The sequence below is a fragment of the Sturnira hondurensis genome, unplaced genomic scaffold (assembly GCF_014824575.4).
Source record: "Sturnira hondurensis isolate 20B ecotype Veracruz unplaced genomic scaffold, ASM1482457v3 Scaffold0003693, whole genome shotgun sequence".
Taxonomy (NCBI): domain Eukaryota; kingdom Metazoa; phylum Chordata; class Mammalia; order Chiroptera; family Phyllostomidae; genus Sturnira; species Sturnira hondurensis.
The window spans coordinates 9502068-9559006 of record NW_028076324.1 but is presented as its reverse complement, the minus strand read 5'-3'; the positions used below and the strand labels follow the sequence as shown (position 1 = coordinate 9559006).

The window sequence follows — 56939 nt, the reverse complement described above, 5'->3', positions numbered from 1 at the left end:
CTCACAGGGATCACTGTCTATCTGGTGGGACAGATGGACAACAAACACACAAAAAGGGCACTTAGGCTTGATAAATGGTCTGAAGACAAAACAGGATAACTATGGGAAGTGATAAGAAGGGGCTGCTTGAAGTGGTGTAGGAGTTTCCTATGGCTGCTATAACAAATTACCACAAGCTCTCCATCTCTTTTTTTTTTAAATTTTTTAAAAAAAGATTTTATTTATTTATCTTTAGAGGGGAAGAGAAGGAGATAAGGAGAGAAATATCAATGTATGGTTGCCTCCCATGAGTCCTCTGATGGGAACTGGCCTGCAACCCAGGCATGTGCCCTGACTAGGAATTGAACTGCGATTGTGTGGTTCGCAGGCCTGCGCTCAATCCACTGAGCTATACCAGCCAGGGCTCCATCTCTTTTTTTTAAGATTTTTAATTTTATTTTTAGAGAGAGGGGGAAGGAGGGAGAAAGAGAAGGAGAGAAAAATCAAGGTGTGGGTGCCTCTAGCACACCCCCCCAGCTGGGGACCTGGCCCACAACCCAGGCTTGTACCCTGACTGGGAATCAAACTGGCTACCCTCTGGTTCACAGGCTGGTGCTCAGTCCACTGAGCCACAGCAGCCAGGGTTGTGAGCTCAATTTCTTAACGCACATCTATGGGAGTTCTGGAGGTCAGAAGTCTAATATGGGTGGCAGGACAGGCTCCTTCTGGAGGCTCCAGGGGAGAATCTGTTACCTTGACTTTTCAAGCTTCTAGAGGTGCCTGCAATACTTGGCTCATGTCTCCCCATCACCTTCTATCTCTCCCTTTGAGCTCTTGCTTCCCTCATATAAGGATCCTTGTGATTGTCTTTGGGCCCCTCCTTGATGCTCATTAACTTAATGAAAGATCATTAAACTTTAAATTAAGGAGTCTCACCCTTGCTGGTGTGGCTCAGTGAAATGAGTGCTGGCCTACCGACGAAAGGGTCACTAGTTCCATTCCCAGTCAGGGCACATGCCTGGATTACTGGCTAGCGGGCATGTGAGAGGAAATCAAACATTGATGTTTCTCTCCCTCCCTTCCTCTCTGTCTAAAAATAAATAAATAAAATCTTTTTAAGAAATCTTTTTAATCTTTTTAAATTAATTAATCAAGAAATCTCATAATTCTTTTTTTTTTAGAGGGGAAGGGAAGGAGAGAGGAAGAGAAACATCAATGTATGGTTGCTTCTCGTGCATCCCCTGCTGGGAAATGGCCCCTGCAGGGGACTGGCCTGCAACCCAGGCATGTGCCCTGACTGGGAATCGAACCACAATCGCGTGGTTCGCAGGCCCGTGCTCAATCCACTGAGCTACACTAGCCAGGGCTCATAATTCTTAATTTGATTATATCTACAAAGTCCCTTTTGCCATGTAGGGTACCTTATTCACAGGTTCTGGAGGTTAGGATGTGGATATCTTTTGAGGGGGCATTATTCTGCCCACCATAGATGAGGTAGTCAGGGAAGGCTTCTGGAGGAGGTAACCTTTGAGATGAGACCTAAGTGAAATCCACAAACAAACCCATGAATTAAGAAAATCCTTCTGGGCCTGATTGCTTTGCCACCTCCGCAGGTAAATCTTCCCAAATAAATGCATGTCCCATTTGTGTCCACTCACATTAGGGCTCACACCTGGGCATGTTTTGAAATGAAGGATGAACCAAGCTGCTGAACTGAATGGATCCCATCATCCCATTTAGGCAGATCCCCTCCGCACCCTCCCCGACTCCTCCAGCCCTGTGTCTCCCCCGGTCCAGCCCTGAGCCCGTCCACGGCGTGGTGATTCACTGCATGAGTGTCCTGCGCTGCCCGGCCCTCTTTGACTCCTCTCTGGGTCTGCTGAACAACGGACGGCAAATTACTGATTCTACTGAAAATGGTCCTTGTTTAATTAAACAATAAATAATATGTCACAATCACAGTTCTGTAGTACATCCCCATTTCACAGATTAGGAAATTAAAAGTTAGAGAGGCAAAGTCACTTGTTCAAGGTTGCCCAGCAACTCAGCAGCAGCAAACCCAGGCCGGACAGGTTCCATCCACCTTGGAGTGGGTAGCAGCAGTGAGGGGTAGCGTGGGTGTCAAGGAACCAGGCCCTCTTCCGGGGTGCTGGGGAGGCCTTGCTACTTGCCCAGGGTCACAGAGGCAGTGGCAGGGAGACTCCAGCTGCTTGACTCCCCATAGTCGGTGAGGTCCTGAGCCGCCACCTGGACGCAGTACCTGGCCCGGGGCCTCACAGCTCTGAGGGTGAAAGACGTAGCTTCAATGGGCCCCACCTGAGAACGGAAAAAGGGGGGCCGGTGGGGATGAGGAGGCCGGGAAGGGCCACTGTGTGCACAGATCTGCGTGAATGAGCCTCAGTCCTTTTGTTCCACCCTAAATGGCACACCCTCCACAGCCCCCTCCCAGTCTTCAGCCCCTCCTGGCCCCAACCTGTGTGGACTCCAGCGCCTGCCCCAGAGCAGACTCGTTCAGGGCCCCTTTGTGCACCACACTGTCCTCGAGCGATGTCCCAGCGGTGAGAGCCCCACTCCGCAGACACCCCCACCAACCCCATTCCTTCTCCAGGCCCTAAACCAGAGCTTCTATCACTGGCCTCGATGCCTCCTTCCCCGTGGCCCCTGGTCCCCTACAGTAACCATGTCTTTGAATTTTTTTGAATCTTAGGATGAGTTGACATCTTGCTGGAGGGAAACAGACTGCCCTTCTTGGGGTCAGCCAGTCATCAGAGATGGCAAAGGGTCAGCACCAGGAGCACACATTTCCTGCGCAAACCAACCTGTACCAAGTCTTTACCCTCACCACCCACTCCTTTCCTCCAATTTCCCACACGAGCCAGTGTTCCCCCTGCCTTTGACCAGCTCAGGGCCAGCTGCCAGGCGGCTCAAGATCACCTGTGTAGCACAGAGCCCGCCCAAAGGTTTCACGCTCACCACTCCAGGCGTTCACCCCCTCCCATCTTTCCTTTCCTGTGGAAACCCCAGCAGAGGCTTGGCCTTGGTTCTCCTCTCGTTCCTGTTCCTGTTCCTGCCTCCTGCCATCCTGATGTTGCATGTGTGTACCTGGATGGCTTGGGAGTCCCCTTCTCTCAGGAAATGCAATAAATTCTCCATGTCCCCACTTAGGCACCTCCCTGGATTAAAATCCCTCGGACATGAATGAGACAGCCATCCACTCCACCTCTCCGGCTTGCTCTCCTGTTGTCTTTTCTTCCCTGTCCCTGCTGCTCCGCCCTCTCCCTCCTTGACTTGGCCCTCCCCTTCTCCCGAATCCCACCTCCCCCTCACAGCACCCCCCCCCCATCTGGCTATCTCCCTCCCCGGCCCCACTTGAGTTGTCCCACATCATAGGCCGAGGTGACGCAGTAAGGTTTGAATTTACAGTAATGGTTGTACAACTTCGTGAACACACTCAAAGCCACTGGCTTGAGCACTTTAAAACGGTGAGTTTTCTGGCATCTGAGTTCTATCTCAATTTAAAAACTGTGAAGATTTTTAAAAATTAAATTAACAGTGCTGACCAAGTGGCTCAGTTGGTTGGAGTGTCGCCCAGTGCACCAAAGGGCTGCGGGTTTGCTTCCCAGTCAGGGGACATACTTAGGTTGTGGGTTTCATCTGTGGTCGGGACCCCTATGGGAAACAACCAATCGATGTTTCCCTCTCACACTGATATTTCTCTCTCCCTTCCCCTCACTCTACAGTCAATAAACATATCCTTGGGCGAGGATTCAAATAACCAAATTAATGAACACCAGTACAATTTAAGAGCCAGTCCCTGGGCTACCCGGCACACTGGCATGGCTTGGCAGCACCATGTGGCTCGCAGCTGCGTCCTGAGAAAGCAGGGATAGCAGGTCCCCATGGGCACACGAAGGGCTGTAAGAGGCCAGACTGCAAAGACTCAGCTCGGCCCAGTATCGGACGCCGACCCGGCCACCACCGGCCTTCCCAAACACTCATTGGACCCTGTCTTTATCTCTTATTTTGTAAGAAGGTAAAACAATATATGTTGTTTTCAACCAAGGTGCAATTCATGTGGCCTAAAATGAACCATTCTACAGTGGACAATTCAGTGTCGTTTAGCACATTCACAAGGTTGTGCAACCAGTACTTCTAATTCTAGAACATCCCGTCAGCCCCCAAAGAAACCACATCCTCATCAGCAGTCAGTGGCAACCCTGAATCCGCTTTCTGTCTCTGGGTTTCCCTATTCTGGACATTTCACATCTGGCCCCTCTTACTGAGCATCACGTGCCCGAGGTGACCCCGCAGCAGCAGGTGTCAGTGCTTCCATGGCTGAAGAACATTCCAGCGTGTGAGTGGTCCGTGTTTTGTGTGTCCTTCACCCACCAATGGACATTTGGGTTATTTCCACCTTTCAGCTGCTGTGAATAACTGCTAGGGACAGTTGTGTGTAAGAATTTGTTTGAATCCCTGTTTTCAATTCTTTGGGGCAGATACCCAGGAGTGGAACGGCTGTGCTGCCTTCATTTCACGTGCCAGCCACAAGCAACCTCAGTCTACATGGGAGGTGCCGGTGCACTTTGCACATGCTGTTCCCTCTACCTAGGAAACACCCTTCCCAGCAACTCTTGTCTCCCTCACCTGGCGGAAGCGAGCAGTCCCGTGACGCTTGTATCGAATCCAGTACTTCAGTGAGAAGATATCCGGGAAGGGCCAGGACCTGGGAGGTTCCCACTGGACCCACAGCCGCTGCCCATGGAGGGGGCTCAGGTGTACACCTTCTGGAGGGTCTGGTTTGACTGATAGACAAACAAGAGATAGTCAGCAGAGTGTAGTTTCATTCATTCATTCATTCATTCACTTATTCAAACAACCAACAAATATTGACAGTCTACTGAGTGTCCAGAACATAGCAGTGACTAGCAGAGACCCAACTCCTGTCCTTTTGGAGCTCAGTCCACAGGACAGAAGGCAAGAAGAGACAAGGAGCAAACCCGCTGATCACAGAGTAGGAAAGAAAGTCCAGGAGTGCAAGGGAGGGAATGGTTTGCAGTGTTGTTTTAAGACATAATTCGCATGCCACAAAACTCACCCTTTCAAAGTATGCAGTTGGTGGTTTCTAGTACACTCACACTGTTGTGAATCACCACTATTTAATCAGGACATTCTCATCACCCCAGAAAGAAATTCCACATCCATGAGCAGTCAGTCACCCTCCCCTCATTCCTGGCAGGGCTAGGGCCGGGCAGGCTGGGCAGGGCCCTGCGGGTCACAGGGTAGACTTGGGCTTTTACGCCACGAGAGGTGGGAGCTAGGGGCTGTGAGCAAAGGCGGGGCATAACTAGGGTGACCTGACTAGGGTGATCATGGGTACCCTCTGGTGCCTGCTTCAGGGAAAGCATCCTCTGGGGCTTCTGGGAAAAGAGGGTGGGAACAAGAAACCAGGGAGGACAGTGGTCCAGGTGGGTTGGACCAGGTCATAAGCTTGGACTGGGTGGAGGTTCAAGAAGGCGAAGAAGTGGGCAGATTCTCGATTGACTGTGAAGGTTGAGCCCACAGGATCCATGGCAGAGGCCAGGCCTGGGTGATGGATGGAAGATGGGCTGGTGAGGGGAAAGAGCAGGAAAAAGCTGACAGCCCTCCGCACCCCCCACCACAGCACCCACTCACTGATGTGCTCTGGAACAAAGGCCACGAAGCTGCTGCTGGTGCCCCAGGCGTGGACGGCCGTGATGTTCAGCATGTAGGGCACCATGGAGAACATTCGGATGTCCGGGATGGTGCAGCTGGTGGCTTCTGGTGTCGGCTGGAGGCAGGGATGGCTCTCCCCACGGGCGGCCACGCCAAGCCTGGACATGGGGTGGGCACTGTGATGGCCTCAGCACTTCCTGCTGCTTGGTCTTATGCCTGGGACCCCATGACCCCAAGTGGGGACAGCCGGCGAGAAGCCCTGGTCTGGGTCCTGCTCGTGTCTCCGTGACACCCTGAGGGAGGCATTCACCTGACATCAAGGGCCCACAGTAACCCAGGGCTGGGCTGAAAACCACAGGAGATGCTCGGGTCCAAGATTCTAAAAGTTTCTGGAATGTCAACATTCTGGCCTTAGAATTCTAACATTCTAAGGTCTACAGATTCATAGATTCTGGAATCTGAGAGAGGAGGATTCTGATACTCTCCATTTCTGAGGCCCCAAGATTTTATTTACTTTTTAAAGATTTTATTTATTTTTAGAGAGAGGGGAAGGGAGGGAGAGAATCATTGATTGGCTGCCTCTCGCATGCCCCCAACTGGGAACCTGGCCCACAACCCAGGCCTGTGCCCTGACTGGGAATCGAACTGGCAACCTTCCAGTTTGCAGGCTGGTGCTCAATCCACTGAGTCACACCGGCCAGGGCATGAGACACACTCTCCCTCCAAGATTTTAGACTTTGGAGGCTTGAGCTCAGTGCCATCCATAGAACTTCCCACTGCCCTGGTCCACACTGTCAGTTGCTGCAGCCATTAGCTGCCCGTGGCTATTGGGCACTTGAAACTCAGCCAGCACAACTGGGTGTGACTTTGATGTTTAAGTTATTTTATCTAATCTAAATGTAATGTTTCCAGTGATCATGAAACTTGGAAAAGTTGTTCAGAACAAGTTGGGTGTGTGAATTTACTACTTCAACTGCAAATTTTATGAAATCCAATCAGAGATCAAGAATTTCTGATGAAAGTCTATTATCTGAATTATAACACATTATATGCATAAAGTCCACATAGAATTCTGAAGGCTTAGTATAAGAATGAGTAAGAACATAAAATATCTGCTAATTTTTAAAATAATGATTACATGTTGAAACAATATTTTAACTATTCTTATTAAATATTAGTTTCCACTCTAAATTTAAATATATACATTATATGATAAGCATGTTCAATTACATTATGCTCAATCATATTAAGAGATAAATATTTGGTATATTTAAATAAAATATTAAAATTAATTTTACCTATTTCTTCTTTTTGTTTTGTTTTCCTTCTTTTCCTCTTATTTTTTAAATGTGATATGTAGAAAACTTTAAACTACACATGTGGCTTGAGGTAGGTATTATAGAAAGTATATCTCTACAGGAATTTCTGCTGCCCCAGAATTCAGAGCGTTTCGGATTAGCATAAGTCTGCAGTTGTCCTGACCATAGAGGTGGCAGGCCCAGCTGAGGAACCTCCAGGAAGCCCCTCCAGGCTCTCTGACCTGTACGTGGCAATGACGGACGTGGGCCTGGTGGAGTTTGCAGCAGCCAGCAGGGTCCAGAAGCAATCCACGGCAATCGGGTACCTAGAGGCCCAGCACCACACCCTGGGCTGGGAGGGGACTATTGGGGGGCAGAGGGAGGAGCGTGAGATCTTCATCTACCCAGGACTGCAGTGCCCTGCCATGGGTTTGTCCTACCTCATTGCCAGCCAGTGCCAGGCATACAGTGGGTGCCCAATAAAGGTTTGTGGAATGAATGAGTATACAGATGAAAGGTACTTAGGTCATCTCTTACCCCCATTACAGCCTGCAAAGGAGGAACTATTGGCTCATTTTCCAGATGGGGAGACTGAGGTTTAATAAGCCACAGAGAAGACCTGGGAAGTGCAGAGCCCTGACGGGAGTGAGATATTTTACTGTATTCCCTGTTACAGCTTTGTTTCCAACAGATGAAATGAATGCATGCTGTTAACCCCCACCCACCCCACCCCACCCTGTGACTCTCTCTCTCTCTCCCCCCTTCCCCCCACAGCTGTGGCTGCCACTACCTGGTGTCACTTTGGGGTAGGACTCATCTCTGTGTCTGACTTTCCTCATTTGTGTAATAGGATGGTGGCCCTCTCCCACCAGGGGGCATGTGTGCAGGAGGGGTGTGAGCTCTCACGCCACCCCAGAATGTCCCACAGCAGACAAAGTCCAGTCCCCAGACTGGCCCTGGCCACCCACAGCCCCAGGGGTCCATCATACCTTCTCTCCCACTGCAGGATGAGTAGCCAGCCCAGAGGACAAGGGTCAGGAGAAGGCTTGGGGCCATGGCTCTGGCGGGCTCCGCTCTCAGGAGCTGGGGCAGGGAGCACCCTCAGGGAGGCAGGACACTCAGTCCCACCTGGGGAACCGGCCTCTGTCAAGGTCCCCCACTTCCCCTTCTCTGGATCTGACTCACTGGCAGTTGGTGGGCCGAGGAGAGTCAAACAGGGATGGTGGAGGAGCCTCAGTTCGCTTACTGGCCACCCTGGGACACAGTGAGGAAGGCTCCGAGGATGGGGGCAGGGAGAAGAGGCCTCGAAAGGGAGAAGTGGAGACCCTGTGGCCTTTCCCAGCACAGTCAGTCCTTCCTTCCGGCTGCAGTGAGGGGGGGTTGGGGAAACCCCGGGAGGGGGATGATGACATGGAGAAAGACAGAGACAAGGACAGGATGGGAGGGACAAAGAGAAACCGAGGGAGACTCAGCAGAGACAGAGAGGAGAGAGGAGACAGAGAACTAGACACAGATGAGACACAGAGACAGAGACAGAGACAGGGAGAGAAAAGAGAAACAGAGAGAAATAGACAAGACACAGAGAGATAGAGACACAAAGAGAGAAGGAGCCGGGAGACAGAGACAGAGGCAGGAACAGGAGCAGAAAGACAGAGGTAGAGACAAGCATCTAGGAAAAAAGAAGATAGGGACGAGAGAGACCCAGGCATCTACACAGGAGACGCCCATTTACTCAGCGACCACAGTGATGGGGTCCCACACTTTCCAGCCACACTCCACACACCAGGCCATAAAGACACAGAAACCAGACCCTGGGGAGGCAGCCCCCACCCCACCAGGAACATTCTCCTAGCAGTGGGGATGCCCAGGACCAGGCTAGATAGTGGGGGCATTCACGGCCATGGTCATCCCCACTCCCTTAGCTGGAAAGAGCTGAGAACCCCCGGGGGATTTCAGGGAAGTTGCCCAGGGACCCGGAGGTGGAGGGCGGGACTCTCCCTCCAAGGGGCCGGGTTTAGGGTAAGGAAAGTGAGGTAAGCACAGGCTTGACTCCTTAACACATGGATGTTTTGTTCATTGTGAACTTTTTGGCAGCCATTTTGACTTTTTCGAATGTTGTATCAACACCGTGTTCATCTTGGGAACTGAGGTTTGGGTGCGGGAGGGCTATGCTCATTCTCCTCACCCTGCTCTTTCAGATCTGCTCTGAGCCACTCCCTCCCCTCTTCGCAGTGGGAGCCCAGCAATCAGGCCACACACTTTTCTCTGCTCTGTGAATTTTATTCCTGGGGTGGCATCTGGTGACAGGAGTGAGTGAGGGGACTCACAGATTCTCTGATGGGGGGCGGGGCATGGTTAGGGCCTGAGTGATAAACAGCCAGCCAGGGACAGTCGGGAGGGCCAGGCGGACGGACCTCCGAGTTCAGAAGATCAGTGCCAGAACCCCAGTGTGCCCTGTGCAGGGCCTGGCGGCAGGGGTCAGTGTTCCAAGGCTTAGCGCCCCTGAGCCTGGAGCCTTTGCATCTGTAGGATCTGGCTCAGAATCCGTTGCACATCTTCGTCCATCTGGCCCTGGGGTGGGGGGAGCAGAGGGAGACCTGGGTGCCCCACCACTGTACAGATGGGGAAACAGAGGCCCAAGAGCAGCCAGTGGTACCGCCAGAGCCAGGGCTGACTCACCTGAATGGCATACAGGAGGTGGCTCCTATACAAGGCCACCACCGCACTGTGGTCCCTGGCAGCTTCCTGTACATGGTGGAGGGGCACTCAGAGAAGCAAAACACCCCCAAGACGCCAAATGATCCCCTTTGCACCCTGAGCCCCTATTTTGATGGCACGGACAAGCGTGGCAGTGCCAGTTGACAAAATATTGCAACATTTCCCTCCCACACTTGGCACGTTGGCCCCAGGGTCCCGTGCCCCGCCCCAGCCCTCTCCAGGCTCCCTGTGTGTGCCCAGGGCAGCTCTCACCTCCAGCTGCCCCTGGAGAGCCTTCACCTGCCCACGGAGGGCCTCCACCTCTGGGCTGCCTGGGGCTGCTGGCTGGCCCTTCAGTGCTTCCTTAAGACTGAAGACCTCTTTGGAGAGCTCTGTGATCTGGGGCAGGAGTGGGAGGTGTCACCCTGAGCTCAGGGCTGGAATAGCAGCGGTAAGGAAGATAGGAAGAGGCTTGCAAGGGAAGGTCATATCCTAGAGGCTAGCAAACTCTGGCCCATGGGCTAATAATGGTCGGAGGATTAAAAGTCAAAAGGACAAATGTTATTTTGTGGAACATGAACATTATATCGAATTCACATTTTCATGTGCATACATAAAATTTTGTTGGTGGGCGGCCACGCCCATTCGTGTTCACGTCACCTGTGGCTCCTGCTGCAATGGCAGACATGAGCCAAAAACGCTGCCTATGGGGCCCTTCACAGTGAAAGCTGACCCTGCCACACCCCCCTCTCGGAGTCTCTGTGAAGGGAAGATGATGGAACTGGGGGGCAGTCAGCCTGGGGAGCTGTGTCAGAAAGCAGGGGTTTGGGTCCCTCTCCAGCCAGTTTCCTTATCTGTGAGGTAAGAAGAACCATGGTTCTCACAAGTTAACTGATTCTGAGTGGTGATTAAGTTTAAAACTGCTTGGCACTCAATCAATGCTGAGCTTTATTATTATTTCTGTAGATCAGAGGTTCTCAGTCACAGGCCATTCTACCCCCAGAGGACACCCGGCAATGTCTGGGGGTGCTCCTGGAATCAAGTGGGTGGGGTCAGGGATGCAGCTCAACACCCCACAGTGCCCAGGACAGCCCCTCGCAGAGAGCACTGCCCCTGAATATCACTAGTGCTAAGAATGAGGAAACCTTCTACAAGTAAAGCATAGCCCCTACTGTAACTTTATCTTCATTTTACAGAGGTAGAAACGGGCACTCAGCAAGGTCAAGTGACTTATCCAAGGTCACACAGCAAGTTGTGTCTGGGTGACTCTTTGCACTGAAGTGCCGGGGCTCTAAGGGTCACATTCACTGTCCAGGACGTGCTGTGGGACTTTGATCTGTTCAATTTGCCTCTCAGAGCCTCATTTTGCTCATCTGGAAGGTGTAGATAATAATGCTTTCTGCTGTTTGGGTTGTGAGATTAAAAATGATGGTATGTGAAAAATGGCTGAGTCAATAACCAGAGGCCTCTGTTATCATTATGCTTACTATTTAAGAAAAGAACTTGGGCTCTGGCTGGTGTGGCTCAGTGGATTGAGTGCCAGCCTGCAAACTAAAAGGTCACTGGTTTGAGTCCCAGTCAGGGCACATGCCTGGTTTGAAGGCCAGGTCTCTGGTTAGGGGTATGTGAGAGACAACCGATCAATGTATCTCTCACATACTGATGTTTCTCTCCCTCTCCCTCCTTTCCCCTCTCTCTAGAAAGAAATAAATAAAATCTTTAAAAAAAAAGAAAAGAAAAGAACTTGGGAACTTGGGTTTGAACCCTGGAGGAACCACTGCATAGCTACGTAACCTCGGGCAAGTGGCTTCGTCTCTCTGTGCCTCAGTTTCCTCAAATGGGGATAATAAAAGCACCAATTTAATTGGAACTTAATATGAGGGTTAGATGCATTTTCCATGTTAAACGTGCAGCACAGGGCCCGGCATGTGGTAAGCACTCAGTAAATGTTACTGTGGCAGTAATTAGTAGTCGGAACAGTGGCCTGTCTGTATGTCTGAGTTGACCCCTTCCTTTTCCTTGCCTCAGACTCCTACCTGGAAAATGGGCGCATTTCCCAGAACCCTTTTAGCTGGGACATTCTTAGATTCCCACCAACCTCTGTTAAGTAGGGGCCCCGACCAAGTATAGGAAAAGGGGACCCACCTTCTTGTCCTTCTCTTTGGCCCTGTCCAAGGCCTCCTGGGCACGACTCTGGGCCTGGCGCGCTTTCTCAGCCTCGGTGCGCAGTCCCCGGAGCTGCTGCTCTGCCGTGGCTAGCTGGGCCTCAGCTGCATGCCGTTCACTCTTCATGAACAGGGCCTCGCGCTGCACCTGTGGCCCAAGCCGATGTGTGACCCTGAAAACGCTTGGTCCCCAAAGATGTCTGGACCCTAGAGGTCCTCTGACCCTCTATTTTGACCTGAGGACATTTAAGCCCGTTTTGACCTTAAGGCATTTGACTCAGGAAGTTCTGAATTTCCCAGGGCACTAGGAGCATTTTGACCCCGCCAAACCCCTCTGACCTGCTAGCTGTGCTGCCTAAGAAGAGTGACTTAAACCCTCTGTGTCCCAGAGACACTGTAAATGAGGACAATTACAGCCCCTTACTTCACAGAGTGGTTGTGAGGGTAAAATGAGCAAATGCATGGGATACGCTTGTACAGTGCCTGGTACACAGTAACTGCTCTAGTTGAGTTGCTGATATTATTATTACCACTAATGTTCTTTCCTCTGCCAGTGGTTGAAGGTAGACTTCTTAAAAAATGAACGAAAAACAGAAGAATCTGGATGAAAAGCAAACAGATGGCCAAAAGTTGATGACTGCATTTTTACAAAAATGTCAAGATCAGAGAGCGATGTTAGATTTGCAAAAATTGACCCTGGGCAGGCAGGTAACACTGGCCTTGATAGAAATAGCAGCTCCAGAAAAAAGTAGACAATAATTAGATATTACAATGAGTACAGATTGGTCACACATGAACAACTTAAATATATCCTAAACTGACTGATACATCAAACCAGACTTGTAAAGTTTACCTGAAAAACAAGTGATCGTGAGCAAGGTGAAAACTGCGAGGACATCCGTGCAGACGGCCATACTTAGGCTGGGTTGGGATCAAGGGGCCTAGCCCGTTTAAAAGGGGGTACCTTGGAAAAATAACCATTCTAGTTGTCATTTATAGATGGTCTGTACCATCACTGTCCTAAGTAGCTAACATAAATTAAACCACTTATTTCCACATGAGGATTAGGAACTATTACAGTCCCCATTACATGGGTGAGTAAACAAGCTCAGAGAGGAAATTGCTTTCCTGGCAAGCGTTGAATGTAGCTTCTTATTTACATACTTGCTAAAACAGTTCCCAGTTTTGTTTTGTTCTTTTTTAATTTAAGAAAAAAGGTAGAGTCAAAAGGTCCACTCTCAAGGACAAAATAAATATTCCCTGGGTTTAAAAAAAAAAACAAGTCAGCATCAAAATCTACTGGGTTCAAAATGAGATCAAAGACCCCTGTGCATGACGTTCTCTTCCAGAATGGGCTGGAGCATCAAAATACTCCGAAGCCAAAGTGACAATCTCAAAAGAGGCAGCTGGGGAAAAAAACGTAGAATCATTTTGACCAGCAGAGAAAATGGACACTTGGTAAAAACATCAGGGGAAAACCCCTAATTCATTGCTTGTAAAAAAAAAGAACTTGGGGTTCTGACCGGCATGGCTCAGTTGATGGAGTGAAGTGAAAGGTCACTGGTTCAGTTCCGGTCAGGGCACGTGCGGGGCTGTGGGTTCCGGCTCCTGGCTGGGGCATCACACACACTGATGTCTCTCTCTTCATCCCTCCCTTCCCCTCTCTCTAAATAGATAAATCAAATTCTTGAAAAATTCTTTAAAAATGAACTTGGGGAGATGAACACACAATACAATTATACACTTGTGCACCCGAAGCCTGTATAATTGTACTAACCAATGTCATAGGCCTGGGTTGTGGGCCACGTCCCTGCCAGGGGCATGCAAGAGGCAACCAATCGATGTTTCTCTTGCACATGGATGATTCTTTCCCTCACTTTCTCCCTCCCTACCCCTCTCTAAAAGCTAATAAATACAATCTTTAAAAAAAAAGAAAAGAAAACCTATGAGAATTCCTGCATGACTTTGGGGTACAAATACATTTTATAAATGTATTCCAAAAAGTGCTAACCATTAGAAAAAATGATGAGGTCAAAATGGCCAAAAAGTTTTAAAGAAGAAAACAAACAAAATAAAATAAAAGGAAAGGGAAGAAAGAAGAAAATGCAAGTTGAAACCTTCAGGAGGTCAGAATGGCTGCAGGGTCAAAAGTAACCGGGAACCAATGGCAGGGTTAAGTGTCTGGGGGACTGAAATCTATGGAATTGGGACACCTCTTGGCTGCAGGGTCAAAAGGTGACCCAGTGGCTGCAGGGTGTGCCCCTTGGGGGCCCAGCCAAGCTCACCTGGAAGACCTCGGCGCTGGTCTTCTCATGTCGGCGTCCTAGCTCCTCTAGCTGCCCCTCTAGCCGGGTCACTTCGGCCTGCAGTGTACCCACTATGCGCTCGTGCTCCAAGCGGGCCACGCTGCCCACACGTTCCCGTTCCAGCTCTGCCCGCAGCCGGGCAGCCTCCTTGCCTGTGGCCACCACCTCCTGCTCCAGGCTGGCCGCCCGGCCCCTCAGCTCCAGGGCCTCCTCCTGCAGCCGGTGATGCTCAGAGGCTGGCACTGCTGACTGGCGGAGCACCTCTGAGGCCTCGCGCAGCTCTGCCAGGCCCTGCCGAGCCTCCTCACAGGCAGCGGCCAACGCGGCAGCCTGGGCCTCGGCTGCATCCCGGGCTTGGCCCAGCTCAGTAGCTGCTGCCCGCTGCTGTTCTTCAGCGGCCTTGACAGTGGTCAGCTGCTTCTGTAGCACTTCCAGCTCCCGAATTTGCTCCAGTCGCACCTCCTCCCGCTGCGCCAGCTCTGCCCGCAGGCCCCGAGCCTCCTCCTCAGCAAGCAGCCTGCCAGCCCGGGCCTCGTCCAGCCAGGCCAAGGCGGCCTCCAGCTCCCGAAGACGGGAGTCCCGGTCCCGGAGATCCTCCCGGGCCTGCTCCAGGGCTGCCCGAAGCTGGACCATGTCACTGCTGCCTCCACCACCAGCCCCACCACCCTCAGCCTCACATACCCGCTCAGCCTCCGTAGCCTCCCACTTGCCACGGGCAGCCTCCAGCTCGTTGGCCGCCTCCCTCTCCCGCTGCCAGAGCGCCTCCTCCAAGCCACGAATCCTCATCTCCAGCTCAGTTTGTAGCTTTTCGGAGGCCTCGGCAGCACCAGAGTGTAGAACGGGGCCCGTGGGGACCCTAAGCGTGGTGGCCTCCATGTCCACGGTCTCTGTGCCTGTGAGCTGTCCGTCCACAGCACCCTCTCCATTGGCCTTGATTTCTGGTTCCTCTGCTTTCCTATTTGTGGCCTCTGCTCCCATGGCCTGTGTTTCCAGGTTTCCTCCTTCTAGATCTTTCATTTCTGTGGCCTCAGCCCCTATGGCCTTGGTACCCAGGGCTGTGGCTCCTGCACCCTCTGTTTCCACGGCCTGAGTGTCTATAGGTTTTGTTTCCGTGGCCTCAGTCCCTATAGATGCTGCTTCCAAAGCCCTGGCTTCTGTGGTTTCAACTACTGCAGCCTCCTCGTCTGTGATCTCAGCTCCATTAACTTTATTTTCTGGAGCCACAGAGCCATCCAACTCCATTTCTGTTGGCCCATTTCGGGTGGTCTTGGCTCCCATGTCCTTGCACTCCCCAGGGGCCGCCTTCTCTTCTCTAGGGGTCCCTTGTACTTCCCGCTGCTCCAGTTCCCGCACAGCCTCGGCATGCTGCCTGCGCAGCTGGTCAAACTCAGCCCGCAGGGAGTCATAGAGGGCCAGGGGGACGACCTCAGCGGAACCATTTGCCTCCATCTCATCCTTCTCAAAGCTCTCCAGGATCTGGGTGGGGGTGGGGTGGGAGCCAGAGGGAACTGAAGTGGCTGTGGGGGCACAGGGCAGTCTTGCCACCTTCCCCACCCATAGGCTCAGCCACATGTGTCCACCCCAAAACCCTGGGGGAACAATCCCCCAGATCTGTCTCTAGCCCACTTACCCCAGGCCTCAGTTTCCCCACCTGAACTTTCTCCATAAGTTCCTGGTTCTGTCTGGTGAGGGCATCCACCTGTTCCTGCAGCGAGGCCAAGAGCTCCTGGGCTGATGAGCTTAGCTGCTTGGAGAGCAGCGTCTGGGCCCCTGGCAGGGGCACGGAGTCAGACCCTGGGGTCCCAAGCCACGGGGGATGGAAGCTGGGGTCTGGAGTGTTGCTTTGGGGCCCCCGGGGCATGTGAAATAAATAACAAGTGAGGGCCAACCTTCTTTTCAGCTTCAAACTCTCCCCATGCCTATGGGTAAAAACTCTATCCCCTGGGACCCCAAGGACCAGGTGGGTGGGAGTGATGGAGGGTGGACAAGGTAGGGGCTCACCTGGCAAGTCGGACAGCTCACCCTCCTCATCCTGCAGGGTAGCCACATCATAGCTGGTGTTCTCCCGCTCATTCTAGTGGGGGGGGGGGGCAATGTCTGGCTTGAGTCCTGCCCCCCTCCCAATCTTTCCCCCCAGGAATCTAGAGTGGACAGCTGTTCATGGGTCTGTCTGACTCACAAATATTAACTGAGTGCCTACTATGTGCCTGGGACTATGCTGGGCTCCCAGAAAGACTAGTAAATGGCTCAATCACTGCCTGAGTGTGTGACTACAACCCCAACAACTGGGGCTGTACGTGCAGCCTGGACACGTGGGAGTGCGGGAGGGGTGGTGGGGTATACCTCACAAGGGCGTGTCTGTGCGGTGTGAGGCTGCGGCCTGCAGTGAGCACATGTGTGCAGCGCGTGTGTGCTCCTGTGTGAATTCCTGCGATGGTGTGTGATTCTGCACTAAAACACAGACTTGTGTTTTAGTCTGTTGTGTGTATGGTTGTGTTTTTCGTGTATATGAATATGTCTGTGTACTTACATACTTTGTGAACTGTATGTATATGTATTTGTGTGTGTACAGTCATTGTGTGATTAAATGAGAAGTGTTTGTTGTGTGCATTTATTTGTAAGGAGTGTGGTTGTGCTTTTATGAGCTGTTTGTTGTCTGCCTGCCTATTGTGTGTGTAAGACTACAGGCTGGGAGCATGGTCATCCAGCTCTGTGTGTATGTGAGTGTGTGGGATTGTGAAAGTTGGGAAATGTCCATTATGTGTGTATTACCTATGTGTGATTGTATTTGTATGTTTGTTGTGTGTGAGACTGTCTGAGTATTAATGTGGCTGTCATGTAACTGATTTGAGAGGCCTCTCCCCTGGAGGCCCCGCCCCCACTCTCTGCCCAGCCCACCTCCAGCAGGGACAGCCGACTCTGCAAACTTTCCACCTCCCTTCCCAAACTCTCCTTCTCCTCTTGCTTCTCTGCCAGCAGCTGCTGTAGCTCTTGCACCTGGAGGAGGGCGGCGGAGGCTCAGCCTCTAGGAAGAAACACGGGAGGGCTGGGAGGGCTCTCCCCTGACCTTCCGCCTACCTGTCTCTCCAGGCTGTGAAGGGAGCTGGCCTCCGCCTCTGGCAGCTTATGAAAGAAGCAGGGACAGGACTTGGATCTGGGCTGGGGGCCTCCCTGGCCCACTTCCTGCTTAGCAACCCTCCCTCCCAACCACAGACACCCACTGCGCCCCTACTGCACACCCAGCACTGCTCTGCCTGCTCATTCATTACTAAGCGCTTACGGAGTGCCTACTTTGGCCAGAACCCATTTTGGGCCACTAATTCATTCATTCAGTCAGTCAGTCACTCACTCACTCAAATATTTGTCCATCCTATAAATATTTATCAAACATCTACTGTGAGCCAGACACCATTCACTATGCCTTCCCTCATGGGCTTACAATCAAGTGGGTGAACGTGAATAAAATACATAGTATTCCCAACAGCAGCAAGTGCTTTTACATAAAAATAAAGGGAACTGGAAAGTGAATGGAAAAGAGTGTTACAAATTCTTCATATTTTAAATACGATGGGCAGGAAAAGGATCTTTGACACGGGGTCTTTGGGCAAAGACCTGAAGGGGGTAAGCGAGGGAGCCATGGAGAGATCTGAGAGAAGTGGTCCAGGCAAAGGGAACAGCACATGCAAAGGCCCCAAGGCAGGATCATGCCTGGTGTGTTGGAGGAACAGTGAGGAGGCCTGAGGCTAAAGCAGAGCGAGTGAGGGGAAGAGAGGGAGGAGGTGACGGTGGGGAGGTAGGAGCAGTTTTCTCCCCAGAATTCACCCCACCCCAGTCTGAGCGCCACCCTGTGTCCCTGCTGCTCCTCACCTCCTGCTTCCTCCGTTCCTGGTGCTGCTCCAGGCCCCGGATCTTCTGAAGCAGGCGGCCCCTCTCCTGTCGCAGCCTCACGATCTCCTCGTAGGCCTCACGGTCATCCTGTTCCCCCAACCCCAGCACCCACCACTTTCACATGAGGCGCAAGGGCTGTCCCACTGCACACTTGAGCAGGAGCTTCCTCCCCCCGCCCCGTTCCTACCCCTGGGGGCCCTCACTCTCCTCCATTGCCAGGGCATCTCTCACCGGCACAGGGATGCTGGCAGGGGGCTGAGGTGCCTTCCGCTTCTTGGGAGCCCCTCGCTTCTCATGGCTGGACACGGAGTTCTGGTGGGAGGGAGCGAAGGAACACACGGAAACATGCCAGCCTCCTACCTGGCTCAATCGGCCCACTCAGCCCACTATGTGTTCCAGGCCCCAGCTCTGGCCTCCCTTCCTGCATGATCCTGAGCAAGTCCCTGCTCTTGCTGGGCCTCACTGATCCCAGCATAGAGGGGCATAAGACCACATTCTCTGAGAGCTCCAGATCTTATGCTTTACTTTCTCATCTTCTCTGGGCCTTGGGACTTTCCCCAGCGAGGCCAGCCTATCTCCAAGCGTCCTTTCCCCCTGGAACTAAGGTGCTGTACGCTGAGAGCGGGAAAGAGGCCAGACCTGCCTCCTCACCTGACTACATTGGCCCGCAGGAATCTCAGTGCCCCTCACCCCCGACCCTGCCCCATGATCTGACCCCATCCTTCCCTTGTTCTCACGAGTTCTAGGAGTTAATGCTGTGGGTAATGTTGCCACTTGGTGGCAAAGTACCCTGAAGGCAGCATTCTTCACAAAGATGTCCTTTCAAGTCCTAACCCTGAGGCAGGGGTCCATCTCTTCCTTCTCTTCCCACAGAACTTGGGGCAAGGGGAAGGTAGTGTGTGCATAAGGAGGGGGCTCATCCACCGCTCAGGGGTCCATACCTGAGATGAGGCCTCGCCTGAGTCATCCTCTAGGAGGGCAGGGGAGAAAGAAAAGCAGGGTCAGGCACTGTGTTCTAGGGACTCCATTCCCCACCCTACGAAGGGCATCAGTGAACCCAAGGGACTTTATGGGGGTGGCTCCCGATATCCTAAGAATCAGAACTTTTAAGCTGGGAATCAACCTCTTTGGCATAATACTGATAGGAGGAGCCTTGGAACTCTCAAAAAGAGAGGACAGTGGCAGCTCCAGGACGGAGCAAGTGGGATGCCAATTCTCAGAAAAGGCAAAGATCCAGGAACAAGGATGACACGGGAAAGTAGAGTGGACCCCTGGACTATTCTAAAAGCTCTGGTGCTCCTTGAAACTGTCTAGAGTAGCATCAGGGAGCCATAAAACTTCCTATTCTGTAGCATATAGGGATACCTTGAAACTATCCACGGTAGGGAAAGGGGTAGCAAGAAACTGCCTAGAAGAAGGGTGCCCGAAATAGCTTAGAGGTGGGGCTTGCATACCACTGGGTGGTGAGGGGCGCTGGGCTGCTTCCTGCAGGAGGTGCAGGATGAGTTTGTCCCCTGCCAGGGTTCCGTAGTGAGTAGCATCCTGGCCCAGCGTGTCCGTGAGGCCTGGCTGAGCCCCTCCCTGCAGCAGCACCTCCACTGTTTCAGGGCTGGCCCCCTCGCAGGCCAGCATGAGGGCCGTCCTACCAGGAGAGGGGGCTGCTGAGAGGGTAAGGACAGCCTCAAACCCCTACACCTTCCTCAACACCAGGCCTGGGTTGAGGGAGGAGGTCAACTAGGTCCCCAAACCAGAGAGGCTAAGAGGCGTCACAGTGTCACACAGCACACAAGGGAATGGCCAGGAGAGGCACTCACCTGCCCTGCAGGTCCTGGTCATTCACGGCAGCTCCGTGCTGCAGGAGCAGGCGGCACAGATCTGTGTGACACATCTGAGCTGCTATGAGGAGGGGCGTTGTACCCAACTGGCGGGGGTTGGGTGAGGAATGAAACATCAGAGACCAGCCCTGGGAGGCCGGGAAGCCTATACAACTGTCCCTGAGCTTCATCTGAAACTTTCCCACACTATTCAAAGGGTGCCTGGGATACTGCCACTGGGCGGCAGTATCTGTCAAGTACAGCATCTTTCCCCAGAAGGTCCCAGAGGCTCACCCGGTCTCGGGGATTCAGATGTGCCTTGAAGGAGCAGAGCATTTCTGAGGAAGAGATGCAGCCACCAGCCACTGGAAAAAGGCAAAAGGACGGGGGTAGGAAGGGCAGAGCTTAGACGTTTTCTGGGAGCCTCTTGTCTGGGTGTGATTCTTATCTTTTATTTCCTGAGAAACTCCCACCTCCCCTGAAAGATCAATTAAAAAAATGTATAAATCCTACTTTACAGGCAAGGAAACTGAGGCCCAATCAGGTCCATGGTCACCCAGAGGGGTCAGAGGCAGAGCCACAATTAGGACCTGGGGTTGCTAACTCCTGGTCCCAAGCGCTTTCCCCATTCCACCGTGGTTCTCTCTTGGAGTAGAACTTCAGGCTGATTTTTGCGCATGCCCCCGCCTTGGTTCACTTACTGTGTACCTACTGTGTGCACAAAACCCTCACACAGAGAGCATTAGTGTTTACCAGAGGGATCAGACCTCAGCTGAGGCTGGACAAGCTTCTCGAGGTATGACCTCACTTCTGTTTTGAAGGTTAAAGGGGGAAGGTAGTGGTTACTGCAAGGATAAGGGTTCTGAGTTGGAAGCTGAGTGAGGCTGATACGGGAGATGGTGTGGATGCCCAAGCCTCAAAAAGGGGTGGGAGGGCTTTCTGCTGGGAGGTGTTGCTGGACAAGTCAGCAAACTGTGAGGTCTGCTGTGTGCCCCAGGGACTACAGGATGGTGTTTGCTGCTATAATCCTAATGCTTAGAAAACCTGGTATGTAGCAGGTCCTTGAGAAGTCTTCACTGAAAAAAGCCAATGAGCTTCCACATTGTGACCTAAGGCACTGCCACCACTAGGCGGCAGCATACTACAGCCGCAGGGAATAAAACTTTGAAGTGGGCCCAAACGGATTCTGTGTTCCCAAGAGGACGAACACAGTCCTCTAGAGTCATCAGTTAAAGTCATTCCAGAATGTCACAGGCATGGTGCACAGAGATAGGGCTGAGTTCTGGCTCAAGGGGGTAGGTCCCTTCCCCTCCCTCAGGGACATAGTTTGAATTTGATGAGTGTAAAGGCTACCTGGACCTCTGGCCTTCCGGAGATTCCCAGGAGTTCCTCCAAGGAAATGACACTCTGGTCACCCCAACACCCCCATCACCCTTCCCCCGGCCTGGCATACTGCAGGCTGAGCTTTGGGGTCAGACAGCCTAGGTCCTCCCTATTTTTTTGTGGGTGAAGCTCAATCACCTTGTCTGTCCAAGGTCAATACCTGCAGCTCAAAGGGTCACTGAGGCTCAGCACCTGACATAGTAGGTGCTCAGCAAGGAGGAAAGAGAAGGAAGGCTGGTCCCCAGAGCCCTGGGTAGAATAAGCCCCAAGCCTAGCACCCTCTGGGCCCTGGAGGGCAGGGCAAGGCTGGGTGTACCCACCTGCATGATGCAGAGCTGTCCACCCACTGCTGTCCACAATGTCCACCACACAAGATGCCTGGGGAGAGGGTGGGCCAGGTCATTTGAGGAGCCGTTCCTCTTCATTGCTGGTTTCTGCGGGAACTGCCCCTCGTTGGCTCTGCTGTATTCAGGCTTCTGGCCCCACCCGTCTCCTCTCCCACTCACCTGCTCTGTGGAGCCTGTCTCCGCATGGGCCTCTGAGTGACTCTTTGTTTTTATAAAAGTTGGTGAGAGAAAGGGAATAGCGAGGAGCTCAGAAGCAGCTGAGGGTTTGGGGAGAAGATGGGAGTTCTAAGAGTACCTGTGGCCAAGGAAGTACCTAGGGCTTGGGAGAAACTGGAGCTCAGGAAATACCTGGCATTGGGGGTATATCTTGTATGCAGGAAGTATCTGGACACTCAGGAAGAAGAAGCTCGGGAGTGAAGGGGGTGAAGGAATAGCTAGGATTCAGGGAGTACAAGGGCTTCACGGAAGTGCTGTGAGTCAGGAGCAGTCAGGGCAAGGGAGTATCTGAGACGAGAAAGGAAATGACCTGTAGCAGTTGCTTCAAGCACTGTGGGTGCCCATACTTGGCAGCCAGGTGGAGGGCATTGTAACCTGAAAAGGAGAGAAGATTTAGTAGGGCTCCCGACACTCAGGAAGCTCTGGCTGCTCCCCAGCTTGTGTCAACTATTTGTGATGATTGTTTCCCTGTGTCTAGCAAGTCCCCAAACCCTGGTACTTCTCAAACCCATGCTACTCCCTGTGGTCAGAGGGAGTAGGGAGTCAGAGGGACTCTCCAAGCCCCAGCTAGTCTGTCCCAGACAATCTCACCTCCGTTACACACTCCCACCCACCCTCCAAGCCCTACTTCCCATATCCCCAGCTATTCTACACGTTCAGCTACACTGAAGTGCTAGCCATGCCCCTCAGAGTTCACAGTTGTTCTGTATGTCGCACCTAATCCACACACCCTTGCTATTCCACGTGCCAGCTGTGTCCCAGCCTTTGATACTAGACAAATTTGCAGTTACTTTACACATCCTGGCACTGTTTGTTGCCTAAAGCTTCAGACATGGATATGCCCCATGCCTAGTTAGTCCCTAAGCCCCAAATACTTCTTTTGGCCATGTAATCTATCTCAATTATTCCTTCAGATGCCTCATTAAGTCATAAACCCAGATTCTCTTTCTATTCTAGCTATTCCCAGAGCTCCAGCTACCTCTAAACCCCAGCTACTCCACATACTCAGTTACTCTGTCCAAATTCACTTTATTCACATGCCCCCAGATACTTCCCAAGCTCACATACTCCTCTGTTGCAACTACTTCCTCTGACTCAACCACAAACTGAGTCCCAGCTACTCCTCATCTACAAGTTGATTCCCCTTGCTTGGTGACAGCAATGGTTCCTGTCCTTGGGCACCACAGCCTGACACCCTGTGACACCCTGGGGGCACTAAAAGGAACCCCTTCTTTCTCAGCAAGACACTGAGGACATGAAGTAGGGTCTGGCTGGACCCTCAGGCTGTGTACCTGGTCTGAGTTCCTCCTCCCTCCCCTGGGGCCTGGTGGGCAGTACCTGCCCCATCCGTGCTCATGACGTTGGCGCCGTGTGCCAGCATCACCTCCATACAGCTGGCTGCACCCCTCATAGCTGCCAGGTGGAACCTTGAAGTCAGAAGTAAAGGGTAAGCCGTAGGGTGACTAACCCTCAGCCATCACAACCCCCAGGTGTGGGCACTCACGCAGACTTGCCCTCGGGGTCCAGCTTCGTAGGCACCAGACCCTTGCGGACGATGAGGGAGGCCACTCGCGTGGCATCATTGTTCTCCACAGCCTGCAGCAGCCTCTCATCACTTTTGCCCCAGTCCTGGCTCTGTGGGGCACACCCAGAGGACCATGGGGCCAGGCAGCCACTGCCCCCTTCCCACTTCCCCTGGCAGGGGCTCTGGGCTCTCACCACCCACCCCTGGGCACTTGCCTGGCGCCTGACTCTGGCTGCCGGCTTCGGGATGGGGCAGGGACCACAGGGTGGGCAGGAGCCGAGGTCGGTGGGGCTGAGCCGCAGCTGCGGGGGTTGGGGGGTCAGGTGGTCCTGACTGGGGTCCTCAGTGTCCTCCCAGCCTGTGCCTCCCAGGATCTGTCTCTAGGCCCATCACCCCAAATGTCCATCCAGACCCACCGCCAGCATCCTCCCATTAAACCATCCCAGATAAGCCCCCCAGCATCTTTCCTTAAACTGTCCCCCACACCTAGGCCCCCAGCCTGTCCCTCAGTGACCAGCCACCTTCCCAACATCACCCCAACAACGGACCCACACATCTTTCTGAACTACCCTATAAGTCTTGCCATAAGAAGCCTTGAAAGTGTCCCTTTAAATGTTCCTTGGAACCACCCTCTGCCATGAATCCTACCATCACCCCTAAAATGCTACAATTGTGAACCAATGTCCTCCAAAATCTGTTCCCCCAAATCATAGCCTGAAATGCATTCCATAATGTCTTTCCCAAGTTCTTGATGTGTTCTCCAAAATTGTCCCCCTAAATGACTTCATCATCTGTCCCCAAAATGTCCTCCCCTGAAAATCTCTCAAATGTCCTCTGAATTTGTTCTCCAAATGTCAGTATCTTTTCCCAGAAGTGATCCCGCAAAATAGCATCCAAACTCTCCCCTCAATAACCCCTTCCAAAACTGTTCTCCAAAGTGTCCCTTCAAATGAGGGACAATTATCCTGTCAATTATCCTAAGTGTCCCCATCTATCTCCCCAAAAGCCCCATCCATCCCCCCAACCTCTGCCCCCTCCCAGCTCTTCTCCCAGGGGCTGGGGGTGGGGAGGGGTAGGACGGGGGAGAGTTAGGACCCGAGTCCCACCGGCTCCCAGGCCCCCTCCTCTGGCCCTACCGCAAAGGAGTTGGCGGAGCACAGACACAGCTGCTTCATGGCGTCGGGTGGCCAGAGGGGCAGGAGGGAGGGGCAGGCACTGCCAGAGCTCGGTGGTCAGACCTGAGAGTGGTGCCAAACCCGGCGCTGCCCTCCCTACCCCCTTACCCGCTTGACCCCCTCCCGGGTGCCCCTCCCCCAAGGTAATGGGGAGAGCCAGGGAGGGGGCTGGGCAGAAATGGGAGTGTGGGGGTGGGACGGGAATGGTGCCGCCCTGGCCAGACCTGACCTGATTTCCAAGAGGAGGCTGCTGCCAAGGGGCCTGGCTCCCTCATCCCTGCAGGCTGCCCACTGGGTCTCCACGGACCAGCCTGCCTGCGTGGTCTCCACCTCCTTCAAGCTGGCTGGGAGTGGCAAGTGACTCTCCGCCTGAGCCCTGGATGGACAGAGCCTCCCACTGCCGCCCTGACATCCTGGCTCATTCACCCGGCATTCATTCACTCATTTGTTCATTGCCCCATTCATTCACTCATTCATCCCTCATTCATCCATTCATTCAACTGCCAGTGGGGCTCTGCAGTCTGATAGACCTGAATTTGACCAGAGTCACACCCACTGCGCTGCCACACATACTACTACCTGTGTGACTCCACTAAGATACTTACCTGCTTTGGACTTCACTTTCCTCATCTGGGAAGTGGGTTTCATAATAAATAGTAGCTACCACAGAGGGTTATTGGAGGACCATGAGGCACTTTACGCAAAGCACTCGGGACGTTGCCCAGTAGATAGTAAATGCAGCATAAACGTGAATTCACTCATCAAACAAAGATGCGGTTGGCCCTGGACAGGGCGGCTCAGTTGGTTGGGCATGATCCCGCAAACTAAAAGGTTGCAGGTTTGATTCCTGGTCAGGGCACATGCCTGGGTTACAGGTTCAGTCCCCAGTCAGGGGGTGTGCAGGAGGCACCCAGTTGAGGTTTATCTCTCACACCATTGTTTCTCTCTCCTCTCTTTCTCCCTCCCGTCCCCTCTCTCTATAGAGTCAACAAAAAGAAATTTAAAAAGTTAAAAAGTTTAAAAAAAAGACATCTTTGGGCCTGTGTGCATACCTAACACAGAATCCTGGGAACGCAGGATGCCATGCCGGATGTGTGTGTTGCGGGGAGGGCTCAGCCATGGGCTCTAACTCCAAGGGGCTGGCTAGTCCAAAGAGGAGCCTGGAACGGACCTCCTGGCTCACACCGCGGATTTCCAACTGCCCTTGGCCTGTCCTCCTGGACAGGCCCCCACAGTGAGCCATGGGCACCGTGCCCCCCAGGGCCTCAAGCCAAGTTTTGGCATTATCTGGCCCCTCTCTCTCCTTGCACACCCGATCTACCAGGCCAACCCCACTGGCTATAAACTACCTCAGGTCCACCCTTCTCGCTCGTGGTCCAGCCCCATCACCAAGCTGGGGATGCCCGCTCCCTGGTCTCTCAGCTTTTGTCCTGTCTCCTTTGTCCCTTGTCTCCCAGCTTCCTAAAGCCTGCATCAGATCCTCTCTCTCCCATGCCAAAGCCTCCAGCGACCTCACTCAGCATCAAATGCAAACTACTCACATGGCCCTGGAAGTTCTAAGGCAGGGAATCTGCAAACTGATCCTTAACCAAATCCCACCCTTGCCTGGTTTGTCAGGTTCAAGAGCTCAGAATGAATTTTACATTTTTAAGTGGTTGGGCAGAAAGCAGAACTCAAAAGAATAATTTAGTGATGTGTGAAAATCACACGAAATTCACATTTTGATGTCCACAAAGTTTTATTGGGACAGAGCTACATCCATAAAGATGGCTTATAACTGCTCCCAAGTTGCAATGGCAGAATTGAGGCTGGAGGGTCAAAGAAGCCAAAAATATTTATCATCTGGCCCTTAACAGGAAAAATGTGCCCACCTCTGCTCTAAGCACCCGCCCTTGTCAACTCCCTGAGCTCATCTCCCCTACATTATTTCCCCTGAGCCAATCCATCCCAATGCAATGGCCTCCTTTGGGGTCCACAAACAGCTTGGTCCAACCTCCAGGTTTTGCTCTCGCTGTTCTCTCCACCTGAGTGCCAACCCTCCGGCACTGCCCTGGTGGCTGACTCCTTCCCTACTGTCTGCCTCCGAAGACACCCCTTCAGAGAGCCTGCTCTCACCTCCCTTGTCACTCTCTAGCTGCTTAGTAGGGTTTGTTTCTCCTCCACTGCTGTTAGCACCATCTGCCACCATACTGTGTACCTTCCAAAACAATGTTTCTTTTTTTTTTCATTCTGTTTCTTCTTGGTCTGTCCCCTAGAATATAATTTGTATAGGGCAGGGACTCTGGTCCATCATGGTCACTGCTGTATCCCTAGCAGGTGCTGGATATAGATTTTGCAGAACCCAGTGCAAAAGGAAAATGCAGGGCCTCTTGTTAAAAAGTTATTAGGAATTTCAAGATGGTAAGAGCAGAGTATTAAACCAAACAAACACCTAAACGGGGCCTGGCACACAGTAGGTAATTAATAAGTGTCTGTTGAATGAATTAAAGAAATGGGGACTCTCGTAAGTAAATATGAGAGAAAGAAAGAGGTTTTCCAGGAATCATTGAGGCAGTGGGACTCTATGAATCTCTAAAACCCCAATCTTTTTCTTGTGGGACTTTTCTAAAAGCTGAAATAAGGGCAGCAGGCCAGTGGAAGACCAGTTAACTCCTACTTGCTGAATGGAAACACTGAGGCCCAGGGCAAGTACTGCTGTCTGCTGGGGCCTTGAAGAAGAGGCTGGTTTTAGAGAAGCAGAATGGACCCGGAGGGCACCGCAGGCAGCAGAGGAGGACTGGAGCAAGGGTGTGAGGGCCAGACCGTGTGCTGAGAAGAGGAGAATGACAGGTCCGCTGAGACATGAGGTGGGACTTCTGCAGTCATGGGTGTTTGCTTTCTTCCCTTGGGGAGCTGAACAAAGGCTGAACCTGACTCCTGCTGTCTGCTGAGAAACTGGAGCCGGGCAGGTGGAGGGAGAGATGGCAGATGCCATGCCGGATGTGTGTGTTGCGGGGGAGGGAGGGATGCAGGACAAGCTTCTCCCCTCCTTCCTCCCTTAGGCCTCCCAGCTAGTACTCCAGCGCCCCCAGCCCAACCCAGGTTCCTCCCTGCTAGGAGTAAACACTATCCCCTGCCCCCCAGATGCCTCCAGAGATCCCCATACTCAGTTTGAGATTTTAACACCTGCCAGTCCCCCCTTCTCCCTCGCCCTTGACTTTGTGCCACACACCTATCAAAAAACACCCATGCCCAGAACTAGGAGTTTGTTTTTTTGGGTTTTTTTTAGTGGCACAAAACTTTGAAAAAATCGATTTCAGTATAATTCTGCTTTTGAAATTAAAGTTATTTGTTTGGCTTACCACTGGCTACAACTTCAGAAATTTTGGGGGGCTAATGTGAAAAATCTAAGTTAGGAACTGATTCCAAACTGGAAGAAAAAGTTCAGGGGCATTCCACAGGGCATGGAGCTGAGCTCGTGTCCCGTTTTGTAGGAGGTTAATGAGTCATTTAATTCCTTTCTAGTTCTCTATTCTCCTTCTCTCTTTTTTAAAGGTTTTATTTATTTATTTTTAGAGAGAGGGGAAGGGAGGAAAAAAGAGAGGGAGAGAAACATCAATGTGTGGTTGCCTCTTGTGCATCCCCAGCCCACAACCCAGGCATGTGCCCTGACTGGGATTCAAACCAGCTTCACAAACTTTACTTCACAGTCCAGTGCTCAAGCCACTGAGCCACACGAGCCAAGGCTCTTAATTTTTTCAATCAATGCACTAGCCCCCTGCCCCCCCCAAAAAAAAAGCCCAAATCGTGAGGAAGTCTGGTGTCTCAATTTCAAGCTATGTGACCTTGGGCAAATTCCTTAACCTCTCTAGGCCTCCATTCCTCATCCATTAAGCGGGGATCATAAAAGCTACTACTTCATTAAGAGATTAATGTACTAACACCTGCAAAGCACATGGTGAGCTATTTATAGTATTTGAACACAAATAAGTAAAAACAAAAATAAATGAAATAAAAGTGAACTCAATGATATTCAATTAAAAATTAAATATAAAATTAAAATAAATTTAAGAGTGAAAAGGAATGTTGAAATCAATACATAACGAGAATAAGTAAAATAAAATAAGTTGAAAAACTGAGGGAGGCCACACAATGGGCAGCAACAGATCGAAGTCACACAGCTTATCAGGGGCAGGACTGAAACCCAGAGCCACCTAACTATAGAACCAGGCTTGTGGCCCTGGCCCCTTTTCCGGCCCTCAAGGGCTCTTCCAGCTGGGCCCTGTCTGCCCTGAGCTGTCCCTCACTACCTCTGCTCCAGCCAAAAGAACTTGCTGATAATCCCGTATGTCCCTAAATCAACCAGGCCCAGTCTACCCTCTGAACCTTTGCCCACACTCCTATGTGACTTCACTTATCTAAATCTTCCCTGTCCTTTGAGGTTCCTCTCCAGAGCTGCCTCCTCTAGGCAAGCTTCTCTGATTGCTCTGGGCTATGACTGCCAATGGGAGGCCCTATCATGGGGTGGAAAGACTAAGGGCTCTGAAGTCAGGCATGTTTGAACCTCATGCTGCCGCTTGGCTTTCTGTGTTTCTGACCAGAAGAGGTGAGTTAACCTTTCTGGACCTTGGTTTCTTCGTGCTGTAAGTGTGAAGTCAAGCCGGACTGAGGCCAGTACAAAGGGGCATTGTGACTCTACATGCAAATGCTCACTTAGGTCTCTTAATCTGTGCCCTGGACTGGCCTCCACATTGGCAGGGACTGAGATGGGGGCCGGAGGGAATGGAGGTGACAGAAGAAGAAGCATTTCCCTCTGAGGGTACCCAGTCCAAAATATAGCTGCAAGGGAGGCCAGCTCAATCCCACCTCAGGGCCTTTGCATGGGCCATTCCCTTCACCTAAAACACAGTTTTTTCAAGTAAACACACAAGTCCCTCCCTCTTTCTCTTCTGATCTGTGCTTTAGATCAGATATTCTTTAATATCAGCTTTTTGACAAGGCTTTTGCTGACAACTTACTTTAAAATTGCAACTATTGTCCTGGCTAGTGGTGTAGCTCAGTGGATTGAGCGTGAGCCTATGAATCAGAGGATCGTGGTTCAACTCCCGGTTAGGGCACATGCCTGGGTTGCAGGCCAGTTCCCAGCAGGGAACTCATGAGAGGCAACCACACATTAATATTTCTATCCCTCTCTCCTTCCCTTCCCCTCTAAAAATAAATTTTAAAAAATCTTTAAAAAAATTGCAACTATTTCCCCAGACACTCCAATTCACCTTCCTTGCTTTCTTTGTCTTGATAGCATGAAATATGCCTTTCAACTCATTTGTCTTGTTTAGTATCCATCTCCCCCACCCGACTGTCAGGTCCTGAGGGCAGAGATTTTTGTCTGCCTATTCATTGCTGTTTGTTCTGTGCCAAAACAGTGTCTGACGCAAATGTTTGCTGAATAAATAGGCAAAAGCAAGAGATCATGGTGAATACAACACAATATGCAGATAATGTATTATAGACTTGTGTACATGAAATTTATGTAATTTTATTAACCAATGTCACCCCAATACATTCAATTAAAAAAATTTCCCCATCCTGGCTGGTGTGGCTCGGTGGGTTGGGTGTGTAGGCCTGTGAACCAAAAGGTTGCCAGTTCAATTCCTAGTCAGGGCACAGGTCTGGGTTGCAAGCCCGGTCCTCACCTGGGGACACGGGAGAGGCAACTGATCGACATATCTCTTGCACATCGAGGTTTCTCTCTCTCTTTCTCCCTCCCTTCCCCTCTCTCTAAAAATAAATAAAGAAAAAAATTTTTTTAAGTTTCCCAAGGGCAGTTGGCAATTTTATCACATAAAGCATTGAAATTTAAACATGACTTGGAAAAGCATCTAATATATAACAGTAAAGACAGCTGAACTGTATTTTTAAATCAGTTAAACTCCTTGAATGTGAAATTGCCCTTTGCCTATTATAAAAAAAGCAAGAATCAGAGTCTACAAGAAAGTGAGCCCTCAAAACAGCAAGTGGTTGCTGTAACTGGGGAGAACAGAGATCTGCTGGAAGGAGCCAAATTGGGAGGGATGAGGAGGGTTTGGTAGGCACCGATTTGGGGAGAGGGCAGTCCAGGTGGAGGAGCAGCCTGGGCAGAGGTACAGTGGCTGGAAAGCTTGAGCAGGAAACAGTGGGGACATCGGGTCAGCAAGTGTAGGAAAGGAAAGGAAGGGGCAGTGGCCAGAGGCTAAAGGGGTACACTTGAACCTGTGGGAGGTGAGGAACTATGGAAGAGTTTTGAACAGAGAGGGCTCTGGTCATGTAGAAGCTGTTGAAAGAGTCTGATCGGTAAGGGATAAAGACCCAAGGGCCCAGTGGACCAGCAAGGCCCTGGGGGACAGAAACCTGAGGTTGGGGGACAGCAAAAATCTCAATGGCCTCAGACTTACCTCTGACTTCTTAAATCGAGCCCGGAGAGTTTTCATGGCCAGTATCCGATGTTTCTCCTCAACCCAGGCCACCTGGGAAAGGCCAAGGGGTGAAGTATATCAGTCCTGGTGAGCAGGAGGGGCAGCTGCCTTTCCCTCCTCCAAAGGACCGCTTCCTCCTCCCTGGGCCATCCTGGCCCCTAGAACAGGACACAGACATGCCCCATCTCCTCACTGCTGTGTGTCCTTCAGCAGGTCACTTGCCCTCTCTGAGTTTCACATCTTTCATCCTTAAAGTGAGGAAGATAATCCCCTCTTGCCAACTCATGGTAAGTTTTCAGTGGGGTCCATAGCACAGAGTCAGCGAAGAGCAGGTGCTTAAAAATGCACTTCACCAGTGGCCCAAGCAGATCAAGCTTGTTCTGGTCTCCAAGCAGTTATTTCTCCCTAAAATGCCTTTCTTTTCCCCTCCCTGATGAACTCCTAGTCATTCTTCACACCTCCGTTTTAAAATCCTGTGTTTTTATCTATCAGCTTTGTCTTTCACCAATAGGCAAAGCTCTAACTCACCAAACTGGGTTTCTCCAGCCCTAGCTGGGTCCTTTCTTCCCCAGCCATGGCTTCACAAGCTCAAAGTGCCTGGATTGGTTCTATCATCTTGAACAGTAAAGTGCTCTTTGAGACTCTCAGCACAGAGGCATGTTTCTTGAATAGTCAGAGCATCCTTGCAGCTAAGTCCCCTTATACCAGCCTGGCTTCTGAGTGAGAGCACGGAGGAAAGTCACTCAAGGTGGGTGGAGTCTGGGGCCACAGTTTTATGCATGCGTTTGCACACACGAGCACAAAGCATGTGTGTGCATGCCTGTCTGTGCACCTATGCCTGTTCCATGTTCCATGCATGTGTAGGAATAGGCAGGTCAGGCAGGGATATCTTGAAGGGAATGTTTTGCTAGATGTGTGGCTCAGGATTCCATCCTATGTCTGAGCAGAATTTCTGTGAAGGTGTGTCTTTCACCTGCCCTTTCACCTGTCGACCTGCCCATGATTCTCTAAGACTTCCTTCCTTCTACCTACCCACTCACCTGTGCATCCATCTTCCTATTCTAGTACTTACACGTCCACGCACAAACTCAACTGCCCAACTCTTCTCTGGTCCTTCATGCACCCTTCAACGATGCTTCATTCACCCTGCAACCACCATCTACCATCCACCCGCCCGCCCATCCATCCACCCATTCACCCAGCTATCCACTCACACACACATCCAACACCCACCCACCCACCCACCCATCTACTCATCCATCCATCCTCATCCACCTTCCACTGACTTACTAATTTTCTATTCAACTATCCATCCATCTGCCAATCCATCCATTTACTCTTTCATCTACCCACCCCTCCATCGACTGCCCATCAGTTCATTCATCCCTCCAATCTACCCCATTCACTCAATGTACCTCTTCACTCATCACCCACTTCATCCTTTTTCTTTGCCCCTGTCTAAAAGATTCAATCACACCCAGAGAAAAGTGTAATAAGAGATCCAAGAGAGGATTCCACAGGTTGAGCAGGTGGGAATATGTGGGCTTGCGGCAGGGGAAGCACCCTCATCTAGGGAGCTGCTTCCCGAAGAGGTGATGATACATAAACAGGGCCTGAAGGCCAGGCAGGTTATTGAGCAGCAAGAAAAGAGGGTACATACCCTAGACAAGACCAAGGCTGAGAAGTGCATGCAGGAATGTGTGTTGGCAAGGGTGCCTGGGTAGCCCCTCAGTGTGACTGGAATATATACCAGCCCCTCCTTTCTCCCACATGCCAGGGCTCAGGGGCAAGGAGCCCAAGGTCCTGAAGGGTGCCCCCATCCCAGGCCTCCCTTCTCTCCTGCCTCTCCTACCTCCTGTAGCTCCAGTGACTCCAGCACCAGGCCACTGTGTTCACTGCTGGCTCCGGTTACCCACTTCCAGCTGGGCCACCAGCTCGCACCAGCAACTCCGAGCACTCAGCTCTGACACCTGATCAGCTCTGAGCCGGCGGGCGGGCAGCAGCCCCAGGGGGATCGGGGATGAGCTGAAGGAGGCGGCAGATTGGCAGCGGGGCTGCCTGTTGGCCAACGGGATCTAGTGGGAAGACACCAACTTTTCCCCTATCATCACTGGACCAATTTCCGTTTCTGGAATGAGCCACTCTCTTCTCCTCCCAGCCTTTGCACTTGCTATTCCCTCTGCCAAGAGCAGTCTTTCTGTACCCTGTGTCACCCCCAATCCGTTCACTCTCCCTCTTTCACTCCTACTCACTCTTCGGATCTTTGCTACATCATCCTCTCCTCCAGGAAGCCTTTCTGGGTGTCCCCAGGCTGCATCACGTGCCTCATCCGAGTTTCCTCATCGCCAGGTGCCCTCATTGCACCTCAGCCACACTAAGTCACCATTGCCCAGTTACTGGCTTGTGTCCATCATCAGCCACAAAGTGCCACCTTTGTTCTTCAGTGTTTCCTGAGCACTGATGAAGTCGGTGCTCAACTCGTGTTTCTTAAACGAGTCCCAAAGGCCACCAGCCCCGATGACCCTGAGCAGTTTCTCTAGCCTCTTGGTGCAGTCTGGACCTGCCCCGCTGAGTGGAGATCATCATCCACCTGAATAATATTCAGATTACTTACAGTGGCTTCAAAGACCCTCTCTAGTGAGGCCTCAAGTTGCTCCCCGCCACAGGTACCCTTCACTTGTAACTTTATAAACTTCTGAAATGTGCAACGGAAAGAACGTTAGACTAGAAGCCAGAGTCCTGGGTTCCTTCTCTCCGACTCTGTCCTCAAGGGGGTTGGAGGTGAAGAAGGAGCATAAGTTTACTAATTTATAAAAAGGGGAAATAGCTGTGTCCCTCCTTTTAGAGGTGACTGGAGAACTCTCACGTGCTCTGCAGCTTCCAGCCGGGTCACAGACCCTTTCCCGCCCCACACGAGCGTTTAGAAATAGGCCAGTTTTTTCCACCAGCAGTTAAAATGGCGCCTGTGGCGTCAGTGACAGGCGCATGCGCCTTGGAGGGAGCGGCCCGGCAGCTCGTCCTTCTAACGTGTCCCTCCCAATTTCCGGCGGAAATGGCCTCAACAAGGGAAACTTTATTATTCCCGGTGGAGTGGCAAGAATGTCGGTGAATTATGCGGCGGGGCTGTCGCCGTACGCGGACAAGGGCAAGTGCGGCCTCCCAGAGGTGAGTGCGGCCGCCGTCCCGAAGGCTGCGCCTCTCAGGGAAGCGGGCCGGTCAGGGCCGGACAGCAGCGGGGCATTGTGGGACTTTTAGGAGGCATCCAGGCTAGACAATGGGAGGGACTTCCCAGTGAGGAGGGGGTGGGAAGTGACGCCCCTGGTGCGCACGGGGCTCCGAGCACGTCCATCCTCAAATTGGCGGGGGCTGACACAAAAGGAAGGCCCCCGCGTCGGTGAAGTCCTGAAGTTCTGATGAGGGAGCAAAGGATGTAGTTTTAGGCGGAAGGCACCGCAGGGGCAAAGTCAGGGAGTTGGGAATAAACGCTGTTGGGGAACAGATTAAGGCAGAGAGGTTTCTCGAGTTAGGCCAGGACGGGCCCCAAATGCCAGCCTGGGAAGTTGACACTTAATCCTCCTGATGATGGAGAAAGGTTTGGAGTTGGGAAGGAACAGCCCGGAGGATGGATGTATCGTATTTTGCCGTGTATAATGCGCATCCACGATTTGGTCCAAACTTTCAGGGGGGGAAGTATTTCGTTTCAATTTAAATCCAATTACTTATTTATCTATTTATTTATATTTAGATGCTTGTTTTTTGTATTACAAAGAAATTTTAGTATTTTGAGCATGTTATGGTACAAGAATAATTACAAATAATTACAAAACACAAGAACAGATAAGGTACTACCCATATATAATGCATATCCTTATTTTCCCCTAAAAAATCTGGGCCAAAAGAGCTCATTGTACATGGCAAAATACGGTTATTATGTGTCAGAAAGGAGAGATTTCTCTAGAGAGAAGTCTTCCCTTCTGGAAATTTGGGAAGATTGCCCTCATTCCATGAAAGCTCGTCCGTTCATTCTGAATCACATCACTTATGGAGTCAGATGGTACGAATCCCTCCAGAGGCCCTGCTCCTCTCCTGCTCATACTTGCTTTAATCCTCAGATATTTATTGAGCACCTGCTGTGCACCAGGTACTTTCTAGGTCCTGGGACCACAGCAGGTAACAAGACAGACAAAACCTCCTCGTTCCAGTGGAGAAAGAGAGAACCAGCAAATAAATACAATAAGTGAAATGGATGAGATCGGTCGCGTTCAGGGCGGTATGGCCGTAGACTAGATGGGCACTAAGGAGAAAGCACTAAGGAGAAAAGTAAAGCTGGCAGTGATGAGAGCTGAGGGCTGCATTGACATCAGGGAGGCACCCCTGAGATGGCTTTGTTCGGTGTTTTCTATTGTAATAAAGTACACCTTTCATACACTGTAACATCTTAATGTGCATGTAATTTTTTAAAAATATTTATTTATTTATTTTTAGAGAGTGGGGAAAGCAGGGAGAAAGTAAGTGAGAAACATCAGTGTGTGGTTGCCTCTGTTCCACCCCCGTCAGGGACCTGGCCCACAACCCAGGGCCGTGCACATAATTTTTAGGTGTACATTCAGTGGCAGTAAGTATATTTATGTTGCATAACCATCTCCACCATACACCTTCAGAACTTCCTCATCTTCCCAAACTGAAACTCTGCCCTCAGTAAACTCTTAACTTCCCCTCCCCCAGCCCCTGGCACCCACCATCTACTTCCTGTCTCTATGGATCTGACTCCTCTAGGGACCTTGTAAAGTGGAGTCACACAGTATCTGTCCTTTTGTGTCTGGTTTATTTCACTCAACAATGTCCTCAAAGTTCATCCACACTGTAGTGTATATCAGAATTTCTTTTCTTATTAAGGCTGAAATAATATCTATTGTCTGGATGGACATTGAGTTTATCCATTCATTCACTGGTGGATACTTGGGTTGCTTCCATGTTTTAGCTATTATAAATAGCCATGGCTGGTGTGGCTCAGGGGATTGAGTACCAGCCTATAAAGCAAGGGGTCACTGGTTCGATTCCCAGTCAGGGCACATGCCTGGGTTGTAGGACAGGTCCCCAGTAGGGGGTGCACAAGAGGCAACCACACATTGATGTAAATAATGCTGCTATGAACCTGAGTATACAAATGAAGTGTCTTGTGAGCCAAGACCTAAAGGAAGGGAGAGAGGGAGTCTAGGAAAAGAGCATTTTGGGCAGTAGGCTGGGGAGAGTGGGGAGGACTTGGGCTTTTACACTGAGGAAGGTGGGAGGAGGGCTGTGGGCAGAGGAGGGGCATGATGACAAACTGCCTTTTCAGATTCACTCTTCTCCCCTAGGCAAGATGGGGCAGTTCATTCTGTGGCTAGTGGCCTTGCTTCTGTGGGACACATTTTGACCACACCCCTTGTGCTCTCACACAACAGATCTTCGACCCCCCCGAGGAGTTGGAACGGAAGGTGTGGGAGCTGGCAAAGCTGCTTTGGCAGTCCTCCAGTGTGGTTTTCCACACAGGCGCTGGCATCAGCACGGCCTCAGGCATCCCTGACTTCAGGTCTGTGGGTGTGGAGAGAAGTGGAGGCAAGACCCGTTAGCTGCCCAGGACTTCCCTGTGAGCTACAGAGGCCCAGGCATTAGAGCCCATCCAGTTGCCTTGCTGCTCACTGCGTTCTGAGTGATCTTTCCACCCCTTCAGTATTTGTAATGGGAAAGATCCCTCCTCTTTGGACTTGTCTCTTTGAGTCAGGACCAACATTTCACTCACCATATTGGCCAAAACTTGATCACCTGACCATGCCTAGCTACAGTGAATGCTGGGAAATGTAGTCTTTATCTAGGCTTACTGAGCATAGCTAAATATTGGGGCACTATTACCCGAGAAGATGGGGAGAATCAGTTAGCTCTACACTCACTTGCAGATATTTTTCTGTCAGACCTGGTCCGAGTTTCCTCACTCGTGAATGTGGGTTTTAAGCCAAATAATGTCTAAACCACCCTCTGCTTCAGGCAGCCTATATGATAACAGTCTTGTAGCTGAAAAGCAGAGTTCTTTTTTAAAAAATATTTTTATTTATTTTTAGACAGAGGGGAAGGGAAGGAGAAGAATGGGAGAGAAACATCAATGTGTGGTTGCCTCTCATGTTTCCCCTACTGGGGACTTGGCCCGCAACTCAGGCATGTGCCCTGACTGGGAACCGAACCAGCGACCCTTTGCTTCACAGGCCCACACCCAATCCACTGAGCCACACCAGCCAGGGCCAGAGCTCTTAAACTAGTGGCCCCCAAGTGACTCCTGTAGGTGCTGCATTTGCAACCCTATCACAAAGGGCAGGCCTATTGCACTTACAGTGTCTTTCCAGGGCCTCTTGGGTCCAGCAGCAGAAGAGCAGGTTCCTTAGAGGGATGTTAGAATTCTAAGGCATGAATCTCCCAGCCCTTCCAGGCCTAGCCCTGGGACATCTCTTCAGCCTCAGCCCCCCCTACTCCCACTGTAACCCTCAGACCGTTTGCATTTCTCCAAACTCACAGGCTGTGGTCAGTACCCCGGGCCTTTGCTTGCCCCTTCTGCCTGAACTGCCCTTCCTCTCACAGTTCAAGAGATGGCCCAGTCTCCTCCAGGAAGCCTTTCCATACTTCCCACACAGAGCCCTCACCACCTCCACTGGGCCATCCTAGCCCGTAGAACATAGGGCTGAAGGGTCTGTGTTCACCTGTGTCTCCCCTGACAAGATCAAGGACTCCTCAAGGGCAAGACCTGGTTCCTCTAGGGCCCCAGCATCTCCCAGCATAGGGCCAGGCAGCAGTAAGTGTTGGTCAAATGGAGTAATTAACTTTTCGTCTTGGTGTGCACTCTTCTCTCTCCTTCCTTCCATCCCTCCGTCCCTCAATCAATCTCTCCCCCTCTTTCCCCCTTTGTCTGTCTCACTCTCCCTGTCTTTTTCTATCTCTCTGTGTCCAACTCTCTGTTTCTTTTTATTTCTCCCTCTTTCCCTGATCCCTAAATTCTCTCTGTCTCTCTGCATCTCTCCCCACATGCCACCTTTAGGGGCCCCCATGGCGTCTGGACCATGGAGGAGCAGGGCCTGGCTCCCAAGTTCGACACCACCTTTGAGAGTGCACGGCCCACACAGACCCACATGGCACTGGTGCAGCTGGAGCGTGTGGGCCTTCTCCAGTTCCTCGTCAGCCAGAACGTGGACGGGCTGCATGTGCGCTCTGGCTTCCCTAGGTAACACCCAGCTGCCAGCCCCGCTTAGACCCTGGGCAGGCTGCCCCTCTCTCTGGGCCTCAGTTTCCTTATTTGTAAAATGGAGGTTGATGTGGCAATACAGCAAGGCCACAGGGGAAGAGCTCGACACTTAATAAGATTTTGCAAAGCAGACCTGTCATTGTCGGGGCCTCCTGGGCACATCTCAAGAACTGGGGTCCTCTTTTCCAGGTCCCAGGGCAGCTGCAGAATCTCCCTTGAGGTGAGGAGGAGAAGAAATTGGGAGAGGGGAGGAGGGTGGTCAGGGTCTAGAATCTGCAGTTGCATTTTAATACTCCTCCTTAAAACGTTCATACTGAATGTACACACGGGACTGGGGCAGAAAGACTGGCTCCTTAACACCAAGTGTGTCCCCTCCCCAGCCGTTTCCCGCAGTCCTGCCCTTGAGGATGATGAAGGCCCACCCCAGTCAGCTGTTCACACAAGTAGCCAGACCCTGCATGGGCCGGGGATGAGGGAAAGCACTGGTCTCTGCTTCTGGAGGAGAGTGAGGCGGCTGCCCCCCCGCTCTTCTCAGATGGGCCCGAGTCCACACTCTAGCCCTCTGGCGCAGACGTAAAGTGTCTCCAGGAGTCTGGCAGCTTTTCTGACCTAGAGATATCACCAAAGCCTTCATCCACCCAGACACGTACACCCCTAGAAAGCACGACCCCAGCCTCCCTGGCATGGTGACCCTCAGGCCCTATTCCAGGCCGTAACTACTGGGCACCTCGTTATCTCTCCAATCAGAGTAATTCACTAGACGGATGACTGCACACCTAGCCCTCAGGGCCTGTATAGATGGTTCTAGAAAAGAAAGCACACATTTTCTCACTGCATAGCAAATACACTTCTGTGGCACAGGGCTTTTATAGGAACACAAATCCAGGGAAGTCTGTTCCGCACACACCCGCCAAGTTGAGTTGGGGTGTGTAGGTGGAATGGGAGTGGAGCAGAGCTGTCTGCTGGCCCCTTTCCAGAGATGGAGGGGAGTCCCTGGGGGAGGAGCTGGGAGTGTTTTCGGGGATTTCAGTGCCTCCAGTTTCCTGGCTGATGGGCTTTGCAGCAGCCCCCTTGCCTGCCACCCCCAGCACCCCGCTGCTCACGTCATAGTGACACTAGTCCATGTGTGCGCTGGGGAAGGCGCCAATCCCTTCTCACTGACTGGGCCATGTGCAACAACAACTTATTGAGTGCCTACTGCACTACAGACACAGTTTTAGATGTAGGACAGAGCGCACCAGAGAGAAAGTCCTGCCTTCCTCACTTATACCTAGTGGGAAAGAGACCAGCAGAAAACAAGATAAGTAAATAAATTAAATTGTATGTCAGACGGTGATTATTGCCACAGAAGAAAAGGAGGTTGTGCAGGGAGTGGGGCTGTGGGGAGTTGCAGCTTTTAACAGGGAGGTCAGGTGGCTGTGACCTTTGAGCAGGGACATGAAGGAGGTGACAGAGGGAGCCATGGGGAAGAGCCCTCTGGGCCTGGTCATTGTTCCCTCAAACATCCCAAGTTGAACACTGTCATCCCATTTCACAGATGGGACTGAAACACAGGTTGAGTGACCTGCCCCAGATCACATAGCAGGTAGGCAGCAGAGCCAGGAGTTGACCTCGTAATTCCAAAGCCCATGCTCCAGGGCCACCCACCTCCTCAACCTCTTCCTTTGCAGACTGGGTCCTTCAAACCTCTAGCCCTATCAGGAGGCTCTGCCACACTTTTAGGTAGCTTTTATGAATGGAATGGGCTACCTATGTGTGGTGGTGAAGTCAGCTGGGGAGATTAATGATTCCTTAGGCTCAGAGAGGTTGGGCCACCTGCCCGGGGTTGCACAGCTGGAGGAACCAGAAAGAAGGAGTCAGTGGGTCCCATGGATGAGGGGTTTGGGAAGACTTCCTGGAGGAGGAGGGCTTGTCTCTGTACCTGAAGCCTCAGGATTCGGCGAGCTCACTGTACCACCCAACCTCTTCTCCTCCTGCAGGGACAAGCTGGCGGAGCTTCATGGGAACATGTTTGTGGAAGAATGTGTCAAGTGTAAGACGTGAGTGTCATGAGAGGGTGTGAGCAGGCAAGCTGTGGTAGCCCAGGCGCCCAGCCTGTTTTCTGTCACTTCCCAGGTTGAGATGTGCAAAAGAGTTGAATCTGAGACTGAGACTCAGGGTGGGGGGCAGGACTGGGGTGTGATTGTCGAGGGCAGCACGTCTTCCTCCCGGGGAGGTGCATTCATTTCCTGTGGCTGCCACAACAAACAGCCACAAGCCAAGTGGCTTAAAATAAAAGAAATTTATGTCCACAGTTCTAGAAGCTAGAAGTTCAAAATCAAGGTATTGGTGGGGACACGCTTCCTCTGAAATCTGGAGGGGCGGATCCTTCCGTCCTCTTCCAGCTTCCTGTGGGTTCTGGCCTGCCTGGGTGTTCCTTGGCTGTAGATGTGTCACTCCAACCTCTGCCTCTGTCATCACATGCCTGTCTGCTCTGTGTCTCCATGTCTCTTGTCTCCTTTCTGAAGAGGACTCCAGTCACATTGGATCAGAGCCACCCTACTCCAGCATGACCTCATCTTAGCTCTTTACCTGTGCAATACCCCTCTTCCAAACGTAGTCATATTCTAAAGTACAGGGATCAGGACTCCGGTGTGCCTTTTCAGGGCACACAGTCTAGCCCATGACGGGCTGTGACAGCTGCGACCCCAGCTCTGGGAAGGCTGAGCCAGAGCCCTTCCCGGAACAGGTGGGCTCTGGGTGTGTCTCCCCCTGCGGGGAGACGGCCTCACAGGTGTGATTGACCATGGGGATGTCAGGGGCAGGGAGCATGGCCCTGCCAGCACCTCCTGCAGGTGGAACTGTAGAGACCAAGGCGTAAGGGGGTCCCCCCATTGTTTTTTAAAAAATGTTTTTCTCCCAGTTTATTTTGAAAATTTTTCAAGCCACTGGGAGACTCACAAGAACCATATGATGAACTCACACTTAACCTAGACCGGCAGTGAAACTTTCTTGTAAAGAGCCAGATGGTAAATGTTTTCAGCTCTGTGAGCCAGGCTGTTTCTGTCACAACTACTGGCTCTGCTGTGGTAGCACAAAAGCCACTGTAGACAACACATAAAGGAATGGGGATAACCATGTGCCAATAAAACTTTATTTACAAGACTATACCCGGAAGGCTGGATTTGATCCAGGGGACGTAGTTTGCTCGCCCCGACTGAGATTCCCCAATGTCACCTTTTGCCACAATCTGTTTTCCCTTCTCCCTGTGTTTTCAGTATTTGCTGTGTTGTTCAGGAGTAAGGGGAAGACCAACTTGTCCTTTGCCCCCAAACCCTTAAGATATTTGTCTCCCTCCAGCTTCAGCATTCTCTTCCACCACCACAGTGCAGTTACTAAAATCGATGTAATGTGGCGATTCAGTCTCCAGTCCATTTTCCCAGTGCTCCCACTATTGCTGTTTTTCTCCTGGTCTGAGATCCGAGCCAGGGTCACACTCTGCATGTCATTGTCTCGTTTCTTTAGTCTCCTTTGTCTAGAACAGTTCCTGACCTTTCTCTGTTTTCCGTGCTGTTGACACTGTGAAGCAGATGTTTCATGGAAAGCCCCCTACCCCCATTCGGGGCTTGTTGGGTGTTCGTGCTAACATTCTAGTCATGTGGTCCCCACTTGCCTGGGAGAGTGAGAGCCCCCCAAAGCAGGAACCACTGGGTAGGGCTGGAAGGTGGGAAGGTGGTGGCCTTCACCTGCCCCCACCATTCCTCCTTCCTCCAACATAGGCAGTACGTCCGGGACACTGTCGTGGGCAGCATGGGCCTCAAAGCCACTGGCCGGCTCTGCACTGTGGCCAAGGCAAGGGGCCTTCGAGCCTGCAGGTGAGTGACCCCTGTCCGTGCCTTGGAGCCCCAGGGAGGTGGCAGGTCCCCATATTGACTGTCCCCCAATCCTCACCATTGCAGGGGGGAGCTGAGAGACACCATCCTGGACTGGGAGGATGCCCTGCCTGAAAGGGACCTCACACTTGCTGATGACGCCAGCAGGTCTGACCCCCAGATGAACTCAGGGTGGGGTACGCAAGGGAGAGGGGCAAAAGCACAGTCAGCTTCAGCATGGGGTGGGGGACTCCAACTCAGAGGTAGAGTCAGGAGAGACTTCCTGGAGGAGGCAGCCCAAACCCATTCTGGGCCTGGATTTCCCTGTAATAACAGCAGCTACTAGGTACTAGTCCTCGCACACCTGACCCTGGGCCAGGGGCTTCACAGACACTGCACTCATAAGGAAGCTGAGGCATTAGCAAGGTGCCTCCTTTGTGCAGCACCACCCAGCCATTGTACCCCAGGAGTCCAAGTGTGGAAGGGCCTGCCCAGCTCAGCAGCTCCCCTCTGCCAGCAGGGTAGGGGTGGTTCCAATAGAAGGGAAGCCTGGCGCCCTGGGGTGCACCTGGGCAAGTAGCAACAGGGTTTGAGATGCCCTCCCCCTCACTGTGGGGCAGGAGTTGCAGAGAGACTCAGCCCAACCCCACCTTTCTCCTGGTCCCAGGAATGCAGACCTGTCCATCACGCTGGGCACCTCCCTCCAAATCCGGCCCAGTGGGAACCTGCCCCTCGCCACCAAGCGCCGTGGAGGCCGGCTGGTCATTGTCAACCTTCAGCCCACCAAGCACGTACGTGCTGAGCCCTCCCCTGACATTTCCCCTGCCCCAGATGAGCCCTCTGCCTCCACCTGACAACGCATCTCTGTCTCCGCAGGACCGCCAGGCCGACCTGCGCATCCACGGCTACGTAGACGAGGTCATGACCCGGCTCATGAAGTACCTGGGCCTGGAGATTCCTACCTGGGATGGACCACTTGTGCTAGAGAAGGCGCTGACACCCCTGCCCCGCCCGCCCGCCCCCAAACTGGAGCCCAAGGAGGAGTCCCCCACCCAGTTAAATGGCCCATCGCCAGCCAGCCCCAAGCAGGAGCCCACAGCTGAATCCACGGCTCAGCACAATGGTTCCGGGCCCGTCAGCCCCAAAAGGGAGCAGCTGGACAGTCCAGCCCCCCGCAGGACTCCTAAAAGGGTGAAGACTGAGGTGCTTCCCAGCTGACCAGGGAGGCTGGGAGGGCGGGGCTTTTTTTTTCTCTTCTTACCTGCTTCACTTTGTTACTTGCCTCTGCCCCGGGGGAGGAGACCTCAGGGCACCAGGAGCTGTGCTGCAGGCCCCTTGGCAGACTTGCCGTCCACTGGGGCTCTCTTTAGCTCTAGGGGCCTCTGGCAGGGCCAGGGAGGAGCAGCGCTGGCCCAGACTGCGACCTTCTAGCTGACACCGAGGGCCTCTGTTCCACCCTACCTGTCTCTGGACATTCTGGGGAGGCGTGGCCACACCCTCCCTCAGTATGGGGCCCAAACAGGAATTAACTCTGCACTCTGGGCCCTCACATCCTGCAACCCCTGCCTCCCTGAAACTGCCCTCATGGCCCCCGCAGGAGGGAAGGGAGGCAGACCTGCCACCTAGGAGCTAACCCTCACGGTGGAACAGACAATAGAGGCTGCGCTGCTTGTGGGCACCAGGGAGGAAGGTGGGCCCGCCCGCCTGGCTTCCTGTAGCCTCCCAGAAGAGTCTTCAGTGCAATAAAAGCAGAACTTTTTGCATCAGAGTCTGTGTTTAACAAACAGCCTTGTGCCGGAGATAGGTCCCAGTCCCAGGGAAGGAGTTTGTGGTTCCCACCTCCTCTTGGATGTCAGGCTGTGCTTCCGTGCAATCCAGGCTTGGGGGTGAAGGAGGGCAGTGCCAGCTGCTGGCATTCCATAAGCCTTCAATTTATAATTGCATGCCTATTTGCAAGATTTCTAAATACTCACTCTTCTTACTAGGCTGTGAGCTGGAGGAAAGAAGCCACATCCTTTGGTCCTGATTGTAGCCCTTGGGCACCTGGTACGCAAAGGGCCGGGGCAGCTTGTTAAAAGCTCAGGCACAGCTGGGTTCCACCCCTCCCTAGCTGAAACCTTGGGCGGTCCCTTCACTTCTGGTACCTCAGTCTCTTAATGGGTAAAATGAACATGGTGGGCGGCCTATCCCTCCTAGAAAGTAGCTGCCCAGCTCCTCCGTGGGTGCTGGAGACACCAGGACCTCAAGCTCCACCTGCTGCTGCTCTCCATGGTGCTGAAGATGTGCCCAGTGCCTTTCTGGCCCCCTCTCCATCCTGGGTGCCCGAGGACCCCTGACCTCACTCCCCCATCCCAGGCTGGCCCAGCTCCTCCTCCTGAGGGTTGGGGAGCCCCAGACGCCAACTCAGCCCTCACCCGATTCTGCTTCCACTCCAGTTGTGTTCTGTCACAATGTTTTATTAAGGATCACAGCAGTCTCAGGGTAAGTGGGGGGTGGCTGTGGGCCATGGCCATCCCTAAGCTCAGAGCTCAGCCAGTGCTTAGGGGCCAGGGAGGGTCCCTGCAGTCTGACCACCTCCTCCTCCTCCATGCATGTGAGGGGGCAGGGAGAAGTCCCCAGGCAGGGCAACCACTGTGACATGTGCATATATGCTTGTCTGGGTCTGTGGGTCACTTGGTATGTGTCTGCCTGTTGCCTTCTGTGCCTGGGCCTGTGTGTGTATTTCTCAGGCTTCGTGGCCTTACGAGTGCCCTGTGTCCGGGTCCCTGGGTGTGTAGCTGTGTTTGTGCGTCTCCGTCCTGGCGTCTCCACAGGGGGTCTGCCTCACCTCCATTCCCTTGCCTGTCCACTGCAGCACACTGCTGCAGTGCCCCTGGGTGGTGAGGCCTGGGGGGCACGTCCAGGTGGTGCTCACAGCTCCTCCCCCACCTCCAGCCCCACACGCCCTGGCCTGAGTGCTGGCTCAGGTGAGGCCCAGTCCAGCAGGGTGGCCCGGCTCAGGTCCTCTGTCCAGTTGCCTGGGACCAGGGTTGACTTGTCCAGTTCCTCTGTCAAGTTGTCCAGAGCCAGCATGTCCTGGGATTCCCAGTGAGCCCTGGGGCTTTCCGGAGACCCTTCCTGGGGAGTGCCAGCCTCGGGCTGGGGTCCTGGGGCCTTAGAACTTGGCATGGTGTCGAGGGCCACACGGGAAGCAGCATCGTTGTGCAAAGTTCTGGAGAAAACTGAACGAGAGTTGGGAGTTCATAAACGAAGGAGGGGGAAGGCTGGTGTCCCTTCTTTCCTTCCAGCCAGGGAGCAGTTGCAGGGGTGCTCTTCCCGCCTCCCCCGGAGGCCCAGCGTGGGGACTTGGGGGACCATGGGGACTGTGCCCACAGCGCAGCCCATGGTGGACCCTAAAACCTACCTCGCACAGGTGTGAAGTCTCCAGGACTCTCAGCTTTGTTGGAGGCAAAAGGGCTGATGGAGGGGAGGACGATGAGGGCGAAAGAGAGCAGCAGGACCTGCCAGAGATGGGGGTGGGGTCACCCCATCCCTCCACTGCCCATGTGAGCACACCCATCCCATGGGCAAGGAAACTGAGGCCCTAAAGACTGGATTATGCTTCAACTGGAGCTCAGGCGTGCTATTCACATTCACCTTCCCCCCTCCCACAGGCCGGTCTGCCAAGGTTGACGACCTCCTTTATCCTGGGGGCCATCAGACCGGGGGTAGGACTCACTGCTATGCAGGTGCCTGCCTGGGCTGACTTGCTGGTGGATTGGAGCACAATGGCCTGGAGTTTCTTCAGCTGCTCCAGGAGGGACCTTAGCAGAAATAAGCAGCTTTCGCTGAGCCCTACAGGGCCTCAGCCTGGGTTCCCATCCATTTCTGGGGTCCCCCAACATGGCTGATGTCTGAATTCCCTCCATCCCTCAAGGCCCCACTGCTCTTACTAGTCTCAGACACTTCCTTTTTGTTTTGATAAATCTCTGTGACATCGCCCCCCCCTTCTCTGCCACTCTAGGTCCCCCATCCAGGCCTCCAGGACCACCAATCTGATGCCTACCTAAGCCTCCTCTCTGGTCCATCCCACCACTCACCCTCCCCCAACACAGCTCCCTCTCCTGCCCCCACTCAGCCACCAGGGATGCTTTTCAAAAGCAAACAGCTTCTCCCAACCCACTCAGGGCTCCCATCTCCCCCAAGTCCTCCCTGCCACAAAGCCCTGCACTACCTGCTCTCATCTCCTCCCTGCCCTCACCTCCTCCCTCTCTCCCCCTCACTCACTCTGCTCCAACCACACTATTGTGGTTGGAGACCTCCTCACTATTCCTCCAGAGTGCCAGGCACTGTCCTGCCCCAGGATCTTTGCACAGACAATTCCTTCTAAGGATGCCTTTCCCCCAGGTCTTCTTGGAGCTGGGTCTTCCTCATTTGTTAGATGGAACCTCAAATGTCACCTTATCTGACCTTCCTTTCTAAGATAACCTTTCAGGCCTGGCTGCTGTGGCTTAGTGGACTGAGTGCCGGCCTGCGAACTGAAAGGTCACTGGTTCAATTCCTAGTCAGGGCATGTGCCTGGGTTGTGGGCCAGGTCCCCAGGCAGGAGCATGTGAGAGGAAATCAATAAATGTTTTTCTCACACATCAATGTTTTTCTCCCTCTCTTTCTCCCTCCTTTCACCTCTCTCTAAAAGTAAATAAGTAAAATCATTTAAAAAATAAAATAAAATAGCCCTTCCCCCTGCTTTATGTTTCTTCCCAGCAGCTGTCACTATTCGTGTGATCTTTTATTATATATTTTCATTTGTCTTGAGAATGTCTCCCACTAGACTCTGAATTCTTTTAAGTGGAGGGACTAGACTTGTTTGTTCGCTGCTCTGGCCCCAGTGCCAGAGCCATGCCTGATGCAGCGCAGGTGCTAAGTGAGGTGACTAGATGGACACGCCCTTAGATGGGGTTATGCACAGCGCTCCAGCCTCCAGCCATCATCTCCACCGCAGCAGCTTCCCCCCAGGAACTCTTATACACCCTTCAAGGCCCCAGTTCCAAATCTCCTCCCCTATGCAGCCGGCCCCCTTTCTAGGTGAAACCCTTATTCCCTGCTCTGTCCTGCCATCACAGAAGCTGCCCCCTCCCCGCTACTGTCCACCTCTCCTGCTGTGGATTTGGGGGCTGGCTCCCCAGGTTGGACCAAGACTCACAGGTTCTGCTTCTCAAGATGCAAGACTTTCCTCTGAAGCTCCTGGTTCTGGGCAGTGCAGGCTGACATCCTGGAGGGACAATGTCAGAGTGATATGCAGAATATGACGGTCACCAACTCTCCCAATCACAGATTCCTGTGAGGCCCCACGTTATGGGCAGGGAACACAAGGCCAAAGAAGGGAAATCCCTTGTTCAGAGTCACCCTGGCAGTTCTGAAAGAGTGAGCCCAAGTCCACCAGGTTCTCAGCTCCCATCTCCGCACTGGTGTGGGGACTTCACTCCAGTGTGAGCCCCCAGGGTTGGAACAGAAGGCAGAAAGTCAGGCTGTGATGCTTCCGAAGGTGGGATAACGGGGTGGCTGGTTGTCCGAGGAGAACCAAGGTACAACCCTCATCCTCCCTGCAATCTTGAGCCATCAGCTCTCCGACCTCAGTCTCCCAGTTTTTAAGATGGGGTTACAGTGACCTAATTCACAGCGTGGTTGGGAGAACAGCATGAATTAAAGTTGACTAGGGGCCTAGCAAATTGCATTTGAGGAGCAAGACAATGATGATTGTTCCACCTGGGGTGCTGGGGTCCAGGCTGGGGACCCCGCCCTTCCCATCTGCATCCATCTGAGAACAGGGTCATGGCCAAGACCACTCAGCTGTGGAGCTGAAAGACTCTGGTCAGGGAATGAGCATGTGTCTGTCCTCCTATTGCAACCAGGGCAGAGAAGAGACCCCCTCACCGAAGGATCCTCCTTCTGCATAACTCGCAAGATAAGGAGGAATTAAGTTATAGGAAACCCAGGGTGCACACGGAAACGACAGTAGTACAAATGAAAACATGCGAGATGCAGCTTAGGCGGTGCTGAGAGGGAAATGTATCACCTTAATTCAGCTCAGTGAGGTAAACATGCCCATCTAAAAACTACCGAACAGCCCTGGCTGGTGTGGCTCAGTGGCTGAGTGCCAGCCTGTGAACCAAAGGGTTGCTGATTTGAGTCCCAGCCAGGGCACATGCCTGGGTTGCAGGCCAGACTCCCAGTAAGGGGTGCGTGATAGGCAACCACACATTGATGTTTCTCTCCCTCTCTTTCTCCTTCCCTTCCCTTCTTTCTAAAAATAAATAAAATCTTTTAAAAATAATAAATAAAAACTAGCAAACAAACAACAGCATAGACTCTACCCACAGGAAAAAAATTCTAGGAAGGACATAAGGACCTAGAAAAGAAAAATACAGCTGCGTGGGAGGAAAAGTCAGAAATCCATTCCTTGCAAAGAATAATAAAATAGACAAACTTCTGGCAAGACCGATCCGGAAGATGAAAGAGAAAGAGAAGGCACAGATAAACAAATGAATTATTAAACAGGTTCAATACAGACAGTACAGAACTTTAAAAACAATAGGAGAGAAACATAAACCGTTTTATGTCAATAAAATGACATAAATGATAACATCCAGAAAAATGTAACATCCCCACACAGACCTAGGCATAAATAGAAAACGCCAGCAGACCTGTAACATTCCATAAAGCCACACTTAGCAGTCACAACAGCTCTGAGGACCAGTGATCCCAGACAAGAGCAATTAACGCTCCCATCATCCCATGACCTGGCACAGAACCAGGGCAAGATGGGTAATAATAACCTCCCCCTTTGTTAGCACCACATATTCCAGGGGATGAAGGGACCCTGAAACCCTTGCCCTGTGTTCTCTCCACGCATATTCCCATCCTTGCAATTCTCATGAGAGATGGTGTCTCCCGGAAAGCGAGGAGGACTTTCCTTTGGTCAGGCCCTAAAAACTGCAACCTTAGCTTCATCACAGTCTTCCTCTGGGCCCCAGTTTCCTCCTTGAGTATGCAGTCCTAGGACCCCCTCTTACCGACTTTCCAGGCCATCAATGTATTCCTTTTTCTTTTTCCGGCTTTCTTGGGCCGACTGTTTGTTCCGGATTTTCCGGCGGATTTTTTTCAGCACGCGCTCCTCATACTGCAGAGTGACACGGGAAGCAGGCTGAGTCAGGCTGGAGGTCAACTCTGTTGTCTGGACCCCACAACTTCACCTTATTTTCTTCTCACGGGAGGCACTTCAGACCCAGACACCTGAAGGCCAGCTTTCCTGCCCCTAAATTCTGGCAGTTTCCAGGAGGGTCCTGGGTCCTAGTAATCTCGGCGTCTATTCCCAGTTAGTGACCAAACTTTGCGTATGGTGCAATTGCGCCACCTTCTGGTCACATCTGAGAATAGTGCTTTTCATAGCGCCCGCTGATACCAACCCTAACGTCTTCCAATTGCAGTCACAAATTCAGGTGGTGATATTAAGTGAATAGGCTGGGTGGAAACTGTGGCTAGACAGCTCCCACTAAGTTGACTTTCTGGGTGATTTTTTTACTCTGGTGACAGACACATCCTATGATTCTAGTGTGGGAGGCCTACAGGGGAGGCTCATGGGTAGCTAGCTGCAGGAATGGGGAGGGACCCTGAGCCAAGGGTCTCCAGGACTTACCTTGGTGAGGGGCAGCTGGGTAGGCAGCATGATGCCTTCTTTGGCCAACAGTTTCTTCTCGTCCTCTGTCAACACCAGCTCCTGGCAGTGTCCAGTCCCAGGTCTTAACAGGTGGGGGGCTGCCAGGTGATGCTGTTGCTGCGGAAGAGCCAGGGGAACCATGTTTGGGGCGGGGAGAGACAGCCTCTGGAAACCGAAAGAGGCATCAGATTTGAGAAGCCCGAAGGCCACCTGCTGCAGAGGCCACACTGGCGCTGGGGCTCTCGAGCCTGGAACACAGTCCTCCGACCCAGCAACTCCACTTCCAGGAACTGACCCCACAAATACCCTCACACACGGGGTTCTCCTTCACTTAACAAAGACTCACTAGACAGCTTTTAATAGCCGCCTACTACATTCCAGGCGCCATTCTGGGCTCTGCGCATTCCTTGTAACACTGGCTGCAATAGCAGAGGATCGGAAGCAATGAAAATAAACATCCAACAAAGAGGTGACAGGTTAAATAAGGCATGGCCCATTTGGACCACAGAGTATTATGCAGCTGTGAAAAGGGAGGGGGTCTCCGTGTCATGCTACAGAGGAAAAAAATTAAAGGGGCAAGCCCTGGTTGGGTGGCTCGTTTGGTTGGAGCGTCTTCCCGTGCACCAAAAGGCTGCGGGTTTCACTCCCAGGCAGCATCCACAGCTGACTGCTGGTTCCATCCCTGGATGGGGTGTGCATGGGAGGCCGCCCATCAGTGTTTCTCTCCTAACGATGCTCCTTCCTTCCTTCCTTCCTTCCTTCCTTCCTCTTTCTCCCTCCCTCCCTGCCTCTCTCTCTAAAAGCAATGGACATATCCTGGGGTGGAGGCAATAAATAAAGGTGCAAAACATGGGTGGGAGCAATAAATAAAGGTGCAAAACATGCTACTTTTTACATTAAACTTCTTAAAAAGGAATCTCTTTGGAAGGAAGAAACAGAACCCGTGTGGGAAGCCAGGTGCCTGGACAATGTGGACAGGGGGTGGCTCTCTCCACCTACCATTTGTACCATTGGAACTTGAACCATGTGGGTGCCTTTCCCTATTCAAAACATTGGAGTTAAATTATTATGAAACACAAATACTAAAAATGAAAGAATCTTGTCATCAAAACGTCTAAGTCTCAGCAATAAAGGTGGAGATTGGGGCAGTGTGTCATTCTCTGGATCAAACTCCACTACCTAGAACTCCAAGTCATTGTTTAGCTCATCCATTCTCTCTCCAGGGCCCAAGCCTCAGTGTGTCTATCCCTAAAGTGGAGATAAGGTCCCCCACATCCCAAGGTTGTCAACATCTAGAACAGTGACACTGAACACAATGCATTTATAGAAGCCAGTCCGCATTTCCAAAGCCTTCATTCTCCTTTCCCATTCTTCAAGGCCTGCTGGGGTTCCACCTCCTCCAGGGTGCCCTCCAGGGACCTGATGTGACTCTCCAGCCTCTCTCCCTCGTTGGTACACTTCCGGTTTTCCCATCCTGACCATGAGGCCCCAGAGGCTGAGCACACAGCTGGTGCTTACCATGCATCTTTCAAGCTGGGAGGGGCATTTCGGTCTTGTCTCGAGACTGTCAGGTAACTTTTGGTATCAGGTAAACTGCAGTCCAAATCCTGCCAGGCCACTGACTTGCTGTATGACTTTGGGCTTAACTTCTCTGGGCCTTGACTTTCTCATCTGAGGAATGGGGGCACTAACTGGGTTGTCAGATCTGGTTTACAGGTACTTGAACCCTTGGCAAGATAGGTGGCCCTCAGTCAGCATGTAATGGGAACAACAGGCCCAACCGGCCCAACAGACCAGCCCAGGGGTAGAGCCTGCAGCAGCTGTGTGGCTTAGGGCAAATTAGTTAACTTCTCTGTGCCCAGTGCTTCACATGTAAAATTGGCACAATAAGAGCCCCAATCTTTAGGGTTGCTGTGAATTAGAAGATGATGCATTTAAAGCATTTAGAAGACGCCCTGGCTGGTGTAGCTTAGTGGATTGAGTGCGGGCCTGTGAACCAGACAATCATGGTTCGATTCCCAGTCAGGGCATATTCCTGGGTTGCAGGCCAGTTCCTGGCAGGGGTCAGTTCCCAGCAGGGGATGCACAAGAAGCAACCATACATTGATGTTTCTCTTTCTCTCTCCTTCCCTTCCCCTCTAAAGATAAATGAATAAAATATTTTAAAAAATAATAAAATAAAGCATTTAGAAGAGTGCCTGGCCTATAGTAGACGATAAGTAAGTTTTAGGCCTGTGGGTTGATTTGTTCTTTGTTTGTTCGTTTGTTCATTTACTAGCTCTGCAGTAGAAGATGTCCCAGCTCAGGAGACAGAGAGCTAAAGGAACCCAGGACTAGAGCCTGAGAACTCGCCCGGGTGTGACCCTGGACAATCCAGCCTTTGTCTGTGACTCAGTTTTCCAGTCTCTGAAATGAAATGGGGTGTTGGGGCTCCAGGAACCCTGGGGGTCCTCCCAGCTCTGAGGCTCAGGAGTTGGGGGTGCTGCTCACCAGGTCCCCACCACTGCCAGAGAGGAGGAGGTCTTTCACGGTGAGGTTGTAGTGCTGGGGGGGGTCTGCCAGCTCCGTCTGCTTCTCAGGATAGAGGCCCGTGTTCCACATTTCTGACCAGGGCAGATGGGGACAAAGACAGGCAGGGAGTCAGGCGGGGGGGGGGGGGCGGGGGGCCCTGACCTCTCAGCTTCTACCTGCCTCCTCTAGCAAGGCTTCCAGGACTGAGCCCCAATGTGCTAAGGCCTTTTGCTACAGCTTGGAGCCCCAAAGCCTGGGTTGAAGGGGACAGCCCTGGCTGGTGCCTCAGTCCCCCTCTGCTGTAAGACAGGAACCCAAATTTGCCAGTACATTGTCAAGGGCCCTGTTGCCAAAGCAGGAGAGAGCAGCTGCTATCACCCAGGATTAAAGACTAGGTTTGCAGCCAGCCAGGCCTCATCTCCCTTCGGGGCAGGAACCAGGTCTGATTCACCTCTGGTTCCCTCCCACCTAGTGCCACTGTGAGCTGCTCTCCAGAGCACAAACTTCAAGTCAGATAGCTCTGGATTCTAATCCTGACTGGGCGAAGCTGTGTGACCTTAGGTAAGTTACTAAACCTCTCTGAGCCTCAGTTTCAACTCTCCAATGGGATTTAAAAGAGCTTCTACCCCTTTGCAAGGCTCAAAGGACAAAGGACACCCTGCTGGGAGTGTCTTTTGCACAGGGTCTGCCCCGAGAGCCTAGAGGACTGGGATCCAGGACCTCACTCACTCTCACGGAGTGTCTACTGTGACCCTGGCGTGAGAGGCACAAAGACGAGGTTGCCAGCATGACACCTGGTGCCGCAGCCAGTCTGCCTGCCAGGGATACATCCCAGCTCTGTGGCTTTGACTTGTTGTTTAACCTCGTGGGGACTCAGTTTCACCATCTGGAAAATGGGCCCAGACAGGATCCATCTCAAAGGGTGGGCATATATATAACAAGGTGAAGGCAGTGAGAGAAGTCACGGAGCTCACCCAGGTCTATGGCCACGGAGGCCTCGAGTACTTGGGCCACTGGCCGAAGCGGCCTGGTGGGGCTGTGAGGGACAGGATGGTAGGAGGGGCAGAGCCCCTTGCCAGACTCCAAGAAATGGCAGCCAGTGGGGATGGTGACTGGCCTGTTGTCTGGAGGGGTATCTGGCAGGTCGGAGGGCAGATCTTCAGAGATGCCGCTGTCACTGGCTGCAGGAGACCAGAGAGGAGAGTTGGGCACTGAGTCTCCAGAACCCAAGATACAGTTGAGGAAATCGTCAGTGTCCGGGGCTGGCAGCACCTGCTGGAGGGGGCAGGCAGGAAGGAGGAGGTCTGAGCTTTTCTCCGGATGGCTACGTGACTCCTCATAAGCCATTTACCCTCCTCTCTGGGCCTCCCTTGTCCTGTCTATAAGATGAAAGGTTTGTGGGGCTTGAACACAATCACGTGGCATGGGAACACCATCCAGCCTGGTTAGGGCCCATCCAGCCTGGTTAAGGCGTGCGCCTTGAGTTTGAGTACGGACCCAAACCCAAATTGCTGTGTGGCCCCAGACAAGTTGCTGCCCCTCACTGGGCCTTGGTTTCATCACTTCTAAGGCACCAGTGCTGCCTGCCCATTGGGGTGGCTGAGAGGTTCAATACAATAATGGGCTCTGCTAAAATTACATACCATGAGCCGTAAATGCTACAGAGCTGAGTGGAGTTCTGTCTGCAGTGGGAGCCTCACCTGGTCCCCAACATGGCTCCAGTCCTCGCCCAGATCTGCATGTCTCAGAATTCCATCCTGCCGATCAAACAGGAGATCCAGGAGCTCCAGGCTGCCGAAGGGGCCCACGGGGCAGATGGAGGAAGCCATCTGGAGCAAGGACAGGACAGGCATGAGGACCCTGCAGTGCCTCTCCTCCCCTCCCGCCTCCCACTTGCATACCACCCCAGGTGGGTCCAGCTCGAGTTCAATTCCTGCTCAAGCCCCAGGTCTGCTACCACCCCCAGATCTGTGCTGAGGGGCCGACCCAGAGATGCCCAGGGGAGAAGAGCCAGTTTCTTTAAAAAGTGCTAAACAGCCCTGGCCAGGTGGCTCAGTTGCTTGGAACGTCATTCTGTACACCAAAAAGGTTGCAGGTTCAATCCCTGGTGAAGGCACATACCTAGGTTGTGGGATTGATCCCCAGTTGGGGCGCATACAGAAAGCAACTGACCGATGTTTCTCTTTTACATTGATGTTTCTCTCTCTCAGCTCAATAAATACATCCTCGGGTGAAGACTAAAAAAAAAAGTGCTAGACAGATGTACACACAGAACGATCGGCCTGGTCCCTCCCTCAAGGCTGATAGAATTGGCTCTCTCTTCATTCCTAGCCGCCCAAGCTCCCTCCTGAGAGGTGGGGGCCTAGAAGAAATACAAGAGCAGCCCTGGAATGGAGGCATGCTTTTGGTCACTGCATGCTCTCTCTGGGCCTCAGTCTTCCCATCTGTGCAATGGGGTGGGGGCTCCTTCCAACTCTGGAAGCTTGGGGAGGGTTTCCTGGCACAGACCTTCCCTCCCTCATGAACCCACACAGGGCTCACCTTTCCAGCTGCTAAATCGCCATTCATGAGCCCAGCCAGCTCTGCTTCCAGCTACTTTCTGTGTCTCTGATCCGTACAGGCTCACCAGAAGTCTAGTTCCTCTCTGTGGATCTGTCACCACCTGCAAAAGATGCTGAAATAGCTCTAAGGAGCTCCCAGCCCACCCCCAGCTGCTGATTGGGGGACAGGCAAGATGGACAGGGTCAAGGGCCAGTGATACCAGGGCAAGCTGGGGGGAGGGGAGAGAAGACCCATTATCTTGATAATTTATGCTTTTCCGGCCAGCAAAGGACAAAGGCCAAAGTCTGGGGTGCCTCTGCTCTGCCATGACCTCTTCCCTACTTTTGGGGATTGTTTCTTATCAGAGACCTAGACGTCGGGATCCAGGAAGGCCCAGGGACCTGGCCAGGTCCTGTCCACTCTCAGGACAGAATAAAACAGGAAGACCTTCCGAGGGAGGCCACTGCTAAAGCCAGTCCCTCACAGGAGCCCCTTCACCCATCAGAGCTGGCAACCTCCTGCCCACCCTCCAAGCCCTCCATGGTGAACCCGTGCACTCAATTCCTTCTAGAATCTTCTATCGTTCATTTATCCAACTATTTATTGACCCAAACTTGTTCCCACCTCAGGGCCTTTGCACTTGATCTTCCCTCTGTCCAGAACTCCCCTCTCCTCCACCCCTTACTCTGTCACTGTGCCCACTTACTTGTGAATGTTTGGTAGTTGTGAATCAGCCCAGGTGACTGAGAACCTGTCTCTGAACCCAGCAGAGAGGAGCCCCTTCCCCATATCTCTTTATCACATCCTTGTTTTCACCGAACCCCTCATTATTTAAAATGTTTTTTATTTGTGTATTTACTTGTTTGGTGTCTTCCCTCGGTTCTCCCCTCCCCACTGCACCCAGGATGGAAGGGCCTTTCGGGGCTAGAACAGAGTCTTTGTTCTCTGCTCTCTGCTGGGTCTCGGTGTCTAGGAAATGCCTAGTACACAGTAGCTGCTCAGTTAACTCTTACCCACTGAGCACCGCCTGTGTGTCAACCACTATGGTCAGCACTAGGGGGAAGAGGCAGTGAATGAGAGACCACACATGTATAAATAAACCAGTGAGCAGGCAAATGGATTGAGTACTACTGACAAACTAGACGTGGTCACGGAGAAGGGCGACTGAGGGCTAGAAAAAGCCCCTTTTAGAAGGTGACGTTTCAGTACAGTCCTGAATGATGGAAAAGAGACAGCCATCGGGAGCTTCAGGAGAAGGATATTTCAGGTTTTAAAAAAAAGCAGCCCATGCAAAGGCCCTGGGGAAGGACAGTGCCAGGTGTGTTGGAGGAAGAGTGAGGAGGCTGGTGTGGCTGGAGCAGAGTGAGGAGGAGAGAGGAAGGAGGTGAGCGCAGAGAGTGGGCAGGGGCAGGTTGTGCAGGGCCCTGTGGGCTGCAGGAAGGAGTTTGGCTTATACTAAACACAGCAAGGAGCTTTGGGGAGCTTAGTGAATACATGGCTACATCAAGACTTTGGTATACCAGGCATGATGGTAAGTGCTAGGTTTACAGCGGTAACTAAAATGCCCTCCTTGTTCCCAGGAAATTCACATTCTGGTGTATATTTATCAGTGCATTAGTCACTATTTATTCACGCAACAAAAATTTAGTGAGTATCTACTATGTGCCACACATGATGTACCAGTAGTTCTTTTTTTTTAAGTTTTGAAAATAGCTTTTATTTATTTATCTTTAGAGGGGAAGGGAAGGAGGGAGGGAGAGAAATATCAATGTGTGGTTCTCTCCTGTGTCCCCTGTTGGGAATTGGCCTGCAACCCAGGCATGTGCCCTGAGACTGGGAATCGAACCGCGATCCTTAGGTTCACAGGCCGGCACTCAATCCACTGAGCTACACCAGCCAGGGTCCGGTAGTATTTTTATTCTATAATAAAAATATTCTAAAAATACTGCTGCAATGCATTATTTGCCTCCCTAGGGGCACTGGGCCAGGTCCGGAGACATCCATGGTTGTCACAAACAAGGGGTGCTCCGGACATTGAGTGGGTGGGGCCAGGGATGCTGCTCAGCACCCTACTGTGTCCAGGGCAGCACCCCATAGAGAGTGATCTGGCCCTATGTCAGCAGTGCCAAAGGAGAGGGACCCTGCCTTACCATGA

The 56939-nt window shown here is 52.2% G+C and overlaps 4 protein-coding genes across 14 annotated transcripts; 1 reads left to right on the top strand and 3 right to left on the bottom strand.

Annotated features, from left to right (window-relative positions):
• Positions 1–1884: 1884 nt before the first annotated feature.
• EBI3 (Epstein-Barr virus induced 3) lies at positions 1885–8416 on the bottom strand. Of its 2 annotated transcripts, none has more exons than XM_037042578.1 (5): positions 7961–8416; positions 7214–7337; positions 5653–5831; positions 4624–4781; positions 1885–2295 (listed from the first exon to the last, which is right to left on the bottom strand). In XM_037042578.1, the coding sequence occupies exons 1-5, from the start codon at positions 8025–8027 to the stop codon at positions 2143–2145; spliced, it is 681 nt and encodes a 226-aa protein (XP_036898473.1). In that variant the 5' UTR covers positions 8028–8416; the 3' UTR covers positions 1885–2142. The 2 variants fall into 2 exon arrangements, with proteins under 2 accessions (XP_036898473.1, XP_036898474.1); XM_037042579.1 differs by having other exon boundaries at positions 7214–7334.
• Positions 8417–9230: 814 nt separating this feature from the next.
• ANKRD24 (ankyrin repeat domain 24) lies at positions 9231–33865 on the bottom strand. 5 transcript variants are annotated; one of them, XM_037042574.1, is made up of 22 exons: positions 32771–33865; positions 30898–30969; positions 23528–23614; positions 23292–23422; positions 23126–23214; positions 22098–22162; positions 21545–21602; positions 20136–20206; positions 19842–19948; positions 19482–19669; positions 18969–18997; positions 18259–18339; positions 18007–18114; positions 17218–17262; positions 17038–17136; positions 16141–16213; positions 15791–15909; positions 14119–15615; positions 11814–11981; positions 9942–10067; positions 9651–9716; positions 9231–9542 (listed from the first exon to the last, which is right to left on the bottom strand). In XM_037042574.1, the coding sequence occupies exons 2-22, from the start codon at positions 30931–30933 to the stop codon at positions 9465–9467; spliced, it is 3321 nt and encodes a 1106-aa protein (XP_036898469.1). In that variant the 5' UTR covers positions 30934–30969; positions 32771–33865; the 3' UTR covers positions 9231–9464. The 5 variants fall into 5 exon arrangements, with proteins under 5 accessions (XP_036898469.1, XP_036898470.1, XP_036898468.1 ...); XM_037042575.1 differs by lacking the exons at positions 30898–30969; positions 32771–33865 and adding an exon at positions 24449–24698 and having other exon boundaries at positions 9231–9568; XM_037042573.1 differs by lacking the exons at positions 30898–30969; positions 32771–33865 and adding an exon at positions 24449–24696.
• Positions 33866–33971: 106 nt separating this feature from the next.
• On the top strand, positions 33972–43804 carry SIRT6 (sirtuin 6). 5 transcript variants are annotated; one of them, XM_037042568.1, is made up of 9 exons: positions 33973–34083; positions 36363–36490; positions 37982–38164; positions 38375–38405; positions 40165–40224; positions 41944–42039; positions 42124–42204; positions 42704–42827; positions 42913–43804. In XM_037042568.1, the coding sequence occupies exons 1-9, from the start codon at positions 34031–34033 to the stop codon at positions 43252–43254; spliced, it is 1098 nt and encodes a 365-aa protein (XP_036898463.1). In that variant the 5' UTR covers positions 33973–34030; the 3' UTR covers positions 43255–43804. The 5 variants fall into 5 exon arrangements, with proteins under 5 accessions (XP_036898464.1, XP_036898463.1, XP_036898465.1 ...); XM_037042569.1 differs by lacking the exon at positions 38375–38405 and having other exon boundaries at positions 33972–34083; XM_037042571.1 differs by lacking the exon at positions 36363–36490 and having other exon boundaries at positions 34007–34083.
• Positions 43805–44474: 670 nt separating this feature from the next.
• Positions 44475–54916, bottom strand: CREB3L3 (cAMP responsive element binding protein 3 like 3). 2 transcript variants are annotated; one of them, XM_037042566.1, is made up of 10 exons: positions 54785–54916; positions 53944–54072; positions 53218–53518; positions 52223–52335; positions 49712–49849; positions 49089–49195; positions 47219–47287; positions 45755–45839; positions 45440–45536; positions 44475–45257 (listed from the first exon to the last, which is right to left on the bottom strand). In XM_037042566.1, the coding sequence occupies exons 1-10, from the start codon at positions 54809–54811 to the stop codon at positions 44947–44949; spliced, it is 1377 nt and encodes a 458-aa protein (XP_036898461.1). In that variant the 5' UTR covers positions 54812–54916; the 3' UTR covers positions 44475–44946. The 2 variants fall into 2 exon arrangements, with proteins under 2 accessions (XP_036898461.1, XP_036898462.1); XM_037042567.1 differs by having other exon boundaries at positions 53218–53515; positions 54785–54905.
• Between the last annotated feature and the right edge of the window lie 2023 nt (positions 54917–56939).

What these genes read in the sequence shown, in the direction of transcription:
- SIRT6 (XM_037042568.1), top strand. Translation starts at nt 34,031, where the DNA reads ATGCGGCGGGGCTGTCGCCGTACGCGGACAAGGGCAAGTGCGGCCTCC. An exon ending in GCAAGTGCGGCCTCCCAGAG is followed by an intron (nt 34,084 to 36,362) that starts GTGAGTGCGGCC and finishes CTCACACAACAG; the next exon opens with ATCTTCGACCCCCCCGAGGA. An exon ending in ACCTTCAGCCCACCAAGCAC is followed by an intron (nt 42,828 to 42,912) that starts GTACGTGCTGAG and finishes CTGTCTCCGCAG; the next exon opens with GACCGCCAGGCCGACCTGCG.
- EBI3 (XM_037042578.1), bottom strand. Translation starts at nt 8,027, where the DNA reads ATGGCCCCAAGCCTTCTCCTGACCCTTGTCCTCTGGGCTGGCTACTCA. An exon ending in TCCGTCATTGCCACGTACAG is followed by an intron (nt 5,832 to 7,213) that starts GTCAGAGAGCCT and finishes CCCCATGTCCAG; the next exon opens with GCTTGGCGTGGCCGCCCGTG. An exon ending in GGACTGCTCGCTTCCGCCAG is followed by an intron (nt 2,296 to 4,623) that starts GTGAGGGAGACA and finishes TTCCGTTCTCAG; the next exon opens with GTGGGGCCCATTGAAGCTAC.
- ANKRD24 (XM_037042573.1), bottom strand. Translation starts at nt 24,487, where the DNA reads ATGAAGCAGCTGTGTCTGTGCTCCGCCAACTCCTTTGCG. An exon ending in GACAGCTCTGCATCATGCAG is followed by an intron (nt 20,207 to 21,544) that starts GTGGGTACACCC and finishes GCCTTTTTCCAG; the next exon opens with TGGCTGGTGGCTGCATCTCT. An exon ending in ACCTCCTGTATGCCATTCAG is followed by an intron (nt 9,543 to 9,650) that starts GTGAGTCAGCCC and finishes CCCCCACCCCAG; the next exon opens with GGCCAGATGGACGAAGATGT.
- CREB3L3 (XM_037042566.1), bottom strand. Translation starts at nt 54,811, where the DNA reads ATGAATGGCGATTTAGCAGCTGGAAAG. An exon ending in CCCAGCTGCCCCTCACCAAG is followed by an intron (nt 49,196 to 49,711) that starts GTAAGTCCTGGA and finishes GTCACTCTGCAG; the next exon opens with TATGAGGAGCGCGTGCTGAA. An exon ending in AGACTTCACACCTGTGCGAG is followed by an intron (nt 45,258 to 45,439) that starts GTAGGTTTTAGG and finishes ACTCTCGTTCAG; the next exon opens with TTTTCTCCAGAACTTTGCAC.